Here is a 72089-nt window from a genome sequence, read left to right as displayed (position 1 = left end):
ACAATAAGTCTAGTTAACATCCATCACTATACATAGTTTCAATTTTTTTTTCTTGTGATGAGAACTTTCAAGATCTACTCTTGCGGCTACTTTTAAATATGAAATACAGTGTTATTAACTCGAGTCACTGTGTAGCACATTATATCCCCATGACATATTCATTTTATAACTGGAAATTTGTACCTTTTGACCTCCTTCACCCATTTTGCCTACCCTCCACCCTCTGCCTTAGGCAACCATCAATCTATTCTCTATATCCATGAGCTGGGTTTGCATGAGTGTGTGTGTGTGTGTGTGTGTATTGTTTTTTTGGTTTGGGTTTTTTGCTTTGTTTTGTTTTTTAGAGATCATATGGTATTTGTTTTTTTCTGACTTATTTCACTTAGCATAATGCCCTCAAAGTCCCACCATGTTGTCGCAAATGGCAAGATTTCATTATTTTTTTATGGCTCAATAATATTCCAGCTTTGTCTGTTTCTCATTGTTTGTTTTTGTTTTTCTGTGGCTTCTTTGTTTTTTTTTTTTTTCCTGTGTTCTGATGCTTTCTTTAGAGTTCCTGATCCACCAGAAACATATATTTGGAATATAGTTTTAGTAGAGAATGTATATATAAGGTGGGAAGAAAGAAAAGAGAAAGAGACAGACAAGAGACCAGGAAAGTGGAGTGGGGAGAGAAGGTTGAAATTTTGGAGGGAGAGTATTTGGGAATATTCACAAGGATAAAAATGTTTGTCTATCTGGGTGGTTTTTTTTTTTTTAAATGGGAAATTTCCACATGAAAAAAGAGTTTGCCTTGCTTCATCAGTTTCGATTATTAGAGGCTCTGATGCACAGACCGTGGGGAAACACGAAGGAACACTGGGCAGCCAGTCGGAAAGGGATTCAGAGGCCAGCTCTCCTACCTCGGGAAGTCACTTCCCCTCCGTACATTTATGAACTGAGGAAAGTAATTCTTTGTGTGACCCGCACAAAGTTGCCTTGCGGTCAGGCTAAGCACAATATCACGTTTTTAAAAAGGATCAGTCTCACAGTGGAAAGGTACTGAAAGATGACTCCATGCTTTACTTACATCTCACAAGGAGATGCTGGAGAATTCCATCCAGACATTTATAAAACTTAGAAACTTCTCTCCCCATCTCTTTCCTAGTACCTCTCACAAAGAGCAGCTGTCCTCAACCTCATTTCCCCCTCCCAAATCCCAGCTCTCTGGAGACTCAACTCTCTCACTCCTCTTTTCCTCCTTTCCTCTCCTCCCTGCTCCCTCCCCGAGTCCTTACTTCCCCCTTCCCACAGCAGGCACCTCTCCAGTAAACCACCCAGACTGGCTCACTTCTCCAGTTCTCTGCCTCACCTGTACCCACAAACATCACAAGAAGAGGGGCAGGTGCAGGACAAGCTGGTAGATACCTCTTCTCACAAGGCCAAGGTGGAGGGGAGGGAGTGAGTACATACATATGACCACTTTTTATCCCCATCTTACAGATACTGCATGAGGCTGTTGTGAAGGTCAGTGAGATGGTACTTACACCAAACACTCCACACCTGGAAGGAGTATTTATTATTCGTCACCACCACCCCCCACATGATTTTCCAGCACACTGCTAAAGTATCCTGTATTTTAATTGTTACATAATCAATTTGCATTTGGATAAAAACCCTATAACTGCAATGTCAGGGAGGAAAAACAACTTTCCCTCTACCCTCTTAGGTTTAGTTTCTGGGGGCCTGTAAATTAAATTGATAAAAGACAGGTTAACAAGAGAAAAAAGGGGGCGCCTGGGTGGCTCAGATGGTTAAGCGTCTGCCTTCGGCTCAGGTCATGATCCCAGAGACCCGGGATCGAGTCCCGCATCGGGCTCCCTGCTCCTTGGGAGCCTGCTTCTCCCTCTGCCTCTCTCTCTCTCTCTGTCTCTCATGAATAAATAAATAAAATCTTAAAAAAAAAAAAAAAAAAAAAAAAAACAAGAGAAAAAAGTTAATTTATATGGGCAACATGCATATACCCAAGAGTGCTCAGTGATGAGTAACTCAAAGAGGTGGTTAGAATTTGAGACTTATAGACCTAACTTAGTAGGGAAAAGGGAGGGAGGAGAAAAGATTCCTGTGGGAGGAACAAATGGGTTTCTTTAGATAAAAAATGGGTTTTTAGGAGAACAAACAAGAGATAAGAAAGTTTCTGCAGGCTTAAAAATAGAACTACCATATGATCCAGCAATTCCATTTCTGGATATTTATCCAAAGAAAACAAAAACACTAACTGGAAAAGATATATGTCCCCACCCCCATGGTCACTGCAGTATTTTTTACAATCACCAAGATATGGAAGCAAACTAATGTCCATTGATAGATGAATAAATAAAGAAAATGTATATATATGCATATATATATATACACACACATATACAACAAAATATTATAATATATAATAAAATACAGTATTATATATTATTTAATTTATATAACTAATTTATTTAATATATATTTATTATATATAAAACATTATATATAATAAAATATTATTCAGCCGTAAGAAAGAAAGAAATCTTGCCATTTGCAACAACATGGATAGAACTTGAGGGCATTATGCTAGGTGGCAGAAGTCAGAGAAAGACAAATACCATATAATCTCTCTTATTTGTGAAATCAAAAAATAAAATAGAAAGAAAAAAAATAAAATAAAAAGCAGTAAAATAAAATAAAAAGCAAAAACAAAGAAACTCAAGCTCATGTATATAGAGAACACACTGGTGGTTATCAGAGGTGAGGACGGGCAATGGTGTTGGGGGGGGTGGGAGAAGTGGGTAAAGAGGATTAAAAAGTTCAAACTGCCAGGGTGCCTGGCTCAGGGAGTGGAGCTTGCGACTCTTGATCTCAGGGTCGTGAGTTTGAGCCCCATGTTGGAGGTGTTCAAACTTCCAGCTATAAAAATAAAATAAGTCATGGGGATGTGATGTAAGTATGGTGGCAATAGTTAACGTAATGTATTGTATATTTGGAAGTTGCTAAGAGTAAATCTTAGAAGTTTTCATCACAAGAAAAAAATTGTAACTGTATAGCGTCGGATGCGAACTAGATTTATTGTGGTGATCATTTTACAATATATATAAAATATCGAATCATTAGGTCATACACCTGAAACTAATATAATGTTATATATCCATTCTATCTCAATAAAAAAAGACAGTTTCTGATAAGATTTGTCTATGTAAGTATGAGTGGTCTGCTTCCTTCAGGGCCATAAAACTCCCCCAAAGAAGGAATTTGGGGTAGATTTTATTTGTATTATCCTTTCTGGGAGTAGATCCACCCTGAATTTATGGCAGCTTTAGTTCCCAAAAGTTGCTGCTTTTAGTCAGATAAGGGAAGCTCCAGTAACACTTCTTTCAGCATCTGCTGAATCTCCAATGTCTTCAGTTTAAAATAATCTTCATATTAATTCTGGGGTTCCAAGTGGGCTCCCTCAACTATACCAAGAGAAAAAGTTAAAAAAAAAAAATATATATATATATCAACTTACCCATTGTGAAAGAAATGTTGAAGTAAATTACACAATAAGATTATAGGGATGCCAACATCGTGGTGTGGGTCCATAAGTTACCAAGTGAGGAATGTCATTCCCAGCCCATGATGAAAAATGCACTGATAGGACAATTTGAATTAGACTTGATTCATGGCTAGGGCTGCACCTGAGACAGAGAGTGATCTCTGAGCTGTCCCTCCCTTGGTCTAGGAGGAAAAAGGCAGGCACATGGCTTCTCTCTAGCCAGGAGGGTACCCAAAGCTCCCCTCTTCAGACTCTATCTTGTAAGCCTTCTGTGTCCCCTCCCCTGAACTATCACAGAATTTTTTGGTTTGTACAGATTATCTGGCACTTAACCTTGGATGATTTAATTTCCCAGAGGTATAGATCCAGTTTCCCACCTAGATGGAAAGCTTCTGGGACAAGAGCCAGGCTATCTCCTCTGGCATCTCCCACTGCACCTAATCTGGTGCACCTTCTCTACACATACTTATTGACAGAACAGGTTTAGAAGGCCTGTGAAACAGAGCTTGGGCTGGATCGTGATTAATATTCCAGCAGGAAAGCCACTGAACAGGTAGAATCTTCCATATCTAAGCAAACCACAACGGGGTAACTAGAAAGTTGTAGAAAAGCCAGGATTCACCACAAGACTCTCTGGAGAGATCTTAATGGTAACAGACCTTAAAACAGCCTCCTCTTTCTTTCCAGCTAGTTACTGAAGTCTGATCTCCTCTCTGATAAAACACGGAAAGTGTTCTCAGGTGTGGACTTAATTGAGAAGCTCCCCAAATATTTCATGTTATTCAGAGATGCCAATGTTATGCTTCCAGACTGTGTCATCGCTGTTGGGTGTAACAGGCAATGCTATTTGCTCCGACCTCCCTCTTGATGGTATCATCGTCAAAATTATATAGACAAACAAACAAAAAGCAGAAACAGACCCATGAATGCAGAGAACAAACTGATGATTGCCAGAAGTCACCGGCATGAAAAGTACAGCATAGAGTCAATGATACTGTAACAATGTTGTATGCTGACAGGTGGTAGCTACCCTGTGGTGAGCGCAGCATAAAGTGCAGTTGTCCACCTACAACTAATATAACATTATGTGTCAACTATACCTCAATTAAAAGAAAGAAGAAAACAAACAAACAAAAAAAGAGATTGTTCATTTATTAATTCTTAAGATCACAACTGTCTTTTAATAATACAACTATGATGTCACTGACCAACATTTCTAAGTTTCCTCTTTTCTTTCTTTTGCTTCACTATTTCTGGAAATTTGGCTGACAAGACCATATTTTTTTTAAACACAAAGGCCATAGGAATAGGGCTTCAAAGTCATTATAAAAATAAATTTAAAACCCATACAGGTGGTAAGGTTTTTTTAATAAAGATTTTATTTATTTATTTATTTATTTGAGAGAGAGAGAGAGAGAATGGGGGGGCAGAGGGAGAGGGAGAAGCAGATTCCCAGCTGAGCAGAGAACCCGATGGGGGGACTCGATCCCGGGACCCTGGGATCATGACCTGAGCCTAAGGTGGACGCATAACTGACTGAGCCACCCAGATGCACCCAGATGGAAAGTTTTTATATTACCCTGGGTTATCCAGAAAATTGGTAGTTTTCCAGACAACAGGAAAAATCGTCTTCATCCTTGATTTAGGACATTGTTTTTCAGGGGGGAAAGTCACCAGGTTTTTTAACTGATTTAATTCTTCATAAATAACTTTCAGTCAAAATGCAGAAGTACTACTCAAGTTCCAAATACCCCATTATCTGACATTTGGAGAGAAAGATAAAATTACATAAATCTATGAGAGATACTGGAAAAGCCAGCCAGCATCTGTGACTGGATTTCAATGACCTGTGTATCTGTTTTCAGATCAGAATTGCCCCACCGTGGTCCAGCACACCTAGAAAGCATTCCTAGCAAGCAGCACCATCTCACATGCTGGTGGGTATTTGTATTTTCCAAAGGACTGCCACATCTGTTGTACTGTTTTGCTTCCCGTAGGATTACCAAGGTCCCAGTCTGCCCAGAACTCTCTTGGGTTTAGCCCTGAAAGTCTTGCATCACAGGGAACACTTCAGTCCTGTGCAGACTGGGATGGTTGCTCACTATAACACAGCAACTCAACCAGTTAGGGAGGGAAGGATTTATGCCCATTTTACAAATGAAGAAAATAAGGTAAAGTAACGTTGTATGATTTCCCCCAGGTCAGTCTAGTTCTCTCTCCACTGAGATCTATACCATTAATCTTCCCATGGGCTTGGAGCTTTTCATGGGCAGGGATTTTTATCTTATTCATCTTTGTGTTCCTGCCCCTCCAAAAGTTCCTGGCTCTAAGGAGGCTCCCCACATGCAAAACACTAGATGTAATGGCTTTTCCTACCTAAGGCCTATAGTATAATCGACTCAGATCAATGGAGCACTCCAGGAAAACCCGGATGAAGGGAGTTCCAATCCAGTGAGGGCAGCTATTTTACCTCCCCTACCAGAGGGCTCCATTGCCCAGCTGCTGCATTTCCACCAGACTTCTCAACAGTCTTTTCCAGATGTTTAATTCTCCATGCTAAATATGTCAAATCCCATCCTCTGTGCCTTCTAAATTTCTCTCATTTCACACCCCCATCTCCATCCCTACTGCTGAAGGTCTGGTCCAATCCTCACTGGACCCCCTTCACTTCTCCCTGCTTTCATTTCCTCTCTTCCATATGTAATCCTAGAGTCATCTTCCTAAAGTTCCCTTCCCACTACGTCACTCTACATTGTAAGGGAACTTACAATGGCTCCCAGTTGCTTAATGAGTTGATATTCCCTTCTTATCACCCAAGTTTCCTAAAAGTCCACCCCCACCCCAACCTACTTGCTCTCACTCTCCACTCTCCCTGAAGTAAGCCCTCCATTTAAACCAAGACTCTCTCTCAATATTCCTATACTGTCTCTAAGCTTGAAATGTGTGTGAAACATCTGGCAGACATTTGGAAATATAGATAGAAAAAGACAAGAGAGACTGAGAAGCTGATCGTACATACTTGGGGACACTGGTTTCTGACTGGTGGGTACTTGAATGTCATCAGAGTAGAAAAAGGTCACCCACGCAGAGTATGTCAACCACAGCTCACAAATTCAGTTTTTTGGAATTCAATTTTTTTCAGGTACCGCAATAATTTTTTTAAGAGAGAGAGTGGGGGTGAAGAAGGAGTGGGAAAGAGAGAATCTTAAGCAGGCTCCACACCCAGCATGGAGCCTGATGAGGGGCTCCATCACGGGACCCTGAGATAATAACCTGAGCCGAAATCAAGAGTCCAAGGCTTAACCCACTGAACCATCCAGGCGCCCCCACAATATTTTTTTAATTGAAGTGTTTTCAATATTTCAAAGTATGGTTTTAATATAAAAAAACAGATTTCCCGGGGCACCTGGGTGGCTCAATCAAGCGTCTGCCTTCGGCTCAGGTGTTGATCTCAGGGTCCTGGGATCAAGCCCCACGTTGGGCTCCCTGCTCAGTGGGGAGTCTGTTTCTCTCTCTCTCTCTCTCTGCTCCCTCCCTCTGCTCATGCTCTCTCTCTCTCTCTCAAATGAATAAATAAAACCTTAAAAAAAAAAAAAAACAGATTTCCAGGTTCTCTTGAAAAGCTTTTCAATCTGGCTACCTGGGGCTGGTCTTTCCATCTGGCAATAATTGGCTGGACTTGGGGTGTTCTTTAGATGAGGCCTCTAATCCTCCTGTTGCCCTGTTTTCTTATTTACTTGGTCCTATAGCTTCTTAATTTGTGATTCTTTGTATAAAGGAAATGTTAAGGAGAATAAGGGCAGGGAGAGAAAAGAAACAGAGAAGGGAAGAGAGAGGAAAGGAAAGAAGCAGGAGGAAGTGGAGACCCAAGGAAGTTGGAGGGAGACCCAGGCTTCGTGGCAGCCCCAGTGCAGGTCCCCTACCGCTGTGTGAATAATCTCTCTCAAAAAGAAATCCTGTAGAAAAGTCCAGAACATGAAGGAAGGAGTGAGGCACTTTGGTTGGGGCTAGAGTGAAACTCCACTGAAGAAGACATCTGCCATGACATTGAAACACATGGGCAATGACTGAGTAGCTCTGAAATGTCCCCTCTGGCCTGGTCATCAGAGCTCATCAGAAATGCATACTTCCCTCCTATCACCTTTGTCTGTCCCCACCAGGTAAACACGCCATACCTGCCAGGCATCAATTTGCATATCAGTCCATGGCATTAACAGTACTCCCTGTCCTTTATTCCGTTCAGCTCCCTCATGTCAAGGTGTCAAAACAGACCTTCACAGGGGCCTGTGCCTTTGACATAGGCTAGTGGCCTGCTATGACCACAGACAGAAGATCACCTCTGCTCAGGTGAGGGTGAAAATCAGATCTGCAATGTGGAATACTGCACCCTCCAAGATCCACTTGGACTCTCCCGATTATATTGATCACGTCCATTTTTGTGAGGCAGACTTCAGAGCATCATGGCTGCTACAGTTACACCCACTTATCAATAGGGTATTTCAAGAAGCCCATATCCTCCAAACCCCGGCTTTCCATGATGCCTCAGGCTGACTGGAAGTTTCAGAAAAGTCAAGAGGGCAAGTGATTTGGACTATAGAATGCAGACGTGCGACAAGGCAATGATACGAGACGAGCCAAGAGTTAAGACAAAATAAATCCTACTTCAAGATAAAGTGGAGGGGCGACTGGGCTCTCTAACCCGTGTTCCCAGCACTGGGCCCCCATTAAATAAATCTCTGTGAAATGATGGATTGGACAAGTAGAACGGCCAACTGAATGCACTGCCTACTGTTTAAGAGATAAACACAGTTTTCATCACCTTTTTTATCCTCTATGTTTTATACTTTGCCATTTCCGACAGCCTCTGACAAGCTCTCTTATTAGCCTAGGAGGGATAATTTTGATAAACAAGTAAATATTATTCAATACTTTTGGGCTGTTTGCCTAAAATCTGGATTCATTGATGGGCTCCGGCGCTCAGATGGGAGGCGCGGACTGTTGTAATCTACATGTAATAGGCATTATGAGATTTAAGAAAAATAGCTAAGGCTGCAGTTGAGTCAGTTTAGGACAGATCATTATAAAATTCCATTATCACCGCTACAAGTTGGACTATTTGTCATCACAGAAGAGATGACAAGCTCAGAAATACTACATTTGTTATTATCAGATGATAAATGATATTCCATTAAAGCGGCAATACATCATCGGCAAAGCTGCAAAGAAGATATCAAACCTATCAGGACTTGACTTATAATTTAATTTTCAAAAGCTGTCAACTAAAATTCCAAAGGCTAAGCATTTTCATTTTTAAAGTTCATCTTATTTATTTTCCTCATCTGTTAGTCTAATTTCAGTGATATGGCAAAAATAACTGATTATGTGCAATGTATAATTCTCTTCTTTTGATTAGGTAATATATCAGGTGTCACTTAGGTATTAAAAATTAAATGACAGATAATAAAACAAGAGAGTCCCTTAAAACACACCTTATTTTGATTTACTCACGTTTTGAAATATAACCGTAAAGGACAGGTCAATATTTGTTAAAGACACACACATACCACAAAAAAGTATATTTACTCATTATTGAGCACTCCTTCATGCCATTTGCAGGGAAGCTGAACATGTTTTTCCATTTGGTGTTTATAAAATCTTTTCACAGATGAACAACTATTCTTTAGCTCAATTCTATAAATCACACTCACATATTCCTTCTATATGTGCAAATGCTTATACTTTCCCTGTTATTATCATTGTTACCAATATTAAGCACTCAAATGCTGCCTGGGACAGCAACAACAACTCTTATCAGTTTCTACTGGTGTGAGCATAATTTCAATTTATGTGTGTCTTGCTCACGATCGCAGACTTGCAAACTTATCAGAAAATGTTTGTGAATGGCTTGATACTAACTATATGAACAGAATCTGCACATCTGAGAGCTTAAGGGCAAGTCCTAAATCATTTTAGAGGCTCAGAGAAGGAATTTGCCTGAAGTCACACAGCAAGTGAGTAAAAATGATGACAGAAGAAGCCATGATCCTAAATGCCTATTCTAATGTCTTCAATGTAACATTATGCTGATTGACAACATCTTATGAGAAATAGGACTCTTAATACTCAGGATTTGGCCAAGGGTCCAGCTTGTAGTTGGTGTTCCTTAAAGTTCTGTTAACGGAATGGATGTACAATGGACATATGGATGGATGGGTGGACGGACGGATGGATGGATAGATGAGTGACTGTTCTCTGATCCTCCATTTGGGAGCCTGGTTCATTTAAATAAAACCTCTGCAGGCGTACCCAATCCCATCTTTGGCAAATGCAGAATGTAAGATGCTTCCCATTATGATGCTGGCTATCTCTCAGATCTTACTAGATCACTCCTTGGTACCCTAACAAGGCAAGGGGATCTCTGAGCTGATCACAGTTATGTCTTCAGGCAACACAGGGGAGCTTGGAGGTAGTTCTCACTACTCACAGACAATGATGAAAAAACCTGAATAAATAGGAAGGCTGCAGCTACATCACATTGGCCCTGTGAACCATGGGGGATGCCATGCCTCTGTAAGACTCAATGCCATATAGGCAAAATGAGAAAAATAAGGGTTATAAACTTTTCCAAAAACCAAGAGACTTCATTCAAAGGATTTTTTTTTTAATTGTGGTAAAATACACAAAACATAAAACTGACCACTTTAACCATTTTTAAGTGTATAATTCAGGGACATCAGTTGTACTTGCAATGCTGCACAACCATCACCCACTGTGTATTTACATTTTTCATCACTCCAAACAGAAACTGTATCTGTTAAGCCATCACTCCCATGCCCTCCTCCTTCCAGGCCCGGGGTAACCTCTAGTCTACTTTCTGACTCTATAAATTTACCTATTCTAGATATTTCAGGGCACCTGGGTGGCTCAGTCGGTTAAGTGTCTGCCTGCCTTTGGCTCGGGTCATGATCCCAGAGTCCTGGGATCGAGTCCCACATCGGGCTCCCTGCTCAGCGGGGAGTCTGCTTCTCCCTCTGCCCTTCACCCCGCTCATGCTCTCTCTCACTTGCTGTCTCTCAAATAAATAAATAAAATCTTAAAAAAATAGATATTTCATCTAAGTGGAATCATACAATATTTGGCCTTTTGTGCAAAGGACTGTCTTTGTAACTACAAAAGTAAAATATACCTGTTGTGAATATATATAGTAATATATGAACTTAAAATAAAAAGTAAATGTCCCAAACTTGCCTTGCCCCTCCACCCTCCTCCACATCACACTCTTCAGATGTAACCTCTGATAACAGTCTAGTGTATATCCTTCCTGTGTTTTTTGAGGCAGGAAGATTTAAATTTCATAATGACTTCTAGAACAGACTGGAATCAGACCACTTACTTGTATGTGTGCCTCTGGGAAAGCTACGTCACCTCCCCAAGCCTCAATATCTGCATTTGTAAACTGGCATTGGTAACAACGCCACCTTCTCACCATTGTCAGCATGAAAGGAGGTAAGTGTTTTAAAAGCACTTAGCACAGTGTTAGGCAAACAGTAATAACTCATTAAATGGTAGCTATGTATTAGATGGGGCTTTGGTTTTTAAAAGCAAAAATGTGATCACACTGTTCATGTTGTTTTACAACTTGCTTTTTAAAACTCATTCCTCATTAGTGCACACATACCTACCTCATCCTTTCTTAGCTGTTGCATCATACTAAAGGACTACAGTTCATTCTCAAAATATGGCCTTCTGATATTTTTATTTTATATTATAAAGTTAATGGAGCTTGCCATTCTGGAGCCAGCACTATTCATAAGTGGGTCGACACAATCCCAGGATTCTAATAATAATGATAACTATAAGAAATGAATTATTTAATGAACTCCAACCATAGTCTAGGCATTTTGTCAGTGGCTTTGTATATCTTATCTCTGGTCCTCACTACACTGCTCTGTTTCTGCTGGAAATCATCTCAAGGGTGGATGGCCCTGTTTGAGTGGATGGTGCCTACAAGCTGGCAGGCGGTTCTTGGCATTCTGAAGAGCTCCTCCATCCATCAGCAATTCACTGGGCCATGGACCAGTCCTTGATGGAATCCACTAGTCTTGGCTTGCGCATTTTCTCTTGTCAAATTTTGGTCCAAGGAGTGGAGAAGAAAGCATGGAGCGAAGATAGCTAGTGAATGGGGACTTGGAGATAATCAATCCATTTCTTATTCTAAGTAACACTGAACTTAACCTTCTGGTTTTGGGGTGAAGCTGAGAAGCACAGTCTTTTTAAATGAGTGGGATTTTATGAAGATACAAAGAAACATACGGATAAAAGGCAAGGAAACTTTAAAACCATCTTCTATCTTCCCAATCCCTAGTGTGGAAGAAGGGGAGGGTCCCTATGTAGACGAAAGTTCGGGTTACAGTTTTCCAACAGTCAAGCAAGAAGCTGCTTATGTTGAATATGAAGAAACTGGAGCAGGGACAAATAGCCCTTAGGGTCCCAAGGAGACTGAACCTTGTCTAGCCAGAAGGATAAAAAGCACATCTACTATTAAATGTTGGCAATTAGGAATGAGTTGTGACCCTGTTGTCCTACTGCCCCAGAGAGTGGGCTATCAGGCTCTTAAGTAAGCTGGGTGTTGTCCTGACTAGTGCTAAGAATACCCATTCCAGGATTGGGTGGCCCCTACTCAAGCAACTCACCAGTCTTTATAAAAATATAGAGAAATAAAAGCTAATTACCCTCTTACTCTTCAATTAGTAGATATTGAATGTATATATTGATATCTAAATTCAAACCCCTGACATATAATCCAGTTGCATCAATCAGCTTTATATTTCAAGTTCATAAGTTTCAACTACTTTCAGTAAAATTCTGATGAACAAAGACACTCTCATTACACAGTGACACTTTCCTGAAGTAGCCCAGGCCCTAGGAAAAGGACTTTTCCCAGAGGCCTCTTATCAAGAGTTGATTTTTTGTATTGCCTGGAATTCCATTTATCCTCTTATCTTTGAAAAATTCTTCCCAGTCTTTCCTGCCATATCTAAGTCCTGCTAACTCTATGAAATCTTCCCCATCTACTCCAACCCACTGATTTCTTCTTTTTGATTAATTCTTATGCCATATTCTGGGCAACGTTGTTTGTGGCATTTACCCTTTCTCTCATTGGTATTGTTTGGTTAGCCTGTAAGTGCCTTGGGAAAAATGACAGTTCATCATTTTCCTTCTACATCCACTACAAGTCCTACCACAATCCTAAGTGCCTAGAACGGGCTCAGTAAATACATGTAGGTTATAATCCAGCATCAATAACGACAGAAAAATCCCCACTCAGAAGAAGGAAAACAAGATCCACTTTCCTTTTGTTCTTAACCCAATAATGAAATCCTTGAGCAAATGCTTTGTTATTACAGTGGAATCTTAATCGGGTGCTGGAATTTCAAGAAAGAATATCCTTTATTCGGTCTCAATTCTTATAACCTATGACTTAAATGGGCCAGGTTAATAAATATTTGTGAGTTCAAAAATGACCTCCAAGGAGAACATCCCGTAAAGATCAAACTCAGATGCTGGTAAACTTCAGATGGCAAAACTGAGGCAGCTTGAGAAACGATCTGTACAAAGCAGTCTTTACCAAATGCAGTTGGAATTATTTGTAAAAGAAAAGGTTTTGGTGGTCAAATAAGGCTTAGGAAACCATAATTCAACAAATTTATTTGTGTTTCTTCATTGCAAGATTTCTCAAGACCTTTAATACACTTATAACCTCCAAGAGGGGGCATTAATATGCTGAATTTCAAGGTTCTTTATCTGAACCCTTTCTCTATGGAGTATCTCTGGGTCTAGAATACCCCAAGTAATATTTTTTGGACCTCTCCTCTATGGTCATTCATCTGATATAAAGCCCTCCATTGAGGTCTTCCAACCAAGCATAAGATTCCCCTGATTTCCATCAAGACATCAAGTTAGAGATGATGGCTCCCATCCACTCCACCCCATCACCTGCCTGTGCAGAATCCTCTATTACAATAACCATAGTGTGTTCAGGAGAACACAGTTCACATAAAGTATCTCTTCTACTAAACCTGTTTATTTCACAGATTGAGTATGTGATGCCATTACCAAAATCCTACTCCTCAGTCATCATTACACTATCTACATATAGTAATGTTATTATCCAATCATCCAGTCACCATATAAGACATGTGGTTAGGCCTGCCAAAAATGGAACCACTGCTCTCAGAGCCCAGATATCAGTTCCCCAAGGATAGGATGATGAGGGTGGGGGGAGTGGTTAGGAATGGACAGCAAAGCGAACAGAAAATGCCTGAAGTTTCCCATTGTGTTTAAAATAAAAAGTATTGGGGTGCCTGGGTGGCTCAGTCATTAAGCGTCTGCCTTCGGCTCAGGTCATGATCCCAGGGTCCTGGGATCGAGCCCCGCATTGGGCTCCCTGCTCAGCGGGAAGCCTGCTTCTCCCTCTCCCACTCCCCCTGCTTGTGTTCCCTCTCTCGCTATGTCTCTCTCTGTCAAATAAATAAATAAAATCTTTAAAAATATATATAAATAAATAAAATAAAAAATATTACTATGGTTTTGCTGAGAACTAAATACACAATTATTATTTGAGGCTGGATCCACACAAGTACGTTTGCAGAAGTCAGATAACTTCCTCAGGGTCACACTCAGGTATACAGCACAGGGCAAGATGAGGGATCCCCCCTTCGAGGCTGGTCAGCCCTCTAATTCCGAGTCTGGTAAATCAGCCGGGAGTCCTATATTCTAAGAAGTCAAGTGGCAATTTTCGAAGTGTGAAGAGGAAAGTGAGGGCAATAAAAATGAGGTTGTGCAAGGAGCATAAGAACTGGTACCGTTTAGATAGTTGTTAGGTTGCCAGGAGATCTGCCTTCTGACCTTAGTTCTAAGAACAGAGCCCGTGGGTGGGTGCTACGGGCAGACGAGTTTGGGTTGCAGGCACAGAGGAAGAGATTTAACAGAGACATCAGAAAATAGAAGGAACTGCCTCTTGTATTTGTAAACATCTCATCATGAAGGACATTTAAACAGAGACTAGACAACTCCTTGGGCTCTACATTCAAAAGCAGATTCAAGAATGTGGTAAAGATAGAACCGAGACCACCAGGAATGTTTTTAGGACCCACTCTAAAACTTTTTCCAGGCCCTCTGGCAAGGGCACAGAGGCTAAAAGTGGGCATTCAGGTCCTGTTTGGTCAGGGCCAGGAATGGTTACCTGCTTCCCCCACTTCCTGTGATCCCTGGATCACAGTAGATCTCTCCCAGGTCTGTCTCAGGTCTGAGACCCTTCTGAAGAATCTATGATACCTTCCTTTAACTAGCCTGTCGCAAGGTTATACGTCTCCACCTCAAGGAAGTCCCTTCCCATCTCTTCACCCTGATTTGCGCTCCTGTGACATGAGGACCTTGCACCAGAGGCACCTGAGGTCTTTCCTCTCTGACCTGACATTTCATGGTTTTATTGATGCATCTGAATCAGAGCTGGAAGACAGCTTAGAAACACTTGAGCTAAAACATTTTAACCTTAGGATCCTTCAAATGAAAAACATACTTTTTACTCCAATCTCGGTTATAAACATCAGAATACAGGTGGAAAGCAGGGATTCAAAGAAATAAAACATGTTTAGGGGAGTTTTAGAAAAGAAGAGTGGGAGGGATAGGTGTGGAGACTAAAGAGCTGAGACTGGGCTCTGAGGAAAAAGGACAGAGAGGGAAGGCTCGAAGGGAAGGGCATTCCCCAGGCAGTCCCAGCTGGGCTCAGGTTCCTCCAAATACTCTGAGAGGAAGTAGACAGAACGGGCGATTTCTGGGCTGCCCTTTAACAGCTACAGGCAGCCTCCTCCAATGACCAATGACCATTTCTCCTTAGGCTGAATCCCTTCATCTGATGCCATTGTGGCTTGCATTCACTCCACTTGTTCCTTCTAGGCCTCAGCTTCCCCTAGCTGGTCTCTCTTGATTAGTTGTCCCATCCACCTCAACAAACTCTGGGCTCCACTTGCACCCATAGCAGCTGAGCTGTCATGGTCCTGTGCATCCCCAGGGACCCCCTGGGAGCTGACATGCACACAGTTTCCACATATCAGCCACCTACAGACCCCCTAGGGCCTTCTTAGGAACAACACTCTATTGATGAGAAGAAAGAGCTGGGGGAGGATGGACTTCAGTTTCCCGGCCCCTGAGGGTTCCTTCAAAGAGGTTTACCAAAGAGCGTTCCCATAGGATTCGCCTACTTCTCCGTAGCAATGCTCCTCCTTGAACTACCCTTGATGGCCTTGTCCTTCCCTGTCATGTGTCTTCACTCTCTCATAATGCTTCCTGGAATCAGCCTCCCAACATAATACTTAGACCTAAATCCTTACGAAAGGGGCTACTTTTAGAAGGACCTCAGGCTAGGCTACCCATTGAATTCAACGTCTGCCATTTTGGACCCTGCTAGGTGTAGCCCCATCACTGAGTCCCCTTGCAGGGGACTTAGAAGGGAAAACAATAGCAGGGCCCAAATGGAAGATGCTGTGAAAACCATAGCCCTGAGCACCATGATCATCCCCACCACCCCCATCCCATGCATTCATCTCTGTCTTCTTTTTCAAATTTGATTTTAAATATTTACAGCATCATACATCTTCCCCACCAGATATTACTAATGAACTGTTATTGTCTGCAAAACCTACCAGATGAGTGATGGCCAACTTAAAAAGAGCATCAATGTTTTATTCGTAAAATAGAAGCTGGAAACAGAAAATGCTTATGCATTTTTAGGCCTTTCATCATTATTATTATTGATCCTCTAGTAGAGAGGAGGCACTCTGGCAATTAGCAAAATCAAACAGAACTGGAGATTCCACACGGCACCGCAAAAATTTTATAAATATGTAAATGTTTTTATCTGCTTAAATCAGTAAGTGGGACACATTTCAAGAAAATGTAAATTTTCTAAAAAAAAAAAGAAAGAAAATGTAAATTTTCAACTTGCAAATTTCAAGAAAAAAGTGAAATGTTCAATATCTCACCGACAAAGAAGGAACTCCATATACTGGCCTGTCCCACCAGAGCTGCGTGCTCCCCCAGCTATTAGTTTGTATTTCTCTTTCAAGGTGAAAAATCAGAGAGCCTGGTAGGCATTCACACCAGACTCCTAGAGTTGACCTGCATCCTGTCCCACATCTACCCTGCCTTTCCTCTCCTACTGCTTGCTCACAATGAGACTCCCAGTTTGAGACTCCTGTTCTGACTCTGGCTCAGCAGACAGCAGAGGGTGCCTAATGGTGACTGAACTCGGGGAGCCACATAGACTAGAGGTCAAAGCTCAGCTGGCCTTATCAGGGCACACCAGTGACCCTCTCTGAATCTCCGTTTCTTTATCTTTTAGGTAGAGATAAGAATGTATTAGTGGCTATTGCCTGCCCGGCACGCGGTAAAGGGTTCCAGGCTCTACTGTCTAATTCTCTCTGGTTACAGACGTACCTGCATCTTTAAACGTTTTACCTTTGCCAAAGGAATCTCCTTTTTCCAGGTATTCAAACCTTGGCCTTCAAGTGAGTTAGAAAGCCCTTATACCATGGACTTAAGGCTTTTATCAGCAACAATTCCCTTCCAGGGTGACAAGGAGTGACCCGCGTGTCCATGCCTACCACACAGACCTACCACTGGTGGCTGTGTGCTCTTAGGATAATATATACAGCCCAGGTCTTCAAGAGTGTGAACCTGAGGTCCAGAAGTTTTGGGTTTGAGACTTTGCTTTACCACTCTCTAAATCTTTGTGTCTGGGGAAAACAGCTTCTCCTCTCTGGGCCTTATTTTACTCATCTTTAAACCAGCAGACTGAGGCTGTCTTAAGAGTTCAATGAGATCAGTGCATGAGGAGTGTTGAGCACAGGACCAGACGCACAGGAAGTGCTCAGAAAACGCCAGCTGTTAGTGTTACTCAAGACTTAGTTCCTTGTCTATAAAACGGGATGATAGCCCCTGCCCTGCCTACCCCAGAGGCCTATAGGGAAACTCTTCAGAGGGTGGCTGTGATATCATTTTGCAGTCTCAAAGCATGATGCTCTCGCTTTTTCTGAGCAGGATTCTGGGTGACCCACCAGAAAGATCATGATTCAAACGGAGCACTGTCCAATCACAACAAAAAAAGACCACGTGTGTGTGGTTCCACTTAACCGTGTTCTAGTTAAGGTTATTGCCTGAGTCATAGAAACTGATCACCCAACCCCCGCCCACCCTCACAGGGAGCTGGTATCTCTCTATTCTTCCACTGTGTTCTAATTTCCTGAAATAAGAGACCCAGCTCTTTCTGGAGGGGAAAGTCTTCAGCTACACCTTGGGCATAGCAAAGCAGAGATGAGGCCCCGAGGCATGCTGGGAAAGGGGCAGTCCTCTGCTGGGAGTGGGTAGGAGAAGGAGGTGGTTGATGTCTCTAGGAATACTGTGCCCTTCCTTCCAGGTTAGGCTGATTATAAGGCAGCTCAGATTCAGTCATCAAGCTTGGCACTGTGGGTGACAGAATAATTTAATGCCTTCTCCAGGAGGGATGAGTCAGCTCTAACACAGACCTTTTACAATCTCCTGTGCAGACAGACCCTGAATCCATCTCTCGGAGTTACTTATCCCTGTGTCCTCTAAAACACAGAGCACGGTAACTGGCATGTATGCATAAAACAAGTGTTCACTGATTAAAGGAACAAACAAATATACGGGAGGGGTAAAGGGGAGGGCAGATAGATGAGCAGAGAGCAATGAAGTTGAAAAGAGATGTGTCCTGGAGCTTATGTCCAGAGATAATGGCCCTGGATTCCAGATCGGGTAACTAGGTTAATCGTAACAAAGCCTGCATTATTTTCCTTCATAGGAGGCACCCGTTCTATGAAAGATCCAGCAACCAGGATAGGGATGCTGTCACACCCTCTCTAATCTATGGGGTCCATTCAGGTGTCAAGAATCAGACAGAGAATGAGACTGTGGGGTGGGGCTGAGGGGCACGGTATGAGTGGCAGACTCCTGCTTTCCAGCCCCAAACCACACGTTCCTTCTCTCACTCCCAATGCTGCAGAAAGGACGCACCTGCACTGGGTTTCCAGGCTGCAGATGGGTCAAACGAGCTCACATTCTTACAAAGATGGAAAACTGAAAGCACATTCAAAGAAGATGAGGTTGAAGAGAGGGAGCCTGGCCTCCCCAAGACTTCCCTGTTTGGGCTGGATCTCCAAGAGGCCTTGGGATGCACGTCTTCTTTATCACTTACTGACCAAGCTTCGGTTCAGTCAATTCCCATTTGCAGCAAAGGATGCTCAGTTACCACAAAGGGCAACTCTCCCTCCTTATCTGCCTCATTCTCAGGGCTCAAAGTGCCTCAAATGTGCTAGCTACTTGCGCCCTTCTCCCCTTGAGGATAAAATGAGTAAATGTCATGTCAACAAAGGTACTTTCCTTCTACACGCCACATCCACCTGATCTAGCCTTTCCCCGGAAGCACTTCTGCTTGGCCAAAACCTATTATATACCGTCTCCCTTCTCGGGCAGGTGGGGAATTGGATTTGCTTTCTAAGGACCTGGATTCCAGTAGTGAGAACTAAGGAGGTGGTGCTTGGCATGTTTCCCTGTCCAGGAGGCATGCCATGCCTCTGGGATGTGGGTAATGGGCATCTAGAACTCAACAACAGGTAGGAAGCCCCAGGTTCCCAGGCAGTACTCCCGATCGATTCCAATGAACCAGCCACTCTGGTAACTAATACACATTTTGCCACAGCCCCTTTGAGATTGAACTCTCATGGGTTTCTGATTATAAATCATCAGGGAAATTTTAACTGGTAGCAGTGCACATACAGTTAATTGAGTCATTTGTTCCGTGGATGTCAGCCTATGCTGCTATTTCTATTCTCAACACTGACTCATACTGTTAATTTAAACTGTGTGTGTAACTGTGGAGATTTCATTACTTTTGGCATTCTTTTTTGTCCTAGAAAATCTAATTTCAGAACAGAGAGGGGAAGGTAAAATAGACTTCTACTCCCTGCACTCAAATCTTTCACACACAAACTCTCCATTGGTCTGTTGGAAGAAATCCCCACTGGTCCCATTTTCTACCTTGTTCTCAATGAAGTAAGGAAGGTACGGCTCTGGGAGACATGAAGTGGCATGTCATTCCTGCCAAGAGAGCCAGAATGCAGACTCTGCATCAACCTTGACTCTGAGCGATGGTTTATCAGGCTGCAGGAGAAGAGGGTTAAGCTGGCCAAACTCTGTGGGCCCTTGTCGTTTTGACATTCCAGAAAAATCACCTGTGTTATCCTATTCCTGTGTGGGCTCCACACAATATTAGTTTACTCCTTTATCAATTCATTCAATAAACAGTTACCAAGCACTACTTTTGGTGCCATGGAATAGCTAGATGTTTAAAAAGCTATGAATTACAGTGGTTAAGAGAATGACTCTGGTGGCAGAAGGCTTATGTCTGAATCCTGGCTTCCCATCTTACTAGCTGCACAAACGTGGACAAGTTGCGTCACCTCTCCGTGCCTCAATTTATTTATCTATAAAATGTGTCATTAACCCTACCACATAGAATTACTGTAAATATTAACGAGTTTTTTCAGACAAAGCACTTAGAGCGATATGTGGCATGCGACATATGTTGGGTTTTGTTGTTCTAACACTGTGAGTAAAATCCCACATAGTCACTGTCTTTGTAGAGCCTACAGTCTTATAGAGGACACAGAGATTTTAATGACTCAAACAAAGATCAAATTGCAATAATGACAGATTTTATATATATTTATGTTGCTGTAAGAGTCTATAATAATAAGTCTATTTGACATAGTCAGGAAAGATTTCTAAAGTTTAGTGTGGATCTGAAGGATAAATGGCAGTTATCCCCCAAAACGGAGGAAAAGATGTTCTAAGAAGAGGGGTCATGCATCTTCAAAGGTATGTGAAGGAATGCAGCAAGTAAAATGCCCTGGTGCTGATTCAGGTTGTCATCCTGGGAACATGCTGGGATTGTGTTTCTCTGCCTCTTTGAAGGGAGGTGTGGACACATGACTTGCTCTTGCCAATGGAATGTGAGCAGACAAGTGTGTGCCATTCCTCAGGAGAAGCCCCAAGAGCCGATATGTAATTTGCCATGCTTTCTTCTCCTGATCAGTGCACCTCCTGCCATTGCCGATACATACTGGACCCACAGCATGAGTAATCAGTGAGCTTTTGTGCTTTTAAGAGGCTGACATTTGGGGGTTGTTTGTTGCTACAGCTTAACCTATCGTACCCTGAATGATAAAGAAAGTAGGTGTAGCTGACAGAGAGAGAATAAGGGGGAGCATGGAGTAAGGTGAGAAAGGAAGGTCTTTAGGGGTCAAATAGTTAAAGAGTTTTGTAGGCCACGTTAAGGACATGTGATGTTGTCCTAAGAGCAAAGGGAAATCGCTGAAGAATCTGGAAGAAAACAACAACAACAACAACAACAACACACTGACTTCATATGGAGAAAAGATGGGGAAGAAGCCAAATCATGGAGCAGTAGGAATGGATAGGTGGGAATCTGCTGCATAGTCCAGGCAAGAGATCATGATGGTTTTGCTATAGTTATGGTAGCAGATAGGAAGTAGTGACGTAGCTGAGATCTATTTAGGAGATTAAAATCGACGAGACTTTGGTAATGAACTGGCTATGGCTGCTGAGAGAGAGGGAGGCTCCCACTTTGCTAGCATGTCCAACTGGATGAATAATGGGGCCACTTACGGGATGGGTTCCAATACAAGAGAACCCCAAAAACAGGCCTTCAGTTAATGAAAAGTTCCTAGTGTCCAGGAATGGTTTTCAGCAAAGGCCTTATGCCAACATTCATTCATCAGCAAGAAAAAATTCAACCCTACCAGAAAGAGCACGTATTTTTTTAAACAATTCCAAGTATTTCATCATTAAAGCAAAGAAAGAATTTGCTTCAAGAAAAAGAACTGTCTTGCCCTCACCCAAAGAAAAACATCTAGAAAAAATATTTTCTCTGTCATTTTTGTAGAGGGGGAGTTTTCTTCTCCATGATACATTATGATAAAAGTATCAGATTTCTCATTAAGAAACCAAACAAGAAAGTAAAATCTACTTTTTCTATTTTACTTTGTGGAAAGTAGTAGAAGCAATGCAACACTTAAGAGTCAGAGGAGTCTGTGTTAGAATCCTACCTTTTTACTTACTAGCTAGGTGATCCTGGGCAAATTATTGAACCTCTCTAAACCTCAATTCTCTCTTCTGAACAATCAGGGTAATAACAGTCATACCTAAGATGATTATGTGAATTAGATGGAACAATATATGTGAAGAACTTAGTGAAGTCCTTGGGACATAGTAAGTGCTCATTAAATGTTAATATTTACTAGAGGGATTATCTAGCAGGGATATTGATAGGGTTTGCTGCAGAAGTTTAGGACCAGGGTAAGACTATCCACTCCTCTTTCCCTAAGGAGATCCTGTTCAAAACACCCTAAATGTAAGGAACAGTAGCTACTTGGGATTATAGGCTCTGCTTCAACTTGTCCACATAGTTCAAAGCTGAATTGGGCAATGTTGCTCAAGCCAGAAAACTAAATGAGAGGTCTTGTTCATGTTTTCCCCTTGAAGCTGAGATGGCCAGCAGTCACAGAGGAAACAAACAAAAAGGGGGGGGGCAGTTCAAACTTGGAGGCCGGCTCTTCCCTGATGTTCCTCTGAGGAATGGTCTACCCTTTACCAGAGCAAGCCTGCCCACTCATAACATGTGGACCATTGACACTGACAAACAAGATCTACTGGCAAATCTAAGAAGTACTATAATTTTGAAGCACTGTTGTGCATAAATACTATTTCAAGATCCCCATGACAACTGTAATATGAAAACACCAGGGATTTCTGTAGGATGAAAACATTATAGGTACCATTAACACTCCTGTGGTTTGTTATGTAGGTTCGTAATTGAAGATTTTGGGTGGAAGTCAGCAGAGATATTATTTTTTCCCATCCAAGTTTATGCACCTCCTTGCTGAGCATCTACCCATATACCCCATCCTCCACAGGGATAAGGATCCCTGACTGTACAGATACAGCCTCTGCTTAATGGAACCCAGCAGTTCACAGGGCACCACTGTAATATATGTCATTTATTAGGCACTTAGTGTATCATGCAGTGCTAAGTGCCACTGGAGTCATTTTGATCCCAACAAACCTGGTAGGTAAACACCATTACTGTTCTCATTTTCTAGACAAAGAAACTGGATCAGGCAAGGCACATAATCTGTCCTAGGTCAAGTAGCCAGAGAGTAGTGGAGTTGGGATTAGAACCCCTGCACCTGTCACTCCAGAGCCTTGGGTCACTGGGCACTCAGCAAAAACTTTGATTCTGGCCATTCATCCAATCACCAGACCCAGGCTTGATTGCTTTCAGAACAGATCCCTTCCAATGATATGCAGATAGGATAGATTGGTTTATCAATTTTTCAAGGTACTTAATGCCCTAGAAATATTAAAATGTTGTTGAGACTTCGTCAGGTATTTAAGACTATTCCAGAGGAAACTAAAACCTCATAAGAACATTGCTTTCTCATTGCCAACTTCAAAGTTAGCCCTCGACTACATTTATCTACTCAGTGCCAATAAAAATAAAAGCCAAAGGAACTTCAGTAGCAGAGAGCTTCCCCTCCAAGTATCTACCCTGAGGTTAATGGCACAAAAATCTTTAAACCAGCACTCTGGAGGACTTCTCTTCTTGATTTGCTATTTGAAAATCAAAATATTGTAAACTTCCAAAGGTTGCTTTTCTGATGACAAACAAAAAGAGTCATGGATTTATTTATGTCTGTTCGTTTTGTTTTGGCTGAAACTAGGATATTTTACATCCGTAAGAAATTCCAAGCTGCCTTCCAAGCTCTTATCTGATACCTATCAAATCTTTGAGTTTGGTTGGGTTTATCCAGGATAAAACTACAGATTGTTCATGATCAGAGAAAAGAGTTTTGTCCCTAGAATTGTATATGTGTATCTCTCAGAGGATGCTCAGAGGAGAAATGATCAATGAGAGGCGGGCTGTGTGCTCATTCACAAATGTCAGTGCATCTTTTCTCTCCAGCTGACTGCCTGGTTTCTCTGAAAGTTAAAAAAAAAGAAAGGAAACTATAAATAAGTTCTCATTATCCCTAAAGTGGGGTTAAACAGGGATCAGAAAAAATATACTGATGAGCTGATACTGAATCCCCAAAGCTCTGTGGTATTCCTGCTTCTGTTCTTAGGTTACTATTAATGGTACGCGTGGCTTAATTTCCCACAAAGTATGGGAAGCACGATTATTTTCATCCTTGGATGTCGTTACCCATTGTCACATTGCCTTAGTTTATCAGATCAGGTTTTATCATTTCTAGAAGGGTTTGAATGAAAGCTAACTCAACTGACAAAATGTTGTTTATTTTAAGATGAAAGGGAGATAATGCTCACTATATTTACTAATTTCCAAGGGGACCCTTGTAGAGGAGGCATAGAATTGGGAGACATTGCATGGTCAGATGTGTCAAGGAAATTAAGGGATATAATACAGATAAATTCTATAACACAGTGTTTGATCCATGGTAAGTTGTGGTAACTGACTTTGTTTTCCTTTTTGGCTATAGATAGGAAATATTTGCCAGAGGTAGCCAGTTTGATCTGGTTTATCCCAGGGAAGGTTTATGTAGAGTTAATGACACTGGGGCATGACTATCTCTGTAAGCCTGTTTCAGGTCCCTCATAGTTATCTGATCCCCAGCTCAGCATCCTCCCTGACCCTGACCCTGACCCCCAAGCCCAGCCCAAGTAAGTTTTATCTAGTTCCTGGAGAAACTGACTCAAGATGTTTCTTCCCAGCATCTGTCTCTGCCTTGCGTCCCCCTTACCCTTAGGCTTAGTCCTTTAGAACATAAAACATAGGAAAGACTCATTTTTTTCTCTACTTTCCACTTCCATCCCTTCTTAGCTGCAGCCACTTTTGGAGCAGAGAAAACCTAACTTCTTGAATGGGGAACAGGTGATGTGTATTGGGATGCATGTGTGGGGACAGGCAGGGGGGATAGAGAGAAATTGTGGCAGATACTTTTTGTGAGGATGGCTTCAGTAATCCTTTCCATCTTTTTACTCTGCCCCCTTGCACAGTGGCCTTCCTGTTCAACCCCCCCCCCCCAAAGAGGTGGGCATCTATTTCTTTTATCCCTTGAGTCTGGGCTGACCCTGTGTCTTATCTTTGACCTGCAGAATGGAGAGAAAATAATATTGTGTGACTGCTGAGACTTGGCCTGGAAAGACCTTGCTGCTTTCCCTTTCATCCTCTTGGAATGGAGTACTAACCAGGTTGAAGGCCAGGCCAGCCTTCCTGAGGGTGAGTACACATGGACAGATGATGGCCAGCAGGACTGCCTGACATGGTGTGAGCCTGTCATGGACCATTTGGCCCAGTTGAGCCACCAAATCACTAAAGACACATGAGTGACCCCAGGCAAGGCCACGGAGCTCAGCCCAAACTGCTGACCCACAAAATCATAAGTATATAAAACAGCAGCTTTTTAAGCCATTATATTGTGGAATAATGTGTTATGAAGCAAGAGAAAACTGATACAGACATAAACACCAGGAAAAGTTGGGTAAGGAGTTGACTTATTATTGTGGCGTAGCTCTGCCTTAGGTTTTATTTCCAGCATTTTCAGCATTCGGAATGTCCACACTTGTAGATTATTTGTCAGGAAATTTTACAACATTTAGAACTGGAGAGTCCCCAAGGAGTCTAGAGGAAAAGGGAGAAGGTGTAAATGATGAGGATAACCTCCTGGTATTAGCGCTATTCCCTGGATAGCATAGGAATGCTGATCACCTTAGCAAGAATTTACTGATATGCCCATTATATGCCCATACCCATGGTACTGAGACACCAAAATAACCCCATCCATCCAAAATTTACAACCTACTTGGTGGGGAAAGTGTGAATGTCAACTACTTAAAACCATTCTTCCTTCAAAAGCAGAGTTACATCTCCTGAGCTAATGTCCCTTGTCGAGATCATGTCGCTAAGGGTCTGTCTGACAATCTATATACTGTCTCTCCTCTCACTTATGTTGTATTACTATGGCTCTCAGGGTAAGAGCTATCAACAGAAAGCATTTGTGATTTGTGATATACCCCCAATAATTTATGTTCTGTGTAACTTCTATTGATCATGAAAACGTTTATGTGATCTGTTTGTTAGGTCTGGGTTTGCTTGGTGATATTGATCAAGTCGATCCCTTTGTGAAAAGCTACATTGATTCCTGGCGAGCTGTTCAGGCCACTTGGAAAACTGTCAGTGGTGATACCTGCAGTTAGAAGAGTGAGGCTCACCCATAATGTCTTTCTGAAGGAGACTGAATGGAAGACAGATGGATGCGGACTACGTCCTGTTCACTAGGTAAATACCCAGCAATCTATCTCCCAGCCCCTTTCCCATGGGGAGAAAATTAATAACCAAGCGATGAACAGCCTCTCCTCCATCCTTAATTAGTGTCTGTACTGCAAAACCCACCTGAAACACAGGAGACTAAGAGACTGGTCTAGTCACTTTGAGCAGGCCCGTTCAAGTACACCAGTCTGCCCTGCTCCTCTTCCGAATGGCAACTGCCAAAACCCTACAAACAGAACCCCAAATTGGGATGGAAGACAATAAATGTGCTTTGTCATGGAAAATACAATGTGAGCCCAAGAGGGGTTAGAACAATAGGCTTTGGGGCTTTCTGACAAAAGAACACCAGATCACAAGCACAAAGGACACTTGGTAATTCCCATTTCTTAACAACTAAAATGAATTAATAGTTTGCACATCCAAAAGAGAACAACAAACGATACTTAAATGCTGCCTCTTACAAGAGCAGAACAAGTCTCTAGAGGTGGGGAAGGGGGATGGGATAGCAGTGCCGGCACAAGACTCTGACACTGGCTGGAGCAGCTTTTCCTAAGGCATGTTTTTTTAGACCTATGCCCCTGAAATGCACTTCAAAAGAGTTCTGTGATTGGCTATGTTTGACTATTAGTTGGAATATAGGTTAGCTTATCTGAGAAGTCCCAGGAATAAGAAGTCTCTAGGTTACATGGGACAGAAACTGGTCAGGCTACTTGTTACTTGTCTATTTGATATGATCATTAATTCAATAAAGGTGATTACTCCTTCCATCCAGTGTTAGAGTTTAGGTTGCTCATCCAATAATAATGGGTTAGGTCCTGACTCTATCACTCACTAGCAATGTGAGTAAGTTGGGTACCCTTCCAAGCCTCTGCTTTGAGGATTCATGAGAGAATACATGTGCAAGTCATTGCAAATAATAGACTAACACTGGCTGTTAACATGTTCTTATAATGGACACCTGCCTTAAAAAATACCCAACTTAGTATGTAGAATATTCCTATTATTAAGGCAATGCTTTGTTCTATCTTTAAAAAGGGAGCAAATGTATAAACTATGCTTAACTTAAAAATGAGACCAAGAGAAAAGAACAGATTGAGCATCTAAGTAAAAACTAAAAATACTTCGAAAAGAGATTATTTTGTTGTTATCCAGTGATAACAAAAATATATAAATCCAGAGCTAATGAGTTAGTGATTTCACTTTTTTTTTTTTTAAGACTTTCTTTATTTAAACATAGAGAAAGTGCACATGCACACAAGCAGGGGGAGGGGCAGAGGGCGAGAGAGAATCTCAGACTCCACGCTGAGCTGGGAGCCCAATGAGGGGCTCTATCCCATGACCCTGGAATCATGACCCAAGCCAGGAATCAAAAATCAGACATCCAATCAGACTAAGCCACCCAGGCACCTGTTAGTGATTTTGTTTTTATCAAAGATTTGTTGAATGCCATAACATAGGAAACAATGGGAACACTTAATCCTCACCCAAGAGGCAAAAAGAGTAATTTGACCTGAAATTGTGTTCTACATATCTGTAGAATTTTCCCTGACACCAATTATACTGAACTTAACCCTCTACTGCAGAAGCACCAGAGACAAAGACCGAAAGTCCTGGGTCTGGGTGACTCAATCAGTTAAGCGTCTGATTCTTGATTTTGACGCAGGTCATGACCTCAGGGTCTTGAGATGGAGCCCCACCTGGGCTCTACTCTAAGGGGAGTCTGCTTGAGGAGTCTCTCTCCGCCCCTCCCCCTCAAGCTCACATGCGCGCATGAGTGCGCACTCTCTCTCTCTCCCAAATAAATAAATACATCTTAAAAGAAAAAAAAAGACCAAAAGTCCAACATTACTTCCCCACCGGGCCCTCACATAATACAGAAGTAACCTTTTATTTTTTTCCAGAAGGAAGGCAATCATAGAGAAATGAGATAATTTACAGTGTTTTAAATTTGTAAAGACTACAAAGTATTTTCACAACCATTATGCATTATTTAGGACTACCATTATGCTTAGTGAGGTCAGCTGAAGAGATCTCCATTGTATAGAGGAGAAATCTAAGACTAGCCATTATTTACCAAGGTCACATAGATGGCTCCAAGAGGGTCGACTCAAACCTGGGTCTTGGGTCCTCCAAGTCTAATCCTTTTTTATCTCTAAAAAGCAGAACAGTAACTCAAATTCAGAAGGTGACAGAAAGGAGACAGGTTAAAAATTTGCTGTGATATTGTTTGGTTGGAATCATCTTAACCTCCAGTGGGTTAAATGGTAGGTAAGTTACTGGGAAAGTGAGGGCCAGTGGGACTCCATTGAGGGGAAAATAAAGGTAAAATCATCAGAATCCAAGACTAACAGCTTTAGGATGTCTCCTGTCACAATTCAGATCTCTCCCTAACTGAACTATCCCAGCTCTCAAGAAGGTTGACTGTGGGCAGAATACCACACAAGACTGTTCTGTGCACACATGTGTGCAGCTCCCAAAATACTTGGCACCACATTTTCCAAGGAGGGAAATAGTATTTTTTATTTGTTGACTTGTTTTATTTTTAAAAAATCTTGTCAGATATCATCTTTTATCAAACCTCAAAACTGACAGGTGTTCACCACAACCACTGAAACCAATGAAAAAATAAAAATCCATATAAAGAAAATGCTAATCATTTATCTTTCTCTCCCACAAAAGTAAAATATACCAGCCTGGTGTTTTTCTACTCACATCTTGATACATTTTTTTTATAAATAAACATTGATGTAAGGGATTTGGGGTTGTTACTGTCACCTGGTGCCTTTTTCACATGACAACACATTATTGACAACCCTCTCGATCAAATAGATAGAGATTTAACTTATCTATTTGAGGAAACATTTAATATTCCACAATAGGATTGATACCAGAATTTACTCAATCTTTCCCATACTGATGTATATCACGCTTTTTGGTTTTTGTTTTGTTTTTGCCTTGACAAATAATGTTGTAATAACTGTCCTTGATTATAAGCCCTAGGGCTATGATTTCGTTAGGACAGATTCCCATAACAGGGATTTCTGGGACAAGAGCTACATATATTTTACATGTAAACTTTAAGGTGTTGTCACATTAGAAAAATTAAATCAAGAAGGATTAAAAACTTAAATTTTAAAAATAAAATAGCAAAATCTCAGCTTCACAGAGGCACTGTCACTAGCTACGTGAAGCCCCTGATTATGCCTTAAGTAAATGCGAATCCATATCAAAACCAAGATGAAAATTCTGCCTTTAAACTAATCTTAAGTCAGACATGCAGATAAATGCAGTTAGAGAGAGATAGAAAGGGAAGCCCCTAAAACATTAGGCTGTCTACTTTGATCATGACCAAACAGAACACCAAGATCCAATCAAGTACCATCATCTTGGGTCTCTGGGATGAAATTTCTCAATTTCATTTGGATTTATTCTCAACCAGATCTTGTTTTATTCCTCTAAATCAGCCAAGGATCTCCTCGTATGGTGATCTAGGCTGATACCCCCAAGGGGCATGTTTGAGGAATAATCAGTGGCCTCATTTGCTTATCTACAGGGGCTTCATTACTTTGAGTGAGATTTCCAAAGTGAGGGAAAAAGCTAAGTTGTTCTAGTTGATAGAGAAAAGCCTAAGAGGCTATGTAGGGGAGAAGAAAAGAGAAAAAAAAAATCAAGCAGATGGGGAGACGCTAGGAATGAACTGAAAAAAATGCTTAATGAAAAAAATGCATTAAGTTTTTGCTACGGAGTGACCAACGTGACTTCCTGATTTCCCCACAAAACCTTGAGAATAATCTATTTTATTTATGATACTTTAGAGCTTGACCGTTATTTGGGGGAGGGAGAGGAGATGGTTAGGGGCAATGCGAAGAAATGCCAAGTCCAGTCTCAATGTGGGCAGGGGCTTCCCAAGGGAGACCCTGTCACATTGGGCCAGTTTGAAGTGCTGCTCCAAAGTTGGATTAGAAATGAAATCACATCCCAATCTTAAACCCCTAAACCTCTCGATCAATCCTGGTTTACAGAGCATCTAAAGAAAGGAAATTTTTGACCAACTGATCAAAGCAGCACTCAGAATGGAACCACTGATTGAATATTGACCTCAGCAGGCACAGTAATTGCATCTTATTGGCAAATCATTACTAGTTTATCTTAGTGATAGAAAGCACAGATTGAAATTACAGAGGCACTTACTTCTCTGGATCAGGTGAATAGCAGGCAAAAAATTTCTCTGGCCTTTCAAAACATGGCAGAGGGTTGGGGGAAGGAAGGGAGGACCCTTGCTAGGAAGATTAGAGGTTGGCTTAGCCAGCCTCCCTGTAACTGAGGCAGAGAACAGTAGCTCCAGGACCATTCTCGTCCTCGTCCTCTCTTCGAGGCCAGTCACACCTTCTACAACAAGCCTTCCTTCACCTCCCCAGACCTCCTCTACTTTGCTGCCCTCTGTGGTGTCCTGGTGCCACAAAGTATAGCAGTTAGGAGTTCAGGTTCAAGCTATTTGAACAATTTCACACAAATGACCCCTTTTAAGCCTCTCAACAACCCAACGGAGTGGCTATGAATAATAGCCCCAATCTAGAGATGAGGAGCCTAAAAATTAGAAATGGCCAAAAGTTAAAAATAAGATAAAAATAAATATACATAGAGGATCTAATATACTTTATCCCCCAGGAAGTAAGGATGCACAGTCTGGGAAGCATGCACTGAACTTTGCAATCTACTTTGTATGGGAACTGGCAAACTTTTTCTGTAAAGGGTCAGATAGTAAATATGTTAGACTTTGCAGGCATGATGTTATTGGTAATAACTAATCAACTTTGTTGTTGTCATACAAAAGCAGCCATAGAAAATAAACAAATAAATTAGCATGGCAGAATTCTAATAAAACTTTATTTGCAAAATCAGGGGCACCTGAGTGGCTCAGTCAGTTAAGTGTCTGACTAGTGATTCTGGCTCAGATCATGATCTCATGGGTTGTGAGATGGAGCCCTGAGTCGGGCTCCAGACTCAGGGGGGAGTATGCTTGAAATTCTCTCCCTATGCCCTTCCCCCTCCACCTCTCAAATAAATAAATCTTTTAAAAAATTTATTTGCAAAATCAGGTGATAGGCCATATTTGGCCTGTGGCTTTAGTTTGCTGACCCCTGTTCTAGAATATAAATTCCTTGAGGTTTGGGCATTATTCTCAACAGGTTTTATAGAGACATATAGTAAGTCTCCAACATATGCAATCTGATTCCAGAATCCAAGTTGAAAAAGGACTATCAGTAGGAATCAAGACCATTTTCTGCTCCTCCCCCAAATTTTGCCCTCAGAACCATCCCTAATAGATGATTATTCAGTCACAGCTCCAATATCTCCAGTAACAGGAAGCTCATGCCTACACAGGTTACCCATATTCATCAAGGGCATGTGGGGGTTTTAGGATATTTTTGAAATTAGATTTGTTTGTGTGACTCATAGAATACTAAATTGATAAATTACCAAATACTGAAAACTTGACATGGTAAACTCCTTCTGTCCAAGAAGACTAGAACATTTTTTCCACTGAGCAGTATTGTGCAGGGTATCCTAAATATATTCACACTAGTGAATATATGAACCTCAACTTTAAAATAGCTTCTTGGGCACCTGGGTGGCTCAGTTGGTTAAGTGACTACCTTCGGCTCAGGTCATGATCCTGGAGTCCCAGGACGAGTCCCGCATCGGGCTCCCTGCTCAGCAGGGAGTCTGCTTCTGCTTCTGATCCTCCCCCCTCTCATGCTCTCTCTCTCTCTCTCTCATTCTCTCTCTTAAATAAAATCTTTTTAAAAAGTAAATAAAATAAAATAGTTTCTTACCCAGCTGAGAGGATCAGTAAGAGTGATTTCATTTGTACTGCTCCATTGTAAGAGCATCTATCTATGAGAGATGCATGCACTGCATATAATATGTATGCCTACTTGCAAACTATTTTTTCCTATTTTTTCTAATGTGTTCTTAGAATACAACTAGTCATATAGAACTGAAAACTCATCTTGAATTTCTACAGAAGGTAAAGTTCTCTAGAACAACATCCATTCTTTTGTTTTAGTCAGATACTCATTCAACACATATTTACAAGCATCTACATTGCACTTGGTCCAAAGGAAGAAGCAAATAAATATACTAGAGTTCCTGCCCTCTGTCAACTTAAAATCTAGTTGGAGAGTTAAAGCACGAGGTTAGGAAGCTTTAGAAAACCACATATGGTCTCTTGGTCCCATACCAGTCAGAGCACTTGTGAGGACTTCTACTGAACTTGAAGTGCCAAATGAGCTCTCAGAAACTTTACAAGTATAAAAAGTCTTAAGATAAACATATTTTCATTTTGGCCAAATGTAATAGTCATTATTTGCTTTCTAGAATGCTTTTAACCTTTTAAAATGCTTTGAACATGTATTATTTTTATATCCTCCTTCTATGAAGTAGATACAGCAAGCCGTGTTATTATCCTCATTCTATAACTCAAGAAACTGAGGTCCAGAAAGAGTAAATTGTTCTTTGGTGGTCTAGTGGTTAGGATTTTGTGCTCTCAGAAAGGGTAAATTGTTTGTCCAAGGTCACAAGAGTTAATGGTAGTACTGGAACTAAAACACATCTGATCCCTCGCTCTTGGTCCTTCCCTTAAGACCAAGCTATCTTTCTCCTCACAATGTAGATGAACCATTTATGAGTGCAACTGGCATTCTAATAATGTGGGCTTGGGCTCTAATCAAGGCTGGAAAGAACAAGAACTCTCTTAAGCTAGCTCAAAGAAAAGAGAGATGAAACACATGCAAGGGAGACACTTGGAACAAAAAGGCCAAAGTGCAGCCAGGTTTCACAGAAATTTGAAAATTCTCAGTCATAGAAGCATCTACCCATCTCTCAGGTGGGTCTCTGTTTCTGCTTCTCAGTCTCCTCTCTCTCCACCACCAGTCACTATTTACAAATGGCCTGACCTGGCCACCAGCCCCTGGCCCTGAGTGTACATGCCCTAATTTGCCAGACCCTCCTGCCATTGACAATAACCTCCAATACTCCTAATTCAGTTACTGGCAGACATAACCAGGACACAGGTCAAATCTTTCACAGTTAGGTGTTGAGCATGAGGTCAATATTGTTATGTCCTTATGGAGGCTGTAGCAGGCTCAGGAAAGACAAAATTGGCCTTTGAATGGGTTGACTATAAAAGAGAATGAAATATTCCAAGTACGACACTTAGAGCAATGCCTGGCACATTATAAAATGTTGTAAGTAATAGTTATTCCAGTGGAGTTGTACCAAATATTCATTTTACTTGCATGAATTCAACCACCCATATTCAGGAAAGGGAAAGAGAGAATAAGAAAACATTTCAAGACCACAGCATTTCAGCCCAGTGCCCTACTCAAAGAATGTTGCCCTCAGTGAGTATGAGATGAAAGATGGCTCCACCATTCCCTCACTGGGTCCCAGTCCCTCTGGGTCTATCACAGAGCATCTCACCATGTTGCCTAGGATTCTGATGTTTAAAGATAAGTGTTTTTTCCATAACATGGCCAATGACTTCCTCTGGTACTCAACAGCTGGGTCCAACGCTGGAGGAAATGCCTGCACTTGGAGTCTCCAATGAGACACCTTTTACAGGGTTTAAAAAATAATGTTGGGTGGTTAAAAAAATTTGGCTTTAAACATTTTTTTTAATTTGGCTTAAGCAATTTTTACCTTATACACAGTCTTTTTTTATTATAGTAAAATATACATAACAGAAAATGTATCATCTTAAACATTTTTAAATATAAAATTCATTGGTATTAAGCACATTCCCCTTGTTGCACAATCATCACACCATCCATCTTTAGAACATTTTCATCTTCCCAAAATAAACTAACTGTATGTAAACCAAGGTCCCCAACTTTGTGGTTTGTTTGTTTGTTTGTTTAGTTGGTTGGTTAGCTTTTGTTTTTTGGGGTTTTTTGTTGTTGTTGTTGTTTTGCAGTGGGGTGCCTTGAACCAGACATCCATCAAATTATTTGCTTGGATTTTCTTCTCTACATATATATTCTCCCTGGGCATTTCATTTGCTTCAATGGATTTACCACCACCTACACTCTGATAATTTCCAAATCTATCCCCGTAGATGAGACCTCCTTGTTATGTCTTAGACAAGTCAATTTAGGTTTTACATCACAACTTTGACTTCAATATGCAGAAAAGTGAATCCATCTTGCTACCCGCCATATTCTTTCTGCCGTGTTATAAGTCTCTCTTCAAGATGTCATGAATAGGCTTATTGTCCAGATAAAAAATGCAAACATCTTTGAATCTTCATGTTCCCAGCTTATTGACAATATCATTCCAGCAGTGAACTCTTCAGAGAGAAACTGGGCTGCAATTGCAATGGATATGGTAAGTCTAAGGCTCCAGTACTACGGATGGAAAGGAGAGGCATATCTGAGATAAGTCTGGGGAATAAATACCTTTGCAGTGTGGCAGGACAAATAAGACAAAGAGTCAAAATAATTACATGAGTTTTTTTCTTACTCACATAGCAAGATAATGGTTGAGACAGTCCTGGCACCCTGGACTGCTGACCACTGTGTAGGCTGATATTCTTTCCACTGTACAATTCTGTTTTGTGCTGAAGTTTTTGGAGAGTTTCCTAGAAACTGTAGAAGAAGCTGCAGGTAGGAAGATACCCTCCGTTTGGAGTAGCAATTATTTCAAAATAATCTAGTTAAAACCTAGCTGGTCAGGGCAGCAAAGAGAAAGCTGGGACCACCAAACCTGTAGAAATGAAACTACTAATGAGTGAATTCCATTTGCCTACCCTCATGAAAACCAACTGTAATTCCTGTCCTTGGGTTCATGAGATGTTCTCATATCCTGCCAATATGACTTCTGTTTCCATTCTTTGTAATCAAAGCTGAATGCCAAAGAGGTTACCTAAATCCTGGTCTAGTACATTATTTCAAAATGCCACAGAACTTCTTTTTGTGACATTCAAATAAAGTCTCTAAACTGAAACTTTCATAACAGGCTAATTACAAGCTGGATGTTTATTATTTTTTTACATGTGATTTTTATCTACTTAGTGGCCCCTACCATTATTCTGCAAACAAATAGCATAACAGCAAGTATTAACCTTTGAGTGAATACAGTAATGATGGATATACAACAGACACTTCCTATATAATATGTAAACATGTATAAGATATGTAGTTCATATACATTTCAGCAATATTCAAATTATTTTATGGACAGCTTAATCATAAGAGAACTGAATTATTTGAGTTAAGATTTTTTTCCCAGTTGAAATATTCATCTTCTTTAGGATTAGGTATACATCTACTGACCATTCCAATGACTAGGAAACTCATCCTCTCCCCAACATGGGTTACATCCTTTCTTACTGCACCTTTGGACAACTTTCAACCTGGGCTGTTTTAGCTGAAATGCAGCTTAAGTTATGTTCAAGGATAATAGCAACTTGCCATTAGACTAGTCCATTATTCCTCAATTTGTCATAATTTGGGTAATTGGGAAAGTGTTTAGCACATTTTAGGAGAAAAAAAAAACATTTTAAGCAAGTTAGTAGCATAATGAACCCATAAATAAATATGCTAACTACTAAGAACTCTAACCTGTTCATTAGATAAGTTCTTGAAGTATTGTTGTATGTGCTAAAAGAATAAAGGAGACTTCTGTGTGCAGATAGGAAAAAGTATTCAAGGTAATTCTGTTTAAGTGAAAAATAAAAGTACAGCATAATGTATATAAAAAGCCACCTCTTATGTAAAATGGGAAAATGTGAACCTATATTTTGTCTTGAATTTCATAAGGTAAAATCTGGAAATATAAGAACATAAGAAACTAAGAACAGCAGTTATTGATGGGTGCACATGGGAGGTAGCATGGGGGAATGGGGTGGATGTAGGACAAAGTTAAGAGAAAAACATTTCACTACTTGAAATTTTATAATGAATTTATTGGAATGAGACACATAGGAGTGTATATTATCCATGCAAAGTCTGTCTGAAAAGGGAAGGTAGAAGAAATGGAGAGAATGGGGAAGGCAGACAAAGTAAGCATGGTGGAGATTCCCCAGAATTAACATAGCCAGCAAGGACCATAGACATGTTTCAAACGCCCCCAGGTGACTCTACAGTTTTCAAATTCTTTCCAGTATGGACTCCTATTAAGTCTTTACAGTAACTCCATGATATAATTATAAAAGCACAAATAGAGCTTGAGAAAAGTTTTCCCAAAATTACAGCAACATTGAAACTGCAAATGCTGTTTCTTTTCCACTCTACCACAGCCAGAGTAAAGAACGCCGCAATTATACTCTATACATATTCTATACAACTTTGACTCTGTATTAATTCCAACTCACTTTACCCTTAGTATGTTTATTTCACAGGACTAATTGTAAAATAAAAGACCAAAAATGAGTAATGAGGTTTTTAAAGGAGATGTTAAGGCAGTCCCTGTATTAGTTCCCTATTGCTGCTGCAACAAATTACTACAAACTTGGTGGCTAAAGCAACACAAATTTATTATCTTACAGTCCCGAAGTCTAACAGGTATCAGTGGGCTAAAATCAAGGTGTTAGCAGAGCCACATTCCCTTCTGAAAACTCTGGAAAGAATCTATCTCCATCCTTGTCTTTTTCACTTCCTAGAGTCTATCCACATTCCTTGGCTCACAGCCCCTTCCTCCATCTGCAAAGCCAGCCAGGGCAGGTCCTTCTCCCATCATAGCACTCTGACCTCCTTCCATTGTCACACTTCCTTCTCTGATTTCTCTTCTCCCTCCTTCTTCCATTTTTAAGGAAACTTGTGTTTTACAATTGCGCCCTTCCAGGCAATCTAGGATAACTACTTTATCTGGCGGTCAGCTGATCAGCAATCTTAATTCCATCTGCAACTTGAATTCCCCTCTGCTGTGTCGAGTGACATATTCACAGGCTGCAGAGAGTAGGACATGAGCATCTTCAGACCATTAGTCTCCCTACACAGTCCCTTATACAAGTCAAAGGAGAGAGGCATTTCTGCACTGAGTGGCGTGTTCTATGGAATACCATTACTATATAGGAGTAACAGAGTGTTCTCTTATCAAATATTTTTGGGAAAACTATTTTAAACCAAAACGGGTTTCTTTTCTGTAGGAATTCAGAATATTTAATGTGTTAGTGTGCACGGTGAATTGCCAAGAGTATATTTCCTAAGCAGATTTGACATAGAATTCCCCTCAAGATAATCCCTAAATAGGGGCATCTGGGTGGCTCAGTCAGTCGTTAAGCATCTGCCTTCGGCTCAGGTCATGATCCCAGGGTCCTGGGATCGAGCCCCGCATCGGGTTCCCTGCTCCGCGGGAAGCCTGCTTCTCCCTCTCCCACTCCCCCTGCTAGTGTTCCATCTCTAGCTGTCTCTCTCTCTCTGTGTCAAATAAATAAATAAAATCTTAAAAAAAAAAAAAGATAATCCCTAAATATTGATCCTTTGTGGAACTTTTAAAATAAAATCTGTGACACTGTAATTTTTTTCTTTTAATACATGGCTGAATTCTCCTTCCTAATATTGTGTTGGATGCTTGCATATTTATTTATAATAAGAGTGTATTATAGTTTTCTTTTTCAGTGTGGTTTTTATTTGATTTTGGTCATTTTCCAGAGGAATTAGGAAGATTTTCTTTTTCCCTCATATTTTAGCATTATTTGGATAATTTAGGTGTTGGCTGTCCCTAAAAGTTTAGAAAGAGTGCCCTATAAAACCATTCAACCCTGGTATCCTTTATTTTCTATTTTTCATCTTATAACTTTAAAAAATAACAGACTTTGTTAGAGCTCTTTTAGGTTTATAGAAAATTTGAGCAGAAAAGACAGAGAAATTGAACAGAAAGTACATGGGTCCCCTCACCCCCAATTTCCCCTTTATTAACATCATGCATTAGTGTGGTACATTTGTTAACTGATGAGCCAATATTGATACATTATAATTAACTGAAGTCTACAGTGTGGAGGTTCCTCAAAAAATTAAAAATAGAGCTACCCTATGACCCAGCAATTGCAGTACTGGGTATTTACCCCAGACACAGATGTAGTGAAAAGAAGGGCCATATGCACCCCAATGTTCATAGCAGCGATGTCCGCAATAGCCAAACTGTGTAAAGAGCTGAGACGCCCTTCAACAGATGAATGGATAAAGAAGATGAGATCCATATATTACAATGGAATATTACTCAGCCATCAGAAAGGATGAATATCTAACTTTTACATCAACATGGATCGGACTGGAGGAGATTATGCTAAGTGAAATAAGTCAAGCAGAGAAAGTCAATTATCATATGGTTCACTTATTTGTGGAACATAAGGAATAGCACGGAGGACATTAGGAGAAGGAAGGGAAAAAGGAAAGGGGGGAAATCGGAGTGGGGGATGAACCATGAGAGACTATGGACTCCGAGAAACAAACTGAGAGTGTTAGAGGGGAGGGGGTGGGGGGATGGGTGAGCCCGGTGATGAGTATTAAGGAGGGCATGTACTGCATGGAGCACTGGGTGTTATATGAAAACCATGAATCGTGGATCACTACACCAAAAACTAACGATGTATGGTGACTAACATAACATAATAAAGTTAAATTAAATTAAAAAAAAATAAAGTCTATAGTTTATCTTAGGGCTCCTTCTATGATTTTTTGACAAATGTATAAAAATATGTATCTACCATTTCAGTATCATACAGAAAGTTTCACTGCACTAAAAATCCCCTATGGGGTGCCTGGGGGGCTCCATCAGTTAAGCGTCTGACTCTTGATTTCAGCTCAGGTCATGATCTCAGGGCCCTGGGATAGAGCCCTGCATCAGGCTCCCCACTCAGCACAGAGTCTGCCTAAGACTCTCTCTCCCTCTCCTTCTGCCTCTCCCCCTACTCAGGCACGCACACTCTTTCTCTCTCTCTAAAATAAATTAATAAATCTTAAAAAAAAAATCCCCTATGCTTCACCTACTCATCCCTCCTTCCCTTCCCCCCACCCTTAGTAGCAAACACTGATCTTTTTACTATCTCCATAGTTTTGCTTTTTCCAGAATGTAATATAGTTGGAATCATATACCACATAACCTTTTTAGACTGGCTTCTTTCACTTACCAATATGTATTTAACAATCTTGCATGTCATTTTGTGGTTTGATAACTCATTTCTTTTCATTGCTAAATAATATTGCATTATATGAACTTGCCTCCATTTGTTTCTTTACCTATTGAAGAACATCTTGGCTGTTTCCAAGTTATGATGATTATGAATAAAGTGATATAAACATTTGTGTATAGGTTTTTGTGTGGACATAAATTTTCAATTCATTTGAGTAAATTCCAAGGAGTGCAACTGCTGATTGCATGGTAAGAGTATGCTTATTTTTTTCTTTTTTAAAGATTTTATTTATTTATTTATTTATTTGGGGGGGGAGGGGTGAGGGCCAGAGGTGGAAGAGAGAGAAACCACAAACAGACTTCCTGCTGAGTGCAGAGCCTGATGCAGGGCTTGATCTCATAACCCTGAGATCCTGACCTGAGCCAAAATCAAGAGTTGGACACTTACCAACTGAGCCACCTAGGCACACCCAGAATATGTTTGCTTTTGTAAGAAACTGACAAGCTAGGGGCACCTGTGTGGCTCAGTCAGTTAAGTGTCTGCCTTTGGCTCAGGTCATGATCCCAGGGTCCTGGGATCAAGCTCCACATCGGGCTCTCCACTCAGTGGTGAGTCTGCTTCTCCCCCTCCCCCTCCCTCTGTGATCTCTCTCTCTCTCAAATAAATAAATAAAATCTGTAAAAAAAAAAAAAAAAAAGAAAGAAAGAAAGAAACTGACAAGCTGACTTCTAAAGTAGGTGTACCACTTTGCATTCCCTCCAGGAATGAATGAGACTTCCTGTTCTCCAATGAAGTATGATGTTGAATATCTTTTTTCTGTGCATATTTGCCATCAGTAGATTTTCTTTGATCAGGTATCTGTTCAGATCTTTTGTTCATATTTTAATTAGGCTGTGTTCCTATTGTTTTAAGAGTTGTTTGTGTATTTTTTGATACCTGCTTGCCTTCATAAGATAGAATCTGTTTTTGTTTTCTGGAAGAGAACTGGTATCATTTCTTCCTTAAATACTTGTTTGAATTCACCAGAGAACCCATCTGGGCCTGGTGCTCTCTGTTTAGGAAGGTTACTATTATTGATTCAATTTCCTTAGTAGATATATAGGCATTTTCAGTTTATCTATTTTTCCTTGCATGAATTTTGGTAGGTGTGTTTTACAAGGAATTGGTCCATTTCACCAAGTACATATCACCACTATCATTAGAGTTGTTCGTAATCCTGATAGCTCTTCAAATTGTGGGTCTTAGACAAATGTTTTTATATTGCTTTTGTGATTACTGAAATAGTATGAATATTTACCTTTGTTGAACCAATTTTAATAATTCATTTTTTTAGGAAGCTATCTATTTGAAATTTATTGGCATATGGTTACATAAAAAATTCCTTCTAGTCCTTCTAAACTCTTAACATCTATAGTAACATTTCTACTTTTTCCAAAGGTTTACTCTCTCTCTTCTTGTTTTTTCTCCAGTAGACACTCAAGGCAGAGGGGTCACTTTGATGCTCTGAAGAAGTTGTTTTTGCTTTATTAATTGCATTTTGTTTCCTATTCCATTAAATTAGCTTTCATCATCACCAATTATCTCCTACCTCTGTTTGGATTGTTTTGATGTTACCTTTAGTTTCTTAAGTTAATTATTTAATTCATCTTGATTTTTTTAATTTCTTGTTTAATAACTAAAATATTCACAATGAGCTACATGCTTTTCTTTTTTTTTTTTTAAAGATTTTATTTATTTATTTGACAGCGAGAGAGATAGCGAGAGAGGGAACACAAGCAGGGGGAGTGGGAGAAGGAGAAGCAGGCTTTCCGCTGAGCAGGGAGCCCGATGCGGGGCTCAATCCCAGGACCCTGGGATCATGACCTGAGCCGAAGGCAGACGCTTAACAACGAGCCACCCAGGCGCCCCAAGCTACATGCTTTTCTAAATGATTTGTAAACTTGGGATTGAATTTCTCTAAGACTCCTATACTTTTGAATTTATACAGTTTTCTTTATGGCTGTATGATCAATATGGACAAACTTTCTAGTCATAAGAAAAAAACATGTATTTGCTATAGATTATAAAATGTATTTCTTAAATGAGATAATAGTGTCCACCTCTTAATTATCATTCTCTTTACTTTCACTTCACTAAATACCCAATACTTTTCACTTTCTAGAAGCATCCTTTATAGACTCTTTCTTGGGAGGTCTAAACCCAGAGCATTCAGATACTAGACTAGTCTTATCCTATTTGCAAAGTCCCTCTTGGTTCCCTTTCTGAGAAAGAAAAATGTCTGAATGTTCTGAAGGCCACAGGCCATACACTGACAGGGAACCCATCCTAATTAAGTGTTCAATGCATCAATAGGTTGCTTGGATACACTGAATTTTCTGAAGTAGAACTTGATCTCCACAAACTACAAAGAGGAAACCAGTAAAAGAAACAGACTGTTTTCTTCTGTATTTCCAAGGAAGGTTGATTCCAAAAGATGACAATGCAACCATCCTATGAAAAGGCCAATAAACAATGAACAGACAACATCTCATCTAGATTCATTTACAATATCCTTCAACGACCTCCTCCTCTATACTCCCACCATGATCTGTGTGTGCTTCAAGGTCAAACTCATTCAGACCAGGACCCTTGGAAGAGCTTTATAACTGATGGTTTTGCTTTCCATCTCTGACCCTTCCCATCATTCAGCCCCAATGACCTATATCCCAAAGTATTACTCTGAGAACAGCATTTCCTACAGATTTCCCCACAGAGTGGAGTCAAAACTTCTTAGACATTAAAGTTCTTTGACAATAGAGCCAGCCCTCTTTTCTAACCTTTTCAACCTGTTTATTTCCATTAGCCCTCCAGATCTTCCCAGACCGAAAAATTCATGGACAGCATACCCATTTTTTATTTTTCCCACCACTGAGCATATTCAAGTTGAAAGTCTTTTGTTTCTGAAACTGAAAATTAGCAATAAAATAATTCCTGCCATACCTAAAGCCATGGTTCACTGGTTACTTGTGATGTACTAGACACTGTAGTGAATGTTTTACATTCACTTTCTTTCTTTAATCCACAGGACATTTCAGTTAAGATAGACACTGTTATTATCACTGCCCAGTTAACACATGAGGACACAGATGCTTTGAGCAGCTAAGTCAAATCCAAAGCATACTTGGTTAAGAACTACACTATCTCTCTTAATTGCCCTGCCAGGACCAAGAGATCCCTTGCAGCCTAGACCACTCAGAGAGAGTAGGCACCCAATAAATTGTTCTTAAATGAATGAATAAATGATTGAATGACTGAGGGAATATGGAAATATATGCTAAAATGCTTTCGAAATTGTAAATTACTATGCAAACATTATTTAAAATCACCATTATTAGATTGTTTTTATGAGGGTGACTCTTTTCTTTACACTTAATCCTATGATTTATATTAATATATGCTAAATGAACATTGATTTATGGTTTTGTTCATTGTTTTTCTCCCAAACCCAGGCAGCACCTCACCTTCCATCATGTGAACCTCATGTCCAATGGTAAATAATGACAATAAGAAAACATCATATTGAAATTAGCCTTCAAGTATGCATATTACTGGAAAGTCAGAATTAGTTCAAAACAAAAGACTGTGGAGGGGCGTGTGTGTGTGTGTGTGTGTGTGTGTGTGTGTGTGTACACGCGCACCTCTACTCAACATTTTCAAACATTTGGCCTCGCTATATCTTACAATGTGGACTAGTCTCAGAAGCCTCCTTCTGACCTTGTACAATCTCAAATCACACACAAGCACCAGATGTCAGTGTTGTGCAACTTTCAGGCTGACTGCTTGAGGAGGCAAGCTGGTCTTTGTCGCTTAGAGACAGAATCAACAGTCATTTATACACATGAATACAAACACTCTTAGGTGCTATATAAATCTTAGAGTTCACTACAAAGAAACTAATTTGATAATGTACACAGCACCTCATGAAGATGCAGCTGTGAGTCAAGCACTGGAATGAATAAGCACAAGATGGACAGTGGAACCCACAGCATTCTCCTGGCCCAGAAAGAGATGGAGACATCCATGAAGTACTGGTCTGACTCCTTTGCCACAATGGCCGTGAGCGAGAACAGAGGAAGGTCAGTCTTGTTTGATTAATGGACCATGCTTCATATTGGCAAGTAATGTGGTCAGATGGCCAAACTCCTACCATGCCCTCAAAGGCCTGCCATAATCTGGCCCCTGCCTGCTTCTGCAGACTCTCTGGGAGGCTCACTCTCCTCCTTTTTCTTTACTCCAGCCACTGATCTCTCTCCAGGCCAAGAGCTATGTTTCCCTCTGGACCCAAAAGCTCTGCTTGTAATGTCTTGCCATCCCCTTAGCTCCTACTTCTTCCCATCTCAGCTCAAGTGTCCCTTTATCAGGAAAGGTTAGGTCTCCTAGGTCAGATCTCTTCTTTTATGGTCTTATAGTACCCTTTAATTGTCTTTCAGAGGCTTATCACAATCAGCAATTATATATTTGTCTGATTATTTGATTAATGTCTACGTAGTCAACTTCAACTAATATGTAAACCCCATCCGAGTGGTGACTATGGCTGTTTTGCCCATCACTGCTTTCCCTACTACCTAGCATAGTGCTTGGCATAGAGACGGTCCTCAATAAATAAATGTGAAACAGATGAATGAATGAATGAATAAATAAATAAGTAAACTGGTGAACAAATACATGAATTGATTTCATCCACTCTTCCTCTGGACAGACTTCTGCGTACAAAGGAGCACCTAGAAAGTAGGGTGGAAAGAGGGGTAAATATCTCAGAGAGCTGGAAGTGAGATGGTCACTCTGTTCCCCAAATCTTGAGAAGAACTCAGGAGGCTAAGAGACCTGTAGGAAAGCACTCTGATTTGGATCTAAATCACAGTAGCAGGGCTGGAGTCCTCCGTGCACCATAGACTTCTGTCTAGCACTTGTGAATGCAATCATCATGTCCTGGTCCTATCAGTAAAGAAAAGAGGTCAGGTTGCAAATATATGAGGAACACTGGCCTTTCCTCAAAATAAATTATTGGAAATGTATTATGTGAACCAGATTATAGACAGAGATAGAGAAGACAGCTGGGCTGAATTGGTTCTTCTGGGGCATGTGCCCAAAGGGAAAAAAAAAAACAAAAACTGGCTCTTTTTCTTTCTTCCACAAGATGGGGCAATCGGAATGAGTTCCCTACAAAGGGAAGCACTAGTGAATGCCTTTTCCATGTTTATACAGCTCGATTTGGTGAGACCAGAAAAATGGAGCCAGTTTTGAACTTGTTTATGCAACTGTATAACATTTTCCAAAAAGATCAGGCCCAGGGCAGACACAAGAGTCAGTCAAGAGGAGAGAGTCTAGGGCACGTGCCCACTCTATAGTGAGGTCAAAGGGACACTGCCCAGCTTCCAGAAGCCCTAGCATCCCAGCCCCAGGGAGCTGTAAGGGTCTCCAGCTCAGGAACAGCTGCTGCAAAATTGAGCAAATTTACCATGCAGAAACATTTCCTCACATTAGGAGGAAATTCTAGATGAGATATAATGATGCCTACTTTGAACTAAATTATTTTAATATGATCAATCACAATGTACTAATTCTGCTTCTTAATATCTTCGCTTGCTGCTGAAAGTCTGCAATGATTTCATTCAGTGGAATATTCCATAATGCATTAAATCAGGCCCTATATAAAATAATTATGATACCAGAAAACTAGAGTTTTATTTAGATAAAACTAGAGTTTTCTTTTTCTACCTATGACCTATTTGCACATAACCCTTCTTGCTTCTACCAGGTTATAGATCGGTTCCCAGGTCATTATACATTTGTCCCTGGAAAGAACCTGGCAGAAATGGGCTGCACAACAATTTCTAGATTAAATTAACATTCTTCAGAAAGGTAGTATTTCTGTGGTGTTTTTATCATCATTATCTCATTTGATTCTCCTGATAACCCTGTAGGTTAAATATTGTTTTTATCATTACTGTCTCTCAAACCTACAATATGGGATATTTACTTTTTCAATATGCACAGCAGGTAAGTAATGGACGTAGGCATGAACTCAGGTCTCAGGACTCCAGCTCTCACCCTCCATGGATGGGAGTGGTGAAAAGACAGAAAGGGGAGAAAGGACTTATCAGAAGGGAGTCAGCATGCGTGCATATGAGGGCCAAATACACACTGCTATGAGCTTAGAAACCCAGCTAAACTGGCTTAAATAGCAGAGAAAATTTATTGGCTCACATTCTAGAAAAGTCCAGAAGTCCCAGTTGCCCAAAGGATGTCATCATGGACCCACAGTCCTTGAGGTCTTAGGTTCATCTGCAAGCCTCCCTTCATAGCTTCAGTGGTCCCAGGCTATCTCCTCGTGGTAATAAAATAATCTAAGTAAATAAAATAATCTAAGTAGGTCCACGTCTCATAAAGTCCCACTGAACCACATCACTTAGGACAAAACAGTGCCTGTCCCTAGAGTTCCCTCACCTGTGACTCACCCTCTTACCGGCTCAGACTGGGTCCTTGTCTGAACCAATCTCAGCTAGGAAGTTGAGTATGGCTTATTGTCCTGATCTAATCAGAATTCCTATACTGAATTGGGGATTAGTATCAATCGCCCCCAAATTCTCATTGCTAAGATTGAGTGAGTAGTGCATTATCCAAAAGGAGAGCCAGAAGGAGGAAAGAGATTCTGGAAAATCAAAATACATCTACCTTTTTTCTGGAATTTAATAAATTATAAAACATTGCCTCGAATAAACAAAAATTTGTGAGGGTTCTAGGTCTATCTTGATTGCTGCACAATTATATGAAAATCTATTAAAGAATGTCCCAAAGAAGGCCTTATGCATTAGCTTTAGAAAACTGGAAATCAAATTCATAGACCTGGTGTCTAGAAAGCAGAGGATTGCTCAGGAGCCCTGAAGAGGTCAGACTTCTAAAGCAGGTAAGTATTGAGAGACTACAATTGGCAGGGGCGGCGGGGGGGGGGGGGGGGGGGGGGGGTTGGGAAATGCAAGAACAGAAAAATCTACTTGGGTTGGAAACTTGCTAGGTCCCTTACATAAATGTCTGCAAGGAGGAGGGCTATCTAATTAAATCTCAGAGCATATTCTGTCTACCCAACCACTTACTTCTCCAAACTATAGTTTCCTCCTTAGTAATGTTTCTGGGGGTGGTAAGAGCTACCTATTTCATCATTTTGTGAGAATTAAAGGTAATGCTCATGAAAAGTTTTGTTGATATAAATAGCACACAAATGTAAAAATTGTATCACTGGACATTTTATTTATAGTTTTAAGTTGCTAGAAAGAAAGAAGTGTCTGCCAGAAAACGGATTCTCCTTTGACCTTTCCAAAATGGGTGGTTGTTGATTACATGTACCTTGTTTACACCGATCTCCCATTAGCTCTACCCCATCAATCTCAAATCTCTCAGAAATTCACCAAATCCACTCCACAGTGAACTTTTTGTACCCACTAAATAGTATACATGGGTCTATACACATGTTTTCAGAATTGACTAATTAGCCTCACTTGTAGAGCAGACTATTAAGAATTATCAAATAAAAATCTACAAGGCTGCTACACTTTATAAAAGAGCTGAAAGTTCTGAAGTGCGATGCCTCCCATTGCTTAGTGGAGCTGCACTTGAAAGAATACCCTTCTACAAGAATCCCCGTCCAATTTCTTTTGGGATGTCATTTGCAATCATCCAGTAGATATTATCAGCAGCTCTGCCTTAGAGATAGTGAGTGCACAGAGTTAGAAACATTGTCTTGGATGCGGCTAGTTGGGTATCATGGTCCAAACATAATTTTTTCTCAGCAGTTTCAGCAATTAGAGAAATGACAGCTGAGAGTTGGACATCAACAAACAAACAAACAAATCACACAAGGAGCAAGAGTTAAAAGAAACAGAATTCCTAGCACACAGACACATTTTCTCTCATTTTATCTCTCAGTTGTAATCACTACCTTGTCTTTTACATTTTTCTAACATAAAAATGATCCACTCTGGTTCTTTTCTTAGTATCTGAAGTTCTATAAGAAATCACTATTGTGTGCCCATAATGCTTCTGAGCTTTAAAGAAAGAACAATATGAAAAATTTCCTCTTTCTCTTTCCAGGCATGAAAATCTTTGGTTAACTGCAAAAGAGTTAGGATGTCATTCTTCCCATCTTACTTCCACCAGTGAACTCTGCCACCAGTATTCTGTGACAGCAGAGTAAAATCAAAAGAGAAGAGTCTTTTTCACATTTAATATGAAATAGAACCAGTGCTGTTCTTCAGAAATTTTGCTTGGTATTTGAGATGCAAACATGGATTAGTCCCCATCTCTAAGTTGCTCTCAAAATAGCTCAAACTAAAAAGATTGTCTCTAAATCTGTGACCATATACTTAATTCCTACCCTTAGAAATATCCTTATCTTAGACACAGAAACTTCAGGAATTCCTCATCTAAATCACTCTTTCTCTAATATTCCTTTGTTACTCGGTAGTATCATGAATGTTCTTTATACAGAATCATTGAAATTATTCATTATTAACTATGTTTTTCAATATCTTTTACTTAACTCCTGAGAGGTATGTGGAAATGTTCTTTTATTTAGAGATCCTGTTTTTACTCTTTATATTTGAAAGCACAACTGTAACATATTCACTTATAATAACTACAGTGAGTTCTTCATGTGTGGAAGGGGTTCCAGAATAAAAATTCATTGAATAATAATAGCTTTGTTTATGTAGCATGTATTATGCTCAAGCCCCATTCTAAGCACTTTATGGATATTGATTTGTTTAGCCTTTTATAACCATAAGAAGTAGCTCTATCATTGCCCATTTTACAGATGACATAACTGAGACATAAAGATGAGTACCCAAGGTTAGGCAGACAGTAAATGCCAGCACTGAGATCTGTAACTTGGCAATCTGGTTCCATATTCTAAACTCTACACCAATCAGAAAAACTCTTATGACATTAAGGATTCAGAACCTTGATTTGAAAAGCAGAGAAATGATATCTCACTAAAATCTGTTCAGGAATGTAATTATCTGCTTATGTCAAGTGAGAGCTAACGATCCTCATGGTTCTGAACGATATTGACTTGGTAGGGGTGGAGGGAACACTTAACCTGTGTACAGGTCAGTTTCTACAGTGAGATCATAAATATGTATGATCTGCTTAACTAATGAGCAGCCCTGTTCAATTCTCTGTATCAACTTCAGTGATGTCCACAACTATGTGGATGAGTTCGATAAGGAGCAAGGACAAACACGAAAACCTGAGTCACCTTTTTGACACAGATCAAGATGATTTTTAGGGTGAGAATCTGCCACTTTATTCATTTAAAAATATGAGGGTATGTTGAAGAGACTTAGGAAAAAAGAAATGTATTGCAAGATTATTTTCCCAAGGGATGCTGCTTTAAGAATAGTTGGAGCCAGGGACATCATTGCCACCAAGATTCTCTCATTTTCCCCCAGCTCTGCTTCTCTGTCAGCTTCATTCTTTCGCCTCAAATCAGCTTTATCAACATAGTAAATATCACTGCTAAGTTTCCCTTATTGGAAACTTCCTGACTCTCTCTCCCATTTCCAATTTGAAAAATTCTAGAGAAAGTCTAACCTACATTGCGTCATTTGTCCAATCCTGGATCAATCAAGTATGGTCAGGAGGATAAGGTCTGATAAGAACATGGGAGCTGGGAACAAAATGTTTGAGAGCATAGGAGGTCCCCCAATTACAAGTGGCCTATTTCCAGAAAAGTGGCCCTGGACAGGCAAAACAAAGAGGCAGGACATGAGTAAAGACACAAGTCTGCCCCTGACCAGCTGTAGGAGAGAACAGGTCAAAAATTCCCCAAGTCTCGGGGTTGTTTGATCCATACTAAGAATAATAATCCTGTCTATTTCACCAAATTGTTGTAAGAATTGCCTGAAACATGTGTGAATGTGCATAGTAAGTTGAAAAATATTATGAAATTTCAAGGTATGACTGTTGCTATTACTATCTATAAAGGTATCTAAATTTCCCATTTTTCACACTGATGCCTGGAGTCAGACTGACACAGCAAGTGGTTTGAACAAATTGAAGCTCATCTAACATCACAGGCTGTGAGTGTACTTCTTCTCAAACCATATTGCAGTCCAGCTGTGCATGGTTATTATGCCAAGTTCATCAAGAGATGGTTGAGCCTCTCGGAGAGCAGGCATAGGGGAAGGCAGAATGAGACTCAGATGGAAGGGAATAACGCAACCAGGAAACCCTGGTTAGTCTACTTTCCGGAGATCTTCCTTTTACTTCCTGAGCTCGAATTCACTGGTATATACCGGAGACAATCATCAGTTCATTAATTTCCATGTGGACAAAGATGACTGTTTAATAGGTCAGCTATGTGTCACCCCGAAGTGAAAACCAGCAATGGAAAAAGGGTAAATGATAAAAGGGATCAATAGTATGATGCTTCTCCTGAATCAACACTAGATATAGGGATTCAGTTGCTGTTTGGGTACCAACTTCACTGCTAATAACTGACTCTCGTAAATAAACCTTGTTGCTTCTGTGCTACCTTTCTCTTTACATCACATCATCACATCAGAGGGAGAATCTCCAAATAACTATATAACATACCATTTACATCACACACTATAATCTCCTAAGCATGTTCCCATACATCATTTACCCAAAATAATACACTTATGGTCTATTAGAAATACTACTGAACCTGGGAGCCTTAGGTATATGCCAGTGAACTATTTTGGTGGCCTTGGGAAATTCTCAGCCTCCACTTCTTCATTTGTAAATTGGGAATGATAACATCTATCTCAAAGTGTTAGCATGAGGCTTAAATGCAATGATTTATGAGAAATGCTCTGTAAAATAAGTGCTACATGAACATGAAGAATTTTTCATAAGGTCCTAATGAGAATCCCATCAAAGGACAGAAGGGACATATAGAATCTCCATGTTTTCACTTAATGAAACTAGAACTCAAAAGGATCCAAAGACTTGGCCAAGGTCACTCCTAGGAAGCTACAAGGTACAGGTGTTCCAGTTCCAAATCCACTTCACTATGTTGTCTCGGCAATGGTCCACCAGAGACAGATGTTAATATCATTTTTCTGAAAATATACCTTTTTTTTTCTCCTACTGTTTAACCTATGAAAAGATAATGTAATTAAGGACAAAACGAGCCATCCCCCAAATTATGACCACATACATAATGTCTATAATGGTACTTATGATGGTATGGTCCTAATCATTATGCTATACCATCTCCCAAGGAAGCTAAACTTGGTGTACCATCTGATCAGACCTTTTAAAAACTCAGACAAGAGAAAGATGGATTTTATCCAGAATCTTGAGCTGTTTCTTACATATTCCTAGAGATAATCCCACTGGTCTGGTTCCTGACTTCATATGGCTGTTTTCAAACACCCATCTCATCAACATTGATCTCAGAGGTTTAAATTCATTTGGAAAGTTGCAAAGCACAGCACTTGTCTTTCTGGGTAGCCCTACCCGCTATCTACCCTGTCAGTTGGGCACACATATGCTCAGGTGTAGTGAGAGACCCCCCCCCCGCCAAGTGGAGATTGACCAGGCTTAGCAGCATCTTCACCTTCTCCAGCAAAAAGGATGATTTGGGGAAGTTGATGGCTCCCCAAACAACAGGAAAGAATAGTATAAGGGAGTCATGCTGAAACTGATTTTAATGTACGCAAATAACTTAAATCCATGGTACTCAATTAATGCTATCCATTCCAATCACCTGACAAGCCTGAAAACACAGCTACCAACACTTGGCCCACCCCAGATGAGTGACACCAAAACGCCTTGCTTTCCATACTGCAGTCATTTCCCACACCCTGCAAATGTGCTTGAGATGGGAACAGCTATTCCTTTGGCCTCAGTTCCCAGGGGCCTTGCAGAGTAGAAGTGTCTCATTGCACTGAGCAGAATATAAAACATACTGTAAAATCAGGGTTAGCATATAAAATGTGTCTATATTATCCACAACCGTCTATATTCAGCCTGTGAGGTGTGTCGCACCACCAGGGCAGTGGGTACAAGTTCAGACTCGGGAGATGCAGGCAGGCGTTACTACTGCCCTCAGTTAGCGGAAGGATAAGCGCAGGAATGGTAGCCAGCACACCATTCCAATCTCATGGGTGGGCTAGGTAGCTGCCTAAGCATGCAGTTTCTTTGGCACTCTCATCCATTTAGGTTGAGCATGGCCACGGCAGATGAACACCAATATGTGTTCTTCACCTGTACATGGAGAACCTACAGCCTCCACTTATTGCAATCTTTTACCATTCTGGTCATATAAGCCGCCTCCCTACTCATCACTCTCCCTTTCTAGGAGCGATCCCATTTTCACAGCACACAATGTAGACACATCAGCTCCCAGTTATCTTAACTCAGTAGTTTGAAGGAACTTGCAGTGTAAGAAGACCCAGGGGCTTCTTGACTCAGAGTTCTATATACTACCCAGCGAGGGAACTGTGGATACCTCTGGATTTGAGATATTTTGAAGGGTGATGTTGACCCTGTGAGATCTTCACCTTACTTTCCACTATTAAACCTAATGCCCTAAGGAAGATGCACTTTGGCAATCAAAAGTAGAAATGAGGTTCTGCGGGCTTCTACCAGTGAGTTTAGTCTTCTGCCTGGCTAAAGGGAGGCTCTTGTTTAACTGGGCAATAGCAAGATAATTCAGAGATGCCTGGAAGCATCTCTATCACTTCTCTCGGAAGCAAAGCCAATCACTTCTCTGGTTTGAGCCCATTACACTACCTTGGCTAGCATCAGGAGAAAGCCAGCCAGGTTCTCAGGGAAAAGGCAGGACTATGGAGGGACAGGAAACACCAGCACTAAACTGAATAGATGACTGGGTGGCAGTGTCTTTTTAGGAATAAGACTTAACCTGGGCTTCTGAAGCTGCTTGCTCTGGCCCAACAACAGACTCCTAAGATGGGCTTGGGAGTGTCCCGGCCCTCAGCCCTTAACTTGTCAAAGTGGAAACACGAGGGTCTCACCCTCCCCCACTCTACAATTGTTGTTGCAGCTGCAGGGTCTTAGAGATGGCCCCCGCTGCTTCATGGCAAGAGGCCCTTCATAAACTCCAGTTGTCAACATGAAATCAACTCTGCTACAGGCAAGAGGCTGTTTCGCTGTCCCAATATTTGCACTTGGCTAAACCACATCCACAGGCCGAATGAGCACTTTTTTTTAAAATTATTTAATTATTTATCTTTCCCGAAATGAACACAAACATGTCAGCCCTGAGAGTCTCAGGCAAAAATTTCATAAAAGCTGTAAAGTACAAATAGTCCTCTTTTAAAAGAAAGGGGTGGGGCTCCTCCTGGAGAACAAAGTCCCCCTTTGAAGACCAGCGATTCTAATTTGGAGCTGTTTCCCACTCCCAATTCCAAATCTGCATCATTAAACCATGAACGAGTGAAGAGTAATAATTGTGAGCGAGCCGAGTATTTCTTAATGATTTTCTGTCTTATACCCAAAGCAAATAAGCCAAATGCTTACTCAAAAGCTGCGGGGGGAGTTGGGGTGGGACTTGGTTTTGCAATTTCTTTTTTTTTTCTATAGTCTTTCTTCTTCCACTGAAAGTGTCTATAAAATTTTTAAAGGAAAGTAGGTTGCTAAAATGTACTTAATTTGCCATGATAGATTGAGTCCATGCTTCAGTGACTGTAATTGAATCTGTGACCTATTTCTTTAGTAAAGTAGAAATAGTCTCTGGGGTTTTTGTCACTACCATCTTTTAATGAAATTCAAAAAGACTGTCAAACTGTCTACACTTTTTCTACTGGTTGTTAATGTTATTACTTTACAATTTGTTACTTTTTAATTAATCTTAATAAATGTGTACACACTGTACCTGGCTGTTGGAAATGCTAGACATTGATTCTTCACTGTCAGAAGGCAAAACAAAATTAAAAGGCCAGCAAGGGCAGAGCGGCCGGGAAAAGGTGTGGACACATTTTAGTTCCACTTTCAAAAACTACTTGCAGGCATCAGGTTAGAGAATCTGCCCTGAGAAGAGGGGTGCACAGGGTGTCAGCAGCAAAAGGCTGAGGGGCTTGCCCATGGCCTTCCTCTTGCTGGTGCCACCACTAACTGCTCCAGCATTGCTTATGGGCTGCAAACATGACAAGCCGACAGCCTCGGGGAACAATATTTTATTGACAAAATGTAAGACAAAATATGTTTGGCTGCTTTTAAGCAGTGGTGTAGGAGGGTGTTACAGAACCAGATGGTTCAAGTTAGTCTTTCATTTGCCAGGATGATGGGAAAATGCTGCTTGCTCTACAACTGAAATGGTGGTGGCCGCTCTGCCAATGGGCGGTTAGCTGTGGTTTCTGGGGGCAGAGTCTGAAAGGCCCAAGGCTCCAAGTGAGTTCTAAGGTCCATCTCCAATAGTCTCCGGAGTGGGACTGAGGAACATGTCTCCAGGTCTTTGCCATGGTGGCATCCACAGGACAATTTTGCAGTGATTTTTAAATATGGCCCCAGACGATGGCATCAGCATCATCTGACCTGTTGAACCAGAAACTTGGTAGCTGGAATGGGGTCCAGCAATCTGTGTTTTACAAGCCCTCCAGACAGTTCTGATTCTCACTCAAGTTTGTGAACCACTGGGCCAGAGAAAGGAGCTGGGATGGCTGGAGCATGGTGGTGGGGGGTAAGTAGTGGAAAATGAATCACATCAGGATCCAGTTGAGAACAATCGGTTGTTCCTCTTATTTCCCAAATACATTCAGGGCTTTTCCATCTCGTTGCCTTTGATATTTCCTCTGCCTAGAATGCATCTTCTCCCACTCTCCCTTTTATCTCTTCCCAATTTCTACTTCTCAAAATCGTCACCATTTTCCAAGGTTATTTGATGTGTCCCTTATCCTACAAAGTCTTTTCTGACTCCCTCAGGAGCATGCAGTCTGTCTCTTCACTGAACCCCCAAGGCGGTCACTTCTCTTGCAGCACATATTTAGCTTTGTACCCCTAGGAAACAAACCCTTTGGGGGCAGGTGCTCTTTCTGGTCATTGATGTATCCTCATAATGCCTATTAAGGAAATGAGGAGATATTAAAATGACTTTTGAAATATAGGGAGATTCATTCAGTGGAAAATGTAGACAATACCCAGCTTATCCAATATTGGCTTGGTAAGCACTTCAATTCTCCCCTTTGTCCAGTATTCAAGGTAGATCTCCATTCATGGACTAACAGATGGATTTCTATATAGGAATGTCCTAGAGACACAACTAATGGCTCAGTTTGACATATACTTGCTATGTAGTCTGCCAGGTCTCTTGCTAAGTGCTCATGACTTAGATATAAATAAAATACAATCTTTGTTTTTTAAAAATCCATATTCTAATGGGAAAAACACATAAAAGATCGTTTCAATGTACCATCATAAGTAGAGAGGCATGCACAAATTTTAGTGCAAGCATAGAGCACAACCTTCCTTGTACCCACTCTGGAATTATAAGAAAGGTTGTTGGAGAAGATGTCTGAGCTAAGTCTTGAAGGCTGATAAGAAGAGCCAGGTAAGGAGATTAAGAAGAGTGTTTCAATAAAGAACAATGCAAAGGTATGGAAGGACAAAATAATCTCATGGTAAGAAGTAAGAGGGGCATGGCTTTCAAGTACTCTAGCATTACTAGAGCATTAATTGCTAGTTGGAGACCGGCAGAAGCTAAGGCTGTATCACTGACCTGAGGATCAGATCACAGAGGGCTTTACTATCTATGCTAAAGAACTCAGAATTTATTTTAGAGGACCTGGGGAGTAGGAGTAGTGGTTAGACTTGCATTTTTTAAAATATTATTTTAAATTCCAGTATAGTTAACATATAATGTTATATTATAGACTTGTACTTAAATAGATCACTCTGACTCCAGTGGTGAAGAGGGGTTCGAAGGAATGAGGCTTGATGGTGATGAGATCCAGGGTGAGCTCTGGGCATTTGCAGATCTCCCTAGACACAGGGAGCAGGATTCACTCTCAAACCAATTAGAGCAATGAGTTCTATCTCATTAGGAGCAAAGCCTGAGTAGATTACAGTTCTTCTGAGACACAGCAGGCCTTGCTCCTGGTAAATGGAATGGTAGACAAGCTGGTTTGGATAGAAAGTGCTCATCTTTTTTTTTTTTTTTTTTTTTTTTAATGATCTTATTTTGTTAGTCACCATACATTACATCATTAGTTTTTGATGTAGTGTTCCATGATTCATTGTTTGCATATAACACCCAGTGCTCCAAGCAATACATGCCCTCCTTAATACCCATCACCAGGCTAACCCAGCACCCCACCCTCCTCCCCTTTAAAACCCTCATTTTGTTTCTAAGAGTCTATAGTCTCTCATGGTTCGTCCTCCCCTCTGATTCCCCCCCTTCATTTTCCCCTTCCTACTATCTTCTTTTTTGTTTGTTTGTTTTAACATATAATGTATTATTTGTTTCAGAGGTACAGGTCTGTGATTTATCAGTCTTACACAAGTCACAGTGCTCACCATAGCACATACTCTCCCCAATGTCCATCACCCAGCCACCCCATCCCTCCCCCCCAACACCACTCCAGCAACCCTCAGTTTGTTTCCTGAGATTAAGAGTCTCTTATGGTTTGTCTCCCTCTCTGGTTTCATCTTGTTTCATTTTTTCCTCCCTTCCCCTATGATCCTGTCTTGAGAAAGGGCTCATTTTGTGTAAGTGGCCACACCACCCCTCTCATTTGATAGGGATTTCCAAGCCTGTGCACTTGAACCTACAGGCCATAATGGCTCAGATGGGCAGTCATCGATCATTATCATACTCTCCATAAACCTTCAACAGACTGACTTGGACTCATTACTATTCCCACTCTCAGTCTTGCCATCCACATTTTTATAATTTCCTAGCACACTTCCCTCGATCAACCAAATAATGCCCATCTTTAGATACTTTCTTAGGACAAATGCTGGAAAGGAGGAGATTTTCCAATGACTTGCCCTTCATGCTGAGATTTAAACCACATGTCATAATAATTGCAGCACTGCTGAGTTCAAGTCCTAAAGAGCAGTCTGTTCCCATAATCAGGCCCCGAGGTCCCAGATTTGTGAAGAGAAAATTAGGAATCCTGAAGAATCTTAACACCCAGTGGAAAACTAACACAACATTTCTCAGAGGATTTTGTGGTTTAGAAAATACTCAGTGCCTGCATTGTTCTGCTGACTCATCATTGTGATCATAGGCGTCCTGGTGTCATCTGCAGGAGCTCAGGGTCGACGTCTTGCTCAAGGTCACCCAGCTAGTAAGACTCCAGAATGTGAACCTAGAGCATGGTTCTTACTGCCCTGCTCTGCTCTCCGCTTCACACTGGAACAGAATCATTTGACTCAGGATGGCTGGAGGAAGGAAGATGGTCAGAGAGATGGAAGGAGGTACCGAGAAAAATGGTGACTATGGCACATTGTGCTTTGGCACCACTACCTGCCCCCTTTTGGAATCTCTACCCTCCAAGTGGTCCATCTCCTTGGACCACTTTCCAGAGAGAAAGGGGGATAAAGGGCCAAGAAAGCACTGACTTCATATTTAATCGGTATGAAACCCCAACATCTATTCAAATTCTAGTCTAGCTTCAAGGCATAGCACAAATCCTTAACCATTCTTTCACCCGTGGAGCTTAGAATCACTTACTTTACCCTGGAATCTATCAAAGCAGATGACAAACAACCCAGTATTTAATGACATCCTATCACTTTGCTTACTATTAGTCCTGCCTCATCAACAATGCTAAAATCTCAGCTATCCAGAAAACAAATGCATCAGAGCGACTGAGTTTTCCAGATAATTGAGGGTTTTCTTCCCAGGCCCGAGCTTTTTAAAAAGTATAAACATTTTGGCAAAAAGCATGTTTATGGTATATCTTATGTATCTGTCTTTTTATTTATTTATTTATTTTAAAGATTTTATTTATTTATTTGAGACAGAGAGAATGAGAGAGAGAGAGCACATGAGGGGGGGAGGGTCAGAGGGAGAAGCAGGCTCCCTGCCGAGCAGGGAGCCCGATGCGGGACTCGATCCAGGGACTCCAGGATCATGACCTGAGCTGAAGGCAGTCGCTTAACCAACTGAGCCACCCAGGCGCCCTGTATCTGTCTTTTTAAATAAACAGATGTTAAGTACATCTTTGCCACCCATTACTGAATTGTGCCTCATGACTAGATGTCCTTGCACTTAACGTCCTCACTCTGGAGCCTTTTGATTTTTACCTATTTGTTTTTTAAATCTCTCTTCTCTTATTTGCAGAAGTTTTCAGCCATCAATGTGCCTGTAGTAGCAAACTATTACCTTCCAATTTACTGCTCCATGAGTGCTATGAGCTTGGACATCAAAGAATCATGTTTGCTAGATTTATAAGCAAAGTATGAGTAAACAGATCTCCAGTTAGTGTTAGAAGTACTATCTCATTATTTAGGCTGACCTCTTGACTATTTTCTAAATAGCTAAATTTACCAGATAGCTGAATTTCAGAATGTGGAATGTTCCAATCCACTAGGTATGGTTTTCTATATCCATTAGGTAATGTTTTCTACAACTTCCACAGTGTCCAACTCAGTGCTGAGCCCACAGCAGACACTGAACAAATGGCTTGTTTGATTACACTGTTTTCAAAGAGTGTCCAACAATGACCAAAAGATTCTTTGCGCTCACTGCTATTTTGATTGCCCCGGGATTGCATGGTGTAGTAAAACATGAACTCGGCATGGTTTTAATTTTGCATCCTTGTAAGCTGACTTCAGCTCTTTCTGGAACATGGTTAGGTATAAGCAACTAACCTTGAATAAAAAAGACAACTTCCAAAGAGACCATGGGTTGAATAACCTCTGAAATAAATGCCCATCTAAATGAACACTAGGTCATTATTAAAATGTGTTTAACTTCATTGAAGACTGTTCTGGTTAACCCCCTTAGAACTACTGAGCTGAGAGAGAGAAAAATTAAAATGGCATCCAAAACTTGGTCCAGATTGACAATACTATATGTGTTAGTTTTGTTCGTATTTTATTTCAACCCTTTGTGGAGAGGATATTGGGAAATGTCAAGGAATGGCCATAGAAAAGGAAAATAAACTGAAGATACCACATCATTTTATCAAGTGTAGAGTATCAGTGAGTTTTGGAAATTATAAAATGTATGCAACCCCTACTGCAGTGATGATATTGATGACTTCTGCCCCCTGAAGTGTTTGTCCCCCCTCCTCCGAATCTTTTCAGCGTCTTTGCAGCATCTTTATTTACCACTTCAATCACTTTGAGAAGAGCCCTAGAAACAACAGGTTTGATCATCCAAATGCTATAATCTGGGAACTCTTAATAACTACATGGTTAGACTATCATATTTTTGCCCCAAGGTACTGATTTGAGTCTTCAAGGTGGCATTCTGCATCCTTTCCTACTGAGATCTCATTATGCATGTGTAATTTGAGTAAACAATGAGACGACTGAATTAAATTCCTCCCTTTAAATTAGCTTTAATACAGAAAGGGAGGAGACAGGGTGGTTATTATTACAGAGATCAAGTAATTAATTTTCTAAGTTCTGTGAAAGATCGAAAGAAATCATGCAAATGAATTTGCAAACAATTAGAACAGTGAGCACTAAAATATGTGTATTTATGGAAAAAGGAGATAAAGTGAGTCTGGGTCAGTTCCTTACTCTCCTGGAATTTCTCCATGCTGATAAAAGTGATGTGTACAACGTGATTGAAGTGGTAAATAAAATTTCAGTCAGACGTCGAATAGCTGGAATTCATTATGGCTAGATATTGACTTTTTTTTTTAAATCACTTTTAGAAAATATATTTTGTTCAATATCATTTTAGTCCAATCTCATTATCTAGGAGAAATTGTGTTAATAACCATAATTCTCTCCTCCTACATTTATGTAAGATTACAGGGTTTTCAACTTGCTTGATTATTCAGAAACACTGCAAGAACCTCAGCCTGGAAATACATCTTTTCTGAAAAACAAAGGTTGAAACAAAAATATTCTGAGGTTAAGTTGCCATTAACTAGAAAATGTAACCCACACAAATAGCACAAGCCCTTAATATGTTAGATAATCATGTTTTAATCAAGGTTTATGGTAGTATCACTTAAAAGTATAAGATACATATAAATGTATGTAGAGAGAAACATCTCTCTGGTTTTGTGTTTCAAATATTCACACACATGCTCTCAAATGCTCCAGCATTAGCATTAGTATCGAAAACATTACCTAAAAGAAGAAACATTATCTACATATTACTCCTATAGAAGTTCTGGATTTCTTCCACATGATTTGAAATAATTTAAAACTACAGATCTGGGGCACCTGAGTGGCTCAGTCTGTTAAGCATCTACCTTCAGCTCAGGTCATGATCCCAGGGTCTTGGGATCGAGCCCCATGTCCGGCTCCCTGCTCAGCGGAGAGCCTGCTTCTCTCTCTCCCTCTTCCCCTGCTTGTGCTCCCTCTTTCACTTTCTCTCAAATAAATAAAATCTTTAAAAAAATAAAACTACAGATCTATCAGGATCCAGCCTGAACCCTGGGGCGAGGTTTTGCAACTACTGACATTTTGGACCAGATAATTCTTTGTTGTGACAGTGGCTGTCCTACGTATTGTAGGATGTTTAGCAGTGTCCCTGGCCTCCACCAATTAGATGCCAGTAGCTTGTCAATAAGCATGTGATGTTGCCAAATATTCCCTGGGGGACAAAAATCTCTGTTTCAAAATAAAAAGAGATTACAGACATGGCATAATAAAAAAGAGACCCATGGCACAATAATAAAAAGATCCAACATATGTAGTAACTAGTAGCCTATGTAGTAGGGACAGATGACCAAAAAAGAGAAATGAGTCATAACAAAAGAAAATATTGCTTAATTAAAGAAAGGCCCAAATGAGACTAGAAAGGACTGTCCATACCCTGGGAAACACCAAGACATTCTGGTAATGAACTTCAAGGATAAAAAATTAAACAAAGAAACAAAACAAATTAAGTAAATAAGAACATCTAGGCATGAAAAGACAAAGAAGAATTTTAGCCTCAGATGTAACCAAATGAACACTAGAAGACTATTAAAAAAATTTCCTATCTTTGAGGTCAGTCACCAAAAGGAGTCATTCTTTGCTTGAACTTCAGAGGCGGGAGCCTCCACCTTGCTGGACCCCTGCTCAGATTCTGGGCCACAAACTTGGGCAATGCTTAAGCCAGTGCTGTTTACCATTCCTAGCAGATGCGCCCTTGCAGTTACCCCCAGGAGGATGCCCACTTAGCCACGATGTTGCCAACAATGTTTTTATTTATGGCAGAAGTGTCATTTTAATCTTCAGTAAATGTTAATCTTTACTAAGCTTTTATCTTCACTCTTTATTAAGACTGAACAGCTTTTTGCCACCTAATTAGGCATCCCTATTTCTATGTCCTCATAGTGAACACTGCCCATTTTCCTACCACTTTGTTCATTTTTCAGGCTGGACTGTAGTTGCTCTTTGTGAACTGTCAGATGTGTTGAGAGAATGGGCTTCTCCGGTGTGTATTTTATCTTTTGAATTTGTTTCTGGTGTTTTGCTGAACCAAAGCTTTTCATTTTAATGTGGTCAAATCCTTCAGACTTTTCCTTTCCAGTCTCCGGGTATCTCATCTTCCTTAGAAAGGTCTTTATATCACACTGGGATTATGATATTCTTAAACATCTAGTTTCTAGTACAGCTGAGGTGCAACTGATGACAAGGACTCAGATGCTTCTGACCCAATGATCAGAAGAACCCTGGGAAAAGAATGACATTTTTAAAAGGGCTAAAAGTGTAAAACATGAGGATTATACAGGCCAAACAGCAGATAAATGGAAACTCCCTAGGTTTATAAAGAAGCCTTTGTCGAGCTCACCTATAATTTGAATAGACAGCAAGGACACAGAAAACATACACTATGGTCCTTTAGTCAACTATGCTGCCCCTTTTTAACGGTATATTATATATGCATGTATGTGCACACACATATATACAAAACTTTCAACCTAATGATTCAAATCAGGTTTTTCTGAGTGCGCAGAAAGAGAAAAAACTCTGACAGAAACCATAATTCTTCCTGATTTGGCATACTTTCAGGTAACCCATACCCACACCCCATTTTCTTCGTCATCGACTGCAACTCCTAGATCATAAAGTCTCTTGGTTCTGAAACTCTGAAACTATCCACTCAGTTCTCTCCCCTTCCAGTGTCATTTGTCCAGAAAAAAACCCAAATAGAAACTTTGCTCAACTACCCACTCCCCTCCATGATCTCAAACCCGAGACTCTACCTTTCTGGATTAAGCCCCTCTTGATTGATAGAGACCGGCTGTCTGGTTTCAGCAAGCTCAGATCCACCAGTTTATACTCTGGCCCCCAAGCCCCCCCCCATTCCTGAATGACCAGGAGCCATTGTGATGTTTCATCTGAGAGTCTCTACTGTGATGTAGGCAGGAGGCACACAGGGATTTCTGCTTCACCACTTTAGGGTCCTGCAAATTGCTGGGCACATGATAGATTTATAATAGTGATTATAATAATAATGGCTAACATTTATTAAGCATGTGCTATGTGCCTGATGATACTAAGAACTTCTCGTGTATTTCCTTATTTATTCCTCACAAAAGCCTTATGAAACAGGTGAGATTCTTATCATCCCCCATTCTTCAGAATAAATAGAAGTCCCAAATGAAAATGTGAATAAAAAAGACCTTTCCCCAGGAGGGAGGGGATCCATTTGTTCACTGCAAAATAAAGGGTATGGGAAATAGTTTTTATGGTAAACTGCCTGTCATGAGCAATGGCAGAATGAGAACACAGACTCTTGTCCAGAACTTTTCAAAATGTCAATGATTGATGTTTGCTGTCTACCAAACCCCTTGAAGAAAGCCACCTCCCTTCATGAGGAGGATGAGGTATCCATATAAAAAAAGTAACAGAAAGTAAAGTAAAATGAAGGATAAACAGATTTAATACTTGCAAATAAGAATTCTCGAAGGAAGGCCCAGGGAGTGTCAGGATTCCTTTTAAGACAGGTCTCAACAGCCATTACTACTGGTGTTTCCTGGGCTAAGGGCCACACCCATTTCATTGTATACATGTGGGAGTGAGGAAGTGAGGGAGCACTGACTCTCTCTTCTTGTTTTCATATGGACTAGAAATAATTACTGTGACTTATGAGCTTTTGAAATTTCTTTAATTCTCCCAATATCATCACTGTTTTGTTACTCTTGTTACACTATAATTATTTTCCTAAGGGAAAAACCAATCAGACCCTAAAAATAAAGTTATGTAGGGGTTTTTTTTAATTTAATTTTTTTTAATTTTTATTTAAATTCCAGTTAGTTAACATACAGTGTAATATTAGTTTCAAGTGTACAATTTGGTGATTCGACACTTCCATCCATCACCATGGTGCTCATCACAACAGGTACCCTCCTTCATCCCCATCACCTATCTCACCAACCCCCACCTATCTCGCCATCAAAATGATTTTTTGCTGGTTTTGGAAGGCAGCAGAAAGGGCCAAGTGGAAAATCCTGTACCCTACATCTGGCCTGCTGGGTTCATTTTCTATTACTGTGTAACAAATTACCACATATTTAGCAGCTGTTTAACATGGTTAAATTTGTTATTTCACAGGTTCCATGGGTCAGGAGCCCAATATGTTTCAAATGGGTCCTCACAAGGCTGAAAACAAAATTTTGACCATCTACATCCTCATCTTGAGGTTCAACTAGAGAAATACCCACTTCCAAGCTCTTTTAGGTGGTTAGAAGAATGTATTTTCTTGATGCTATATGACTGAAGTCTCCATGTTCTTTCTAGCTATTGGCTGAGGGCCACTCTCAGCACCTAGAAGATGCTCTTGGAGTCCCGCCATGTAGCACTCAGTATAGACAATCTACAACATGGCTGTTTATTTCTTCAAGGCCAGCAGGAGCATTTCGGTTTCTTCCTTCACAAAGGGCCCACCCAGCTTTTTTTTTTTTTTTTTTTTAAGATTTTATTTATTTATTTGACAGAGAGAGACACAGCGAGAGAGGGAACACAAGCAGGGGGAGTGGGAGAGGGAGAAGCAGGCTTCCCGCTAACAGGGAGCCCGATGTGGGGCTCGATCCCAGGACCCTGGGATCATGACCTGAGCCGAAGGCAGACACTTAACGACAGAGCCACCCAGGCGCCCCCCCACCCAGCTTTTTAAGAACTCGTCTGATTAGATCAGACTCACCCATGATACTCTTCCTTTCGATGAATTCAAAATCAACGGATTTGAGACCTTGACTACATCTGCAAAATCTCTTCACCTTTGTCACATCATGTAACCTAATCAGGAGAGTAACGGGTGTAAACATCAGGGGGCGGGAATCTTGGGACCATCTCAGAATTCTGCCTATCACTCCCACAGAACCAGGACCCAGACATGAGAGGATGTGCCATGAGAGAGCATGCCAAGCCCCTGATGAATGCAGAGCGAAGGCACAGAGACATAAAGGAGGAGGTGGCCTGAGATGAGACAAAGAAAGAACCTGCCCAACAAAAGAGCCCCTCTTATACTTGCAATGCTTCACTGGAGTCAGAGGGAGGGGGAGTTGTAGGAAGTGTTGAATACTCATAGTTTCCGGATGAAGGTTGTCTGCTATATCTGGCTACTCATGCTAAGAAGAGGAATCACATCTCTGGCAGAGTCCAGACCAGGGAAGGTAGGTCAGTTTCATTTTGCATCACAACTCTGATCAACTGGTGGAGTCGTACTGAGAAGGATTCTGATGCTGTACTTCTTGGTTCAGCAGGAAAGAATTCTGTGCTTGATTAATGATGTCTGTCATGAATTCTGGCTCGGTGATTAGATGTTGAACAAGTATTGGCCACCCCTGCCTTAAACAGTACACTTTGCTCTAAGAAATCTCAACGAATATTAAACAAGAAGGCAAGTGTTTAGGAATTATCCAGTGTATAGGAAAGAGACAACCTTTATAAGACAGTTTCTTATGCTTCCCTTCCCTAAAACTGCTTTTTTCCTACTTAAAAACCTCCAATGAGAAAGTTGTTTACTTTTAGACCCAAGGCGTAAGTGGATCCTTAGGGACTACCAGGTAGATGTAAGAATTTACAGATCTCAAGGAGTGATGGACTCACAAAACAAAGCCCTTCAATACCTGAGACTAGTTTTGTAAGAGTGTGTTCACCATCCACTCACCACTATGCCCCCAAAGCAGGAGGTGTCTGATTTCCAAGTGCTGCTCAAAATCCACAGAAAGAAGGTGTCTCTGTAAAGGACTGAGTCACTTCCCGAAGAGTCAGATGAGCCACATCCCACTGAACAGACAGAAGTGTAAGGTCATGTCTGAGTCCCTAGCCCTCGGCCAAAACTTCTCATTTCAATTAGATCAAGACTCCTGAACATTTTAATATTGGGAACGTTTGTGGTTCCCTGTCAGAGCTATCTCTGCTTTAACATTCCTTGGGGCTTGGCAAGGAAAAGTCACCTCATTTTCACAACTTCACGGCATTTTTTCACATCATGAAAATGCCCTCATGTTTGTCACTCGTACAATAAACAAAAGCAAGAAAGCAAATCCATGTGCAGAACAGTGCCATATGAAGCTAAATTAAAATGCTAATGGGTGAGCACGACACAGAGAAAACAACACACTGCCGAGAGTTAAGGGAACATGGATTTCACGCAGAAGGGTCCTTCGAACCACAGTCTGAACGACCCGCTCCATCTGAGGAGCTAGAGACAGCCAAAGTAGGACAGAAGTAGAAACCAAACTTTCATGGCTCCTAGTCTCCATTATTGCTCCTTTCAACTCTTTGGCTTGTTTTTTTCTTGGAATGAAGTTATGGGAAGTCTGAAGAGACAGCCCCTGGCAATGCTTTCCCACAGAAAAAAAGTCCCATTTTTTCTTGCCCTTCCAACTATTTAAGTGATGGAACTACATAGATATAGACAATAAGATACAATTACCTTCCAGGTCTGAGCAAGGAGAGAATTCACCAAGATGAACATGGTAATAAAACTAAGACACTTATCCTTAAGACACTAGACAGAATGTATGCCTCTGATATTCTCATCAATATGGAGCCAAATTATTTAGTCTATAGATGTCAGATGCATTAGGGAGGTTCTAATCGCAGTACTTTCCTTTAGGTGTAGAACTTTGGAAAAATATATTGACGAATCAATTTCAAAGATCTCTGGGAGAAAACTGAATTGAATCCAATTCATTCGGGGATAAATAATACGCCTGAAATTTGGAAACAAAATGTAGTTCCATTAAAAAACTCCTGCGGTAATGAAACAGAACAATATAGGTAAGATATTCCAAACACTCCTCTCCACAGAAGAACTTAAGAGGTGTGTTTGAAGAAAAGGTCTTAATTCTCTGCTGCTATTCCAAATGCTTCTTTAAAAAAGAGAAAAAAAAAAAAAACGCTCCTATACGTTGTGCATTTACTGAGTACATCCAAGCCATAAGTGTGCATTGATTTTCCGGTTGCCATGGTAGAGGGAATGGTTTCTATGTTATGATGGTAGCTGCCATATGTTCAGCTTCAAGTCAACTGATTCCATCACGAAAGGAGGAGAGAACAGAGCGGGGGCTGGAGAGCCTCACCTCTCCCAAGATTCTGGTTAGTACTGAGATGTCACATGAGTCTCTGTTCCAGACCTGACCCTGAACATGTGCCACAGCCATGGCTTCTAAGCAAAAACATTTGCAAGGGATTCTTACACACAGGCCAGAACTCTAGGAGTCTGACCAGCAGTGAACCCAAAAAAAGTACTTATAACTTGCAAAAAACAGCCCAGGAGGTGATCTAGAAAAGATTTACAGCAAAAAAAGGGACACATTCTTTAAGGGGGCAAGTGGAGCAGTTAATGCCCTCTCTTAGGGAGCTGGAACTGGAGACATGCAGAGGAGATGTGGGAATTCGGGAGCCCAAGGAGAATCAAGAAGTATTTAATCATAGAAGACAGATCCAGAGCAAGTCCTAGAATTAGAAGGTGTCTGGACCCTTCGAAGCCACATCTCAGAGGGTGAGTTGGGCACATTCTTATCCAAACTCCTTCTCCTTAAAGAAGTTCTGGCTGGCTGTTTCAATGTTTGACATTGGTCTGGCTCAATGTAACAATCATGGATGTGGCTATGTTGCCAATTAGGATGTGGCTATCTCCACTGTCAGAACACTAATGAGTGTTTTGAATGTCCAAGAGCTTAGTTTTTGGTATTCTTCCAGGGTCCTGAGAGTAAATAGGCTATTTGCTGCTAGAGGAATTTATTTGTTTCTGGAACTCTATGGTATGCATTATTAAATCCCTGTGGCAGCAATCTAAATGATCCTTGAAGGATCCAGAGCCCTTCCAAAACAACCCAACTACAAGGAGAGGACTCCTGGCACTGAGATATATGGCCCCAATGGCCTTTTTTAATGACTTATGTTTTCTTTACTCTAGAAATTCGTAAGAATCTCAGAAGTAGCAGAGTCTGCCTTGGCATCTACACTAATTTTTTGTCTTTATCATTGTTAAATTATGTGCTGGATACAGTGTTGGGTACTTCCTAAGCAGACACCATGATAGGGCTTTCATTTCTTTATCAGGCCATCAAATCAATAAGGAAAAGACAGCCCACTAATGAGCAAAGGACTTGAATAGACACTTCACAAAAGAACTCCAAACAGCCAACTAACAAATGAAAGATATGCCTAATCTCAGTGATAATTAGAGAAATGCAAATTGAAACTATAGAAGACACCACTACACACCCACCAGATTGGCTCAAATTTAAGGGCCTGGCAATACAAGTCTTGATGAAGATGTGGTACATCTGCAACTCTCATGCTGCTAGCAGGAATGCAAACTGGTAATACCACTTTGGAAAACAGCTGGGCATTATCCAATAAAATTGAAGAAATGCAAATATATGACCTAGCAATCATACTCTAAAGGATGTGTTCCAGAGATAACAATTGTATATGTACACCAATGAGAATGCTCAGAGAGACACTGCTTGGAATAGCCCCAAACAGAAATTTCCCAAATGTCCGTAAATGTTAGAATGGATAAATAAATCCATTTATCATAAAGGTTATCTAGCATTTAAAATGAGCAAATTCCAAGGGCACCTGGGTGGCTCAGTCAGTTATGGGTCAGGTCATGATTCCAGGGTCCTGGGATCAAGTCTCTGCATCAGGCTCCCTGCTCAACAAGGAGTCTGCATTTCCCTCTGCCCTTCCCCACCCCCACTCATGCTTGCTTGCTCTCTCTTCTCTCACAAAAATAAATAAATCTTTAAAAAATAAAATAAAATGAACAAACTCCAGCTAAACTTGAAGACACGGTTAACTCCATGGGGCTGAGAGATTTGTTGTCAGGTAGGCACATACAGGGATGCTTGACCAGGATGGTGGCCACATAGATTTTTATTTGTTGTATGTACACATACATACACACACATGCACACACACATACACACTTCCTTCTCCAGTAAGTTATATTTCAGGAGAAAAAAAAAACGTTTAAAGAAAACTCGGTATCCACAGGTGCCTCAGGCAGAAAGTAATAATAGTTGTTTTTGTGAAGACTTTATCCCAAAGTTTGGAATGTAATTCAAACAAATCTTAGCAGCATTCTCCATTTGTCTATTTCAACCTTTCTTGGAGCTGCCTGTATTGTCTACTTACCAACTATTTGGGATAATGAATTTCACACAGACACACGCAAAGAAAAACTGTAGGGCAGCCAGAAGAAGGGTTCAGAGAGCTAGGGTTCTTTGGGAAGGGAAAAAAAAAAGAATTTTCATCCTTCTTCTGCAAGGGGGCAGGGACTCAAGTAGAGGATCCTCATCAAACTGTGTGTTTCCTCTGATGAGCTCTTGTTATGATAATTATTATCACTCCAAAGATGTTGATAATTATATTTAGACAGTTTTTAAAGCAATATTGTATAATATTTTCCCCCATTTAACACCAGCGCCAGAGCTGATGAATACTCAGTCGGATGAAATGCAGGGCTGCTGGTTTGTCCACAAAGTGTTCCTATCAACCGTGTAAGTGAGTTTTATAATGTATACATTATAGTAGGGGGGAAAACATACTCTTTTGGAAAGGACTGATTCTTGGCACATAATCAGTTCCCATTGAATTTAAATGACTTTTGGTCCTACACTGATGCTGATAAAATACTTTCAAATGTACAGAATATTAACCAAATGTTTATATTAAACAACTCCTTTCAGGTGAAAATGCGTTCGGTGAAGCGTAGCTCCCTGGAGCAAGTTAGTGAATATTAATGTTCAGCAGATCATAAGGAGCTACAAGTTCTCCAATGTAAGAAGCCGAGGGGGAGATAAAAGAGCAAGGTTGGTGGATGGGCCCTGCCAGGGGAAGGTACAATCACATTGGACATAACCTCATTGAGATGGAAATGGAGTTTGAAGTACATGCAGTCAGGGCTGCCAGGAACTAGGAAGCAAATGTGGGCTGGGGAGGAAGAGCACTAGGCTCTGGTCTGTGCTTCCAGATTCCACATGCTGCAGACCTCGGCTGGCCTCAGACCTGCCTGGGGCCCCATCAGCAAAGAGATTTACAGGACGTGCCTCATAATTAATACCAGCCAATTGCCAGTTAATCATGGGCCCTGATTTCGGGTAACTGAAGGCTGCTTATCACAAGAAGCATTCAGACTTAATATTAAGTATTACAGTACTTCAAATCTGCCAAAGCACCCTGTCCATTTCCAATTATCATTGTTTATCTGCAGGTTTCAGGAAATCACGTGTCTTGTAGGGGACACATACATATACAGCATCCAGTAAATATACACATATTTCAGAGGGAAGACAGCTTTCATCAACTGGGCTGGATCAAAATGAACACTCTGCATATCTGGTGGTGGGGAAAAGGCCATACTCGGAAACCTCAGGTCCAGGGCAATACCCAGCTCTGACTCGGATGTTAGTCGGGAACTGGGTCAGCTAGCCCCACTCTGGACTTCCACTCCCTTATCCATAAAATGGGAATATTAACATTTCAGTGCAAAGTGCTTTGAGCTACTTGGGAGAACCGTCTCTATAAGCGGAAGGTACTATGTTTTTAACCGAGTGTTTTTTTTGTTTTTTTTTTTTAAAGATTTTATTTATTTATTTGAGAAAGAGAGACAGAGCGCATGAGAGGGAAGAGGGTCAGAGGGAGAAGCAGACTCCCTGCTGAGCAGGGAGCCTGATGTGGGACTCGATCCCGGGACTCCAGGATCATGACCTGAGCCGAAGGCAGTCACTTAACCAACTGAGCCACCCAGGTGCCCTAACCGAGTGTTAATAATGCTTGTAAGTTCAACATATGTTTAAGTTCTTTTGTTGTGGTGGTTATAATCAAATTATATTTCCAGCAGCTACTTTTAAAATTAGTAAGGCTAAATCTTCTCAGATTTATTCAAGTTCAGAATGACTAATGGGAGAAGGAAACACATTATTGTTCTCATTTTATACGGATCACAGAATTTCAGTCCTGCAAAATCTCTTTCAAGAAGACTTTGTATTATGACCTTGATGGTGCCTCTCCTCTAAATTATTCTAAAATATTGACTTTCTCTAATTTTCAAACACTATTTCCAGGAAAGCAGAGTACAGAATTTTCCCTAAAATTAAATTCAAATCTCTCCAATGATATCTTACATCTACTTGAAGACTCAGAAGCTTGCAGACCCAACTCCATGGGAGGCTGTCATCCAGTGGCTGTGCTTGGCTGAGGAAGTGGATGCTGGAGTCCAGAGAGGGTGAGTGTCTGGCTCAAAGTCAACACAGCTAATGTCCGAGCCAGGATTATAATCCCCATCAGATGTCTTCCCTACTACGTTAAATCCACCTTAGGCCATTCAGATACTAACCAAGTGCCCACCATGTCTTTGGCCTCTACTTGGTTGCAAGGTAGATATAAAAGACAATCATGGAAAAACACGAATGCCAATGTGAAATGAGGGTAGAAAAATAAGCACAAGATTCCTCCTTCTACTCTAAGAGTTTACAATCCAGTTGAGAAGAGACATTCAAAAGACATGCTATAGTTAAATCACAAGATAAGGCAACACAAACACTGTCACCAGGCCACACAAAATGAATTCCAAATGTATGGGAGTAGACCAGTGATTCCCAATGCCTTGAAAAGCATTAATCCCATAAATGGGCCCTATTTAATAAGCAAATAAATAAGGTTTCTGTGATCAAATATGTTTGGGGCACACACCACCATCTTATAGAGTCACAAGACATAGTGACATTTCAGTGCTCTGAGAACCTCCCCCCCACCCAAGTAAAGGAATCTATGGAATAACTTCCAGGCTTGTGTTTTTCAGACTGATTCGATCCTAACACCTTTTCAAGGCTTTCAACAGGCTTGGCCTTTTCCTACCTCATCTCTAGGACCCTTAACTCCAGCCACACCTGTAAATTCTCCAGTATCTTTACATCTCTGGCTCTAAGGGCAATGTCTGGCATGTGATTCATTATATCTCTTTGCTGAGTGAATACATACACTTTTGTACATACATACAAACAGGACACTCTTTGACATGTAAACATCATTTAGAAGGTAAGTTCAACCTGTAGGCTCAGGAGTCATAAGGATTATAAGTACACACAACCCTTCCTCTGGGTGGAAAAGAGATCCATAGAAAACCACAACATTCTAGCTAAACTCCCCTTTACTTTGCCTCACAAAACTTATCCTGTAGCCAAACTACTCACTATTGACCATACATGTCCAGCAATTTCCTTCTTCTCCTTGCTCATGTTACTCCCTCTACTGTGTAAGAGTTTGGGCTTCAGAGTTATCCTTGGATTCAAGTTCAAGCTCTGTCATTTTCTAGCTGTGCAATTTAGAGCAAATTTCTTACTAAACAGAGCTGTTCCCTCATGTGTACAGTGACAACAGTCACTGCACTTACATCAAAGGACTGTTGTGAGGATCAAATGAGAGAACACAAGTGAGTACTCATCGGATCAGTGGCCACCTGAAGTGAAGAGTTGGGAGGTGTTGCTCTGATAGGGGCACCAGGAAACTTTCTAAGGTGAAAAATATACTGTATATCTTGATGGAAGAAGTGGTTGCATGGGAGTATTTTTTCCTGTCTAATAAATGGGAGTAATTATTATAATTCCCTCTTCTCTACATCTAAATACTATCCATTTTTCAAAGTTTACTCAGACGCCATCTCCTCCATGAGGCCTGTGATACTTTCTCCAATTAGAAGGAATCCTTTTTTACTTTGAACTAACATTCCTTCATCTGCACTTCCAAGACCCTTAGATTCTCCCTGGTAGGTCTAGCTCTTTGTATGTATCTCGAATTTTCATGACTAGATTGTTAGCCCTTTGATGAGGCTATGCACTGTCAAGGAATTAAAGGCTCACTAAGCCATAATCTCTGTCCTTTAGGAGAGCCTCTCGATGTTAATGTTTATATGAATCCGCCTGGTGATACTGTTAAAATGAGTTTCTGATATAGTATATCTGGGGCAGAGGCTGATGTTCTGATTTTCTAACAAGCTCACAGGCGAAAGCAACACTACCAGGCCCAGGATCACACTTATTTAAGGCCACAAGGAGGTAGGAGCTCATTCAAGCAAGGGGCAGACACCTTGAAAGGATGTATTTTCACTACAGATCAAGAACAAAGTGCTATGGGAACAGCAGGGAGGACATGATTTACTCTGCCTGGGTAGGAAGGCTGTGAAGGAGTGTCTTGTAAATGTCATGAGGAGGGCTGTTCCAGGTGAGCTGTGAAGACTGAGTAGCATCTTTCCAGGTAAAGGGAGGAAGGACACATGGGTTGAGTGAACAGCGTGAACTACATGACAAAGAAGAGCATCGTGTATGGTGTGTTCAGGTAGCAGTGAGGGA

This window comes from Halichoerus grypus, chromosome 15 (genome assembly GCF_964656455.1).
Source record: "Halichoerus grypus chromosome 15, mHalGry1.hap1.1, whole genome shotgun sequence".
NCBI lineage: Eukaryota > Metazoa > Chordata > Mammalia > Carnivora > Phocidae > Halichoerus > Halichoerus grypus.
Note: the sequence above shows the minus strand (reverse complement) of the source record.